Source organism: Aedes albopictus, chromosome 1, assembly GCF_035046485.1.
Source record: "Aedes albopictus strain Foshan chromosome 1, AalbF5, whole genome shotgun sequence".
In the NCBI taxonomy this organism is placed as follows: Eukaryota; Metazoa; Arthropoda; class Insecta; order Diptera; family Culicidae; genus Aedes; species Aedes albopictus.
The window spans coordinates 206084293-206156381 of NC_085136.1; the positions used below are offsets into that span (position 1 = coordinate 206084293).

The window sequence follows — 72089 nt, forward strand, 5'->3', positions numbered from 1 at the left end:
GTCACGCTCCACCTGATCCGCCCATCGTGCTCTCTGCGCTCCACGCCTTCTTGTGCCGTCGCGAACACCAACTTTGCATGGTTGTTGTCCGGCATTCTTGTAACATGCCCTGCCCACCGTATCCTTCCGGCTTTGGTCACCTTTTGGATGCTGGGTTCGCCGTAAAGTGCAGCGAGCTCGTGGTTCATCCTTCTCCGCCACACACCGTTCTCCTGTACACCGCCGAAGATCGTCCTTAGCACGCGTCGCTCGAAAACTCCGAGTGCTCGCAGGTCCTCCTCGAGCATGGTCCATGTCTCGTGTCCGTAGAGGACCACCGGATTTATTAGCATTTTGTATATGGTGCATTTGGTGCGTGGGTGAATCTTTTTAGACTGCAGCTTCTCCTAAAGCCCGTAAGTAGTATACCTATAGACCCGACTTCCGCTGATGATGCGCCTTCGAATTGGACGACTCACGTTGTTGTCAGCCGTCAGTATTGTGCATGTACATCACTCAAAGTATTTGCTTTGGAATCAAGCATGCATATTTTCTGATACAAAAGATTTCGATCGTACCAAGCTAGCGAGATAGTGGGTTAATAGTTATTTAGTGAAAATTACTAATACATTTCAAAAACTCCGAGCCTTATATCGAAAACTCAGTTTTCATGCAGTTTTATGAATATGTTTTTGCTAAAATGACAAAAAATTTCTTTAGCACATCAAGTTACTGAAATGAAATAACTTGAAAGTACCAACAAAGTATAAAGTAGCATCTTAAGCAACTTGAAAGCACCTTGATCAAAGAGGCTAACAATGAGCCTCGCTGGAATTTATATGCGAAGTTCGAGTAAAACTCATTGTTAGTTTCTTAGGCAGCCAGAAAGTTCCATTTGGAACTTTATCTGAACTTCATGAAGCAGCACTTTTAGTTACTTCGGATCTGTAGGCCTTGTTGCACGTAATCGTGCAACATACGTGCAACAATGCAACATTTTCACCAGATGTTGGTAATGTTAACTGGTGTTCTAGCTTTAAATCTATAAGTACTATGGAATAGGGCACTGCAAGAAATTCTCTCCTTCTGTTTCATTCTTACAGATATTTTGTAAACAACAAGGCCACGAAACGTCAAAATCCCATACAAAATCAAAACAATGCAGTGCCCTATAACGCATCCTATTGTTCGTGCAGTTGAAAATCGGAATTTTTGACACGCGAAAATCGATTTTTCTCCTATACCGTGTGTCGGACGAACGTCGAGCACAGTGCGCTGGATAGAGGGCCAGGTCCGCTGTCCAGCGCACTACGTCCGACGTTAGGTTTCACGTAGGGATTTTGAGAAAAATCGATTGTCGGGTGTAGGGAAATTTCGGGTTTCAACCACGACTACAATATTTAATGATAAAACATTCTAGGGGGATTCACTTAACTGCGTAAACCGCTTATTGAAGTTTATTCTGATTAAACATCGCGATCACCAAGGCAGTCTTCGATTATTTCATTCACAATTTCATGAAACATTTCAAATAACAGAAAATCATGGCTTACGCAGCAGTTTAAACTGTTTAGTAAGTACCCTTACTATTTATCATTGTGTGATTTGTTCTAAGTCTTACGTCTGTTTTCCTCAGTTATTATCTTCAATACCACTAAAAGTCGAAAATACCATAGCAAAACACCGACGTATAAAAAGGCAAATGGTCAGATAAAGGGGTATATGTAGTTTGTGCTCCTTTTCCATAACGATATGTTTATTGTACAGATAAATCTGATGTAATGAAAGGTGATATTAATTATGTAGATCCACTAGGAGTATATTATACTAGCCGTCTATCACTTTAATTATTAACGAAGCCAAATGGACTCAACCGAGTCGGTAAGTTAAATGGCGATTGGACTGTGTCAGCATAATCCCTCTCGCTTTGAAGAAAAGTGTTGATAAATGTTTGCATTGAATGTTCTACTTTGTGGGTCTGTTTTAAGCTGATAAATAGAGTTCTATCGCTACCGTCGCCCGGAATAGACGTAGGCAAATGTGCTCTTTGTAGCTCGGTTTTTTTTTATCGTCTCTTGCGCTGCTTTGTTACCTATTTAACAAGCGCGCCTTGCTTCTCGGTCCCGGCCGGTCACAATTGTGTTATCGGTGGTATTCTTTGCTGTAGAAACAGCAGCTCATCGATATGAGTGAAATGGCTGTTAATACTGTCCAGTTTCGCTTCCCCGCGGGCAGCCCCCGACCGTCATGGGTTGAAACAGCCACCTTCTTGAAAACGTTGGACACTGATTTATTGCATATTGAGACAATGTACAAAACAGCGGAAGATAGGTCGTTATTTATCAAATTCTCGTCGGAAGAGGCTATGGTCGAGTCATTGAAGAAGAATATGCAACCACGCCAATTTGTGTATGGAAGTGGAAAGAAAATGGAGGTGCGTATGACAATCGCGGGTGCCAACATGAGATACGTCCGTGTGTTCGATCTGCCACCAGAGCTGGATGATGCAAAACTGTCGAAGGTACTCGGAGACTATGGCAAAATTGAATATACGGTACGTGAAAAGTTCCCCGCAAACTTGGGCCTCGATCACATGTACACCGGAGTGCGGGGGGTGTACATGGACGTAAAAACAAGCATACCATCAACGATAGTTGTCGCCGGTCGTAAAGGTAACATATTCTACGAGGGACTAAGAGACACGTGCTTCCATTGCCAAGGAATGGGACATCGACGGGAATCTTGTCCCCAACGGAAAACCCGTCAGGAGAAGAAGCATTCGGAAGCTTTAGGGAGCCCTTCATATGCTGGGATCGTTTCTGGTTTGGCAACTGCATCGACAGAGCGGACAACGTCGGAGAGCGAAGTGGTTGAAGTACTAGAAGAAGATGAAGATTATGAAGATTTACCAACGGAGATACTGGAAGAGGAAGTGGTACAACCAGTCGGCATCGAGACAAGCAGCGATGCCGAAAAGGAGAAACGAAGGAAAGAAGGCCTGAAGACGTTAGAAGAGGTAGCGATAGCGATTCAGGAGGCGATGAAGAACCCACAGGCGAATCAACGGCGGGCCCAATATGCTGCTTCAGGCTCCAGCTCAGGCACAAGCCCTAAGAAGAAAATCGCTCGTAGGGTAAAAGGGTATAATACGCCCCACCGGGGCAAAACGCCCCCCTTCATTTTCTAGCGATTCAAGCGCTTTTTGCATGCGGGATCGATTGGAAATCTTAAATATTGATGATTAATTGCCATCAAGCTGATCCGTTAGTTGATTGGTATAGAAAAGCAATAAAAATAACAAAAAGTCTGAAATCGAGGCTTTTGGCGTAATAATTTACCTCTTGCAAGCTGGCTTCATTGTAAACGAAGCCAGTTCTGTTCGCTTATGTTATATTGCAACTTTTATGCAGTTAAACACTTGTTAAAAGGCCCTTCTAGGATAAGCATGTGGTAGAATTATCTCCTGGTACAGTTTTATCACGGGGCTGGACGTTTTTCTTTTGATGGGGCGTATTGCCCCGTTTGTTTTGATAAGGTAAATTTTGGAACGTTTTCGGAAAACGTTTCAAAGCTTTCATAGCCGCCCCTCCAGAGGTAAAGTTCTCATGCAACACTTCACTGACTTTAGAAACAACGATTTGCAGTGGACAATAGATGGAATAAGGCGCCAATTTTAGATGTATCGCCATTTCTGCTTAGGGGGGGCATATTATACCTGTTTACCCTACATCACGATATTGATTATTTTTTTCTAATATTTGCTATTCTGTGCTAGAATAACCAATTATTCTTTAAGGAACTCGGCTCTGTAGAGTTTTTAATTAAACATTTGAGCCAACCAAATAAACGAATGGAAAAAAAATAAGCTGATAAATACGATGTTTATTCATTCACTGTAATTTTATGCATTCACTGTAACAAATTGATCTACTCTTGATTGGCGCCAAATGAAGAATAATTACTAATAGAATAATAAATAGTCTACCTCCTCTTATCTCCTTCTCCTCTTGACGTAACTTCCCCACTGGGACAAAGCCTGCTTCTCAGTTTGGTGTTCTATACATATTTCCACAGATATCCACTCAGAGCTTCCTCTGTCAATGACCATTTTGTATGTGTATATCGTGTGGCAGGATACTTTATGCCCAAGAAAGTGAAGGAAATTTCCATTCCTGGATCGACCGGGAATCCAACCCGTCACCCTCAGTATGGTCTGATCGTGCTGAATAAACACGTGTTTTCCCCTTTTCGGCTGTAGGGCAAATGGCCAATTGTTGCACACCTCATAAGAAAAGCACAGAGTGTGCAACAATTGCCGAGTTTTTAGGGTGTGCGATAATTTGTGGTCATGAAAAATATACTTTGTATAAATTGAAATCTGTTGGATTGAAATTGTCAGAGTTATAGCGGAAATGTGTCCAAAATATCAGCCACTGCTCAAGTGGTTCAGCACCCTATATTCAAATGTACAGATAAAAAGCTACTTTCAAATGATCGAACTAAGCCGACGAGGTGAGATTGAAAAACTACTGGCGTCTTGTTTGAGTCGTCCTGGCACTGTTATCAATATCAAGCTACTTTCACTGGTAATTTCACATTGCAAACAACTCATTCCGTTATTGTTTCTTGTCACATAGTTTGCTATACCCGCAACCCCGCATCATTACAAAAAGGACACGTCTGCCATAAGATATAGCACCATAACTGCTGGTTCATGGAGCAGCGTATGGCTCTAATGGAAACAGGAAACGTATACTGATCCTACATATAAAAAACACTTTACTTTGTAAACGTCGCTTCAAGGAGAAGGAGATCCAAACGGATCCACGAATGAATGCTTCAGATTATGCTCTCGTTATATGACGGGGGAAAGTGCGGGTGGGTATTTCTTTGCATGGAAGTCATATCCAGCAAAAGTAGCGCCACAATGTTACCTTATATTGGCTATCTTAGGTGAGAGCATGAAAAAAAGTTTGAACGCAACACTTCGTTTCAACGTTACGTTTTGCCGCATTGAAGATTAAAGCACAGATAAACAGACGTATCACTAGGAACAAAATGCGATAAAAATCATCGTCACGAAAACATAATCGCCCAATGCTAATTAGGCTGTGGTTCGCAAACTCACTGAGTAGATGGCGGTAGAGAGCAAACGTCAAACAGGAACCAAAATTGATGCGAGCGATATGAACGAGCTATTTGCGAACTACAGAATATTTGAATAATCCGTTAAAAAAGGAAACGATTGATAGTGAGTAGAGTGAAACGTCTGTTTGTCTGTGAATAAAGCTAATAATATCTTTGAAAAATCCTCTATATGATAAATTTCGAGTGCTTTATTGCTAGAATATTATTTGTAGTATAAATATTCCATCATTATCTATAATGCCGCGTAATGTAAATATGCTCTGCAATGCGACATAAATAACGTCTCATAACTTTTAAGATGCACGTAGGTACCATCATCATAACCATCTATAGGTTGTGGCTGAGCGGAAAGTGAAAAAGAATTGCAGTCTACCTACTATGTCCGACACCATTCTGTTTCCTTCCATGTGTACATATGGAGTCCCTTTTTGACCTAGGTCGTAAACGCAAGCTTTTGGTCGTCCACTTGGGCAGGGAAATAGTAGTTTACGCAACAAGGTGCAGAATAACGATTTTTACAGCACGAGTCGTACATTTATCCAACGAGGCTTGCCGAGTTGGATAATTACGACGAGTGCTGTAAAAATCGAGTTCTGCACCGAGTTGCGTACAACGTTTTTTGCAAGTTCATAAATTACCGCTTGAGTGAAGTTTCAAACAAAACTTTTTCATCAAACTGCATACTGATGCTCATAGCCATGTTTAAGAAAATCTGATCATAGCAGGTTGTACTGTGCAGTTGTCACAATTTTTCAAAACTGCATCCAGAAAGCATCAAGAAGTTGATCAAAACTGAAAACAGTGCTGTAATGGTTCATTACGCAACGCAAATCAGTGCTGTAATGAACCATTACAGCACTGTTAATTTGGTGTGGGAAAGTAGGCGTTTTCCTGTCAGATATGCGTGAGGTAAAACAGCCTATTACGATGAGAAATTGCAAAAAAACTATACTCTGTCTGGTCTGTAATTTGAAGCACGTTTGTAGTCGAAAGATAAGAGTGTTTTCTGGGGTTAGTTTCCTCAAGAGAAACACCACCTCAAAACACAAATCGCTTGGACATTTCTTTTCCAGTCTAAAACGAAACTTTGTGTGTGAATAAGTTGTGTGCTCAAACTTCGTGGTACAGTAAAATGGAGTATCTTTGATAATGCGGGTAACTTTGATGGTGCGGCAGGCACTGTATAGTTTATCTTATAAATATGATTCCCTCAATCAGTTAAGAAAAACGCAAACGTAGATCAAAACTATACATATAAAAGTCCATCTTAAACGAATTTTCATTAAAACTGAGTTTATATTAACCTTTTTGGGCAAACAATAAAAATTGTTGATTTTTGTTTGTCATTTGTCAACCCTGCTGTACGACTTCGTTTTAACTATTATTTCAATGAATGGCCGCTTATTCTCGGTAGATCCATCAAAATTCAAAATTTGTTCATAAAACATTCAAATACAACCCAAAATTAGATAACTCACCATGAATAACATGCAATGCGTTGGATCTTCCTCGCGAGCATTCATTTTTGCATCTTCGCGATCCATTATTCACAAGCATTCGTTTTTTCATTTATGCTTCGCGAAGAACACTCTAGCAAGTCAATGGGAGCAGTGAACGAGGAAGTAAGTTGATCATTTGTGCAGACCACATGCGACTTCCATTCGTTCATGGTGCTCACTCCTTCAATCGTCCTCTTCGTTGCGAGTGCATTTTGACAGTTGCGTTGCGGCTAATCTGGTTGGGAAAGACCTGGCATCAGGCATTAAAATTCTACGCCGAAATCCTGATTTTCCGCAATCCTCGGTGACCGCTCCGGCTCCCCCACTCAGTAGAAGGTGATTTTTTGAATCGAATTAGCCCAAGATTGCTGGAATTGGCGATAAAATGGCAAAAATATGACCATTTTTATTTAGCAGGTACCAGGGTACCATGTTAGCTAGAATGCCGTGCAGCGGGTGCCGTTCACGAAGCTGCTCGTGCGAATGGTTTTCTGATCTTCGCGAAGAGCACGCATCGAAGCAATCATGTCTTCGGGCGATGAAGTTTTTTTTTTCAGTCGTAACGAGCGACGACGACGCTTTGTTGATGACGAACAAAGCTCAAGCGTTGGCAAACCTGTTCACTCGCAGTTCACATGTACATGGCGAAGCAATATTCATCGCCCTTCGCATGTTTCATCAGTGTTCAGCAACATTGATTATTATTGTTATGTATCGTTGATATTATGTTGATGTATCGTTAAAAATATTTTTTTTACAAAAATAATGCTTTTTGATGCTGATGCTCACTGTGTTTTTCACTCAGTACTCCACAAACTTATTTTTATATGTAGAATTATGTAAAAAAATCCATATTTTGATATCAAAATCTAATATATTTCACTCGGTTTCTCTCATCATGTTCATACTCCTAAGATTTTAATCTGTGATTTTTTTTTCATATTTTATGTGTTTTTAAGGGCACTATCAAATTGAAAATGTGATCGCTCATATGAATAATTTAAGTAACCCAAAATATTTAAAATTATTCGATCTTTCAACTGCAATTGATAATTGATATCCCAGTATTTGTTTTAAAAATATAAAACTAGGGAAAATACTGTTACATGGAAAAATATAGCGCATTTAGTTCACCACTGGACTATCGCACTAGTTTTCACGAGTGCGAAAACGCTAATAAAAGTGCGCGATTGCATCAAATCAACTCGGTGTCTTCAGAGCAGTTGTTCTCCATAGATTGAAGAAATAGTGCGCCGAAGACATCAACCTGATTTGATGCAATCGCGCACTTTTATTTACGTTTTCGCACTTATAATGTCGCAGTTCGCAGTCCAGTAATGAACTAAATGCGGTATATTAAGAAAATTTCTATTCTGCTGTTCTGCTATTATCAACGCATCCTCTGACTTTCGCCCATCTGCGTTGTCTTTTCACTAGGCAATACGTCTACCAATTGATGTTTATGGGCTTGCCGGACCAAGTCATGTAGCTAAGCCAAACACCCCACCTACAACTGTTGGGTAAGCACCATTGTCCCGCCCACTGGTCTTTTACTGCTAGTTGTAGGTGCATGTGTGCGTGTAAGTATTGGAGTGTTGGTGTATTGTAGACGCCAAATCGTTCTAATCTACTCTGATTGCTAACACCCTATTGAACCATTACCCTTAAATTTGGTCATCTATGAAATAGAATGAGTTAAACGCCTGTAAAAAACAGTCAATCAAATCAAACAAGGAATATTAGTATTAAATCGAAGATGCAACGAAGCAACGCCCCGAACATCGAGAGCACAAAACCCAAGAACCAAATGACAGGCAGTGCCAACAAGTCGATTGACTGGCCACCATCAGTGAATAACCAATCGAGCAAACCCCCCAGCACAAACTGCCACCAGCTCTCCTAACCTGCGCCCAACAAATCCGAGGCACAGCCCAGCCTTAGCTTCTCCTTAAAACTAAAATGTAGATTACAGAGCACAATACTTCCCAAGTAACCACGCAGCTCGAGCCGCAAATCACGCACAACACGACACAAATAAGACAAACACTACCCCGCCCGTACAACCGAAACCGACTTAGAGTAGAGAAGGGTCTCTTTCCACTCCAACCCGGACTGAACTGCACCCACAGGGCAGCGCACCTCACTCACACCGTACTCATTCATGCATCACTGTCCGAGCCGCACGGTCACCTGGGTTGAGTCTATCTGCATGACCTCGCCCAACCTGTAACACAGAGTTAAAATCCCTCTCTTGCATTACAAAGTACTCCCTCTTCCCAAAAGTCTGTGCGTGGTATAAATGAGATCTTAAGGCGGAAGAAATCGTCACCAATACAACCGCCAACACTGAGCACTCAATGATGTCGGCCTTATCAACGACGACCCCCTCAGTGCCAAACCCAATTATCCCACACTACCCAAGTAACCACCCTGCTGAAGCCGTATGCACCGCACGCACAAAGCACACACACACCGACACGCACCACCCCACACAAACCACCAAGGCCGAACAAAAGCGGAAAGCGGTGCCACCACTGCTGAATCACGACATTTTCAGTATAATTCAGCAATCGTAGATCCATTCCCCGACCCTACTCAGCCCTAACGGTTCATAGCCATGCCTGTCAATATATGCGCCTCACACATGCAACCCCTACTCCCTAACAGTATGGTCACTTGGGTATCCCTGGGTTTTTGACATGATGGTCAGGGATCACAGCCATCAAAACGTTCTACACTTTATCAGGGCTTACGACCTGTAGACATGATGATTTCTCAATAGTTTCAAGCTCTTTCGGACCTTCCGCTATGGGAGACCATCATGGCTAGTGGTGTTATCAAAGTTAAGGACTGTTCATTAAAGAAAGTGGACATCTGTTTACCAATAGTTTAGAGTTAAAACCAAACAAAAAAATGTGAATTTTTGCTCAGTGTGTAAAAACATTGTTCACTTCGGCAATACATTCAAAGAAAACGGAAAAAGTAAGAAATTTCGAGCGATACGTCGTATTAGCTTTGCGACTAGCAGATTAATTCTGCACAAATGGTGTTCCAAAAAGTTGTCGTTTCGAGAATTGGTTTACTAATACACTTCCGGGACCACAATTTTTTAACGCTAAGCAGGGGACAGATGTGCCGGATGATGTAGGGTACATCAGAACTGAAAAACTTGGGAAAAAGTTTTTGGTGTGGCAAGCCGATTGTTCATGTGGCTTGAAGAGTTCCTCGTATTTCACAACGGGAACAATCAACGGTGAAAACAACAGAAAGGAATGCATCAAAAAACGACTTCTACCTATCTACCGAAAGCATACGGATCCTCTTTTGTTTTAGGCGGATCTACACTGAACCCAAACATCATCCTTCATTCGTATTTTTCGTCATCCGCCTCATGTTTAAAATTAATAATTCTATTTCCATATGACAAAACCGAGCGTATGCGCTCCCGAATAAAAATTTACATTAGCCTGACGTTAAATTTCGATGTATACATCAACATCAAGGTTTGATGTACTTCTGATGTTGAACATTAGAAAACATTACGATTCAGATGTGTTTATGCAAGGTAACATAATGTATACATCAGGAAATCAAACGTTTTTCTGATGTCAAGCAAATAATCCGAAACATCAAAATCTGACGTTTTCAAATGTTTTTTGATGTGCAAAAAACATAAAACTCTAACGATTTTCTTTTGTATGTTGATGTAAAATAACAATAGATTTGGACGTTTTCAGATGTTTCATGATGTGCAAAAACATTAGATTCAAACGTTTTGTTATGTATGTAGATGTAAAAAACATTAGAATTATACGTTATATTGATGCAAGTTGAGACATCGGATTTAGATGTTTTCAGATGTTTTATGGTGTGCAAATACATTAGATTCAAACGTATTTCTGATGTATGTTGATGTAAAAAACATCAGATTCAGACGTTTCCTGATGTATGTTGACGTCAATTCTGACATTTGTTTTAGTCGTTTTTAGATGTTTTATGATGTGTAAATACATTAGATTCAAACGTATTTCTGATGTATGTTGATGAAAAAACATTAGATGCAGACGTTTTCTTACGTTCTTTGATGTACATAACCATTTGATACCAAGATGGATACTCATATTTGCAAAAAACAAACGTGTTCTAATGTTCTAGATTACATACCACAGTTATATGTATTGCGATTGATAGATATTGATAGATTGAAGTCATATTCTTAAATACTCGTCTTCCTTTCGATTGTCCGTCTCTAGGTCCGTCTAGAATGTCTTAGTAATGCATACATTTTGATCATAGCAGTAGCTCCCGTGCCCCATCAGTCAGTTAACTGACCTCAGCTTACCTAACATCATATGTGGCAACTCTTTAAGCGACATATTGGAACTAGTGCCGAGAACGCGAGGAGTCGTTAGACCACTGATGTAGGCGCCAAATCATGGGTGACGAATTTTACGGCGTGCTTGATCAAATTTGTAGCATTTTACACAATCTATTGGACAACAAAAGAAATTCGAATAGTTAATAACAACTTCTCATCAATACACCTATTGTCTACACCTCTAACTACATAGGACCTTACCTTACTTCCGACATGATAGATTGAAGTTATATTCTTAAATACTCGTTTTCCTTTCGATAGTCCGTCTAGAATGACCAAGAGAATGACTTAGTAATGCATACATTTTGATCATTGCAATAGCTCCCGTGCCCCATCAGTCAGTTAACTGACCTCAGCTTACCTAACATCATATGTGGCAACTCTTTAAGCGACATATTGGAACTAGTGCCGAGAACGCGAAGAGTCGTTAGACCACTGATGTAGGCGCCAAATCATGGGTGACGAATTTTACGGCGTGCTTGATCAAATTTGTAGCATTTTACACAATCTATTGGACAACAAAAGAAATTCGAATAGTTAATAACAACTTCTCATCAATACAATGGTTAGTTTTGGACACCTATGAAAGATGTACATATATGCTTATAGCTTTACGATCGCTCAAGCCAAGGTGTCTCGGGAATTTGGGTATTGTTAGTGGGAAGGTAGACTCCAAAGGATACGTTTGGTGAACGTTGAGGCGCACAAAATATTATTTGGTTGTGTTGAAACAGCTGCCTGCATAATTCATCTGATCTGTTTCTTCATATTGACCGCTGCAGAACTGGGTGGCCGAAAATCTGGAAAGGAAAACTGTATCAACATATTTCATTGAATAAGCTATTCGTGATACGCTTGCAATGGTTATACACCTTACCATAGTTCCTGTATTATATAATAAACCTACCTGGATCCTCCCGAAAGAATATGTTCATTATCAGCAAACACTAAACACACCAACAGACACACCGAAAAAAAATCACTACATCAAATCTTGATTCTGGATTGTTCCTACAGGAGCCTGACTACATTTGTTAGGAAAATAGCATGATTAAATTTTAATCAAATTTTAATGCGCAAGGACTACGCGCCGTAATGCACTATTCCAAGGTGATATACTCACCTTAAGGGTTCCGAAGAAAAAAAAATATTTAGGTACATACAAACTTTAAATTAATTTTATAAAGACGCGGACACCGTCTTCAGCCAAAGGCTGCACAGACTCAATGAAAATTAACACTAGACAAGGGACACACGGAGCATGTACCAGTGGATACGGAGAAGAAACTATTCTCAAGAAAATTCCCGGAGCGGGAATCGAACCCTCACCCCACAGCATGGTGCGATTAGAAGCTTGGTGACCCTAACCGCACGGCTACGAGGCTCCACATTGTCTGTATTAACGAGATTTTTAACCCTAGGCTAGTTCATCTCGGGACCACGCATAACCACATTATGTGAGTATGTCGGGAATGGGATTCGATCCCAGATCCTCGGCGTGATAGTCTTGTGTTCATACCACCACACCAGGTTCGCTCCACATAAATTAATTTTAATTTAATTAATTTTAAAGTTTCGATTTAGGGAAATTATTCCATGGATTCCTTTAAAGGACCCAATGAAGGCAGATTTATAGTGGAAATGAGCAATTATAGAATCAAATTAAAATTATCCTGGTATAATCGCAATTCAGTCGCATATTTGAGTCGTTTCAGATAATCTTTTTGGTGAAAACCGGGTAGAAAAAATCGATGGGGAACTGGTATTTCCCTTTCAAACTTTCAAAATTACACGACATAACCTCAATTTTTAATCGCCAATGCAGCTGTAACTTCTTGCTTACTTGGAAGGGTCACCATGAAATAAGATAGGTCAGTCGTTCTCCATGAATTCCTGGAGCAATCGTTGAAAGAATTCACTGGAAGCATTGCCGGAAAAATCTATGAAGTAATTCCTGGATGAATCTCTGGTAGAAAGCCTACAGGAATGCATGGATGAATTTCTGAAGAAACCCTAAAGGAATTCCCGGAGAAATCCCTGGATGAATTCCTCAAAGTATACCTGGAGAAACTCCTGGATGAATTCTGGGAGGAATCACTAGAGGAAATGCTAGAGGAATTTCTGAAAGAATCCTTGGAAGAACTTCTGGAGAAATCCCTGAAGCAATTCCTGGAAAAATCTTTAGAGAGAATCCTGGACGAATGCCTGGAGGAACTTCTGGACAAATTCCTGGAGAAATTCTCGGATGAATTCTTGGAGCAATCCCTGGAAGAACTCATTAAGGAATCCCTGGAGGAATTCGTGGAGAAATCTCCTGAAGAAGTCTGGAAGGAATCCCTGGAGAAAATTCTGAAATAATCGCTTGAGAAATTTCAGGATGATTTCCTGGAAGAATCTTTGGAAGAATTCCTGGACGAATCTTTGAAGGATTTCCTAAAGGAATCCCTTGGGAAATCTCTGGAGAAATCCCTGAAGTAATTCCCTTGAGTTTCTTGAGGAATTTCTGAAGGAATTACTGGAGAACACCTCGAGAGAATTCCTGGAGAAATCCCTGGGGGAATCCTTGGAGAAATTCCTGGAGGAATCCATGAAGCAGCTCCTGGATGAATTCTTAAGGGAATTTCTGGAGGAATCCCTGCATCAATTCCTGGAGGAAAATCTGGAAGAATTCCTAGAGGAATGCCTGGAGGAATCCTTGAAAAATTCTAGAAGGTATTGGTAGAGAAAATCCTGGAAGAATTTCTTAAGGAATCCCTGACGGATTTCCTGAATAAATTCCTGGACTCCTGGAAGAACTCCTGGGGGAATTCGTGGAAGAGTCTCTGAAGCAATTCCTGGAGAAATAGCTGGAGGAATTTTTGAAGGAATCGCTGAAAGAATTCTTTGAGGAACATCTGCAAGAATTCCTGGAAGAATGTCTGGATAAATGCCTGAAAGAATGCCCAGGAGAATTCCTGGTGGAATTCTCGGAGGAATCCCCGAAATATTTCCTGAAAAAATCTTTGGAGGAATTCCTGGGGGAATTCCAAAAGAAGTTCCTAATGAACTCCTGTAGTAATCTCTGGAAAAATCCATGGAGGAATGCTGGAATTCCTGGTGGAATTTTTGGAGGAATTCCTGAAGTAATTTCTGGACGAATCTCAGGCGAAATTCCTGGAAAAATGTCAGGAAGAATTCCTCGAGGAATGCCTGGAGAAAGTTCCTGATATAATTTCTGTAGGAACTCCTGGAGGATATACTAGAAGAATGTTAAATAGCTATTCCTGAAGAAATCACATATGGCATTCTTGGAGATATCCAGAAGGAATCCTTAGAAGAGTTCGTGGAGGAATTCTTAGAGGAATAGGGGGAGGCGGGGCAGTATGGACACCCCAAGGTTTTTGCCAGCTTTATCTGGCAAGATGTCATAAAAGTTTAAATTTTTGATACATGTGTCCTTTTTAAGTCTATTTAGCAGCTATTGCACACGAGCATAAACGAAAAAAATGATTTATCGACATCAAAAAATGTTTTGAAAAATGTTACTATTTCATGACCGTCTTGAAACATACGGGGCAGTATGGACACCATGAGACTTTTACAAATTTCGTACATTATTTACACCTGTAAAGTTATTTCATTACAAAACAACTACTATGGATGAATAATACGCCAAAGTAGTTCATTTTTGTTCAGTTAATTTAAATTCAGACTGTTTTGGATAAAGCTTTGTTTTTGTCGGCATGTACAACTATTTTTCACTATTGTCGTTTTTTTGACCAATTTGTTTCACCCTATGTCTACTATAGTGAACTTTTAACCGAAAATATACTGAAATCGACAAATGTGGTTGGTTTGTGATTTAGGTTAAGGTACACCGGGGCAAGTTGAAACGGGTGGGGCAAGATGAAACAGCGGGTTAACATGATGTTTTCTAATGATGATAAACAGTTTGATTGCCATAACACATAGTTTTTGATTCAAACAATCTTTTAGCAAAGGACAAATTTCCAAATTGTATTGAAATCTATTTCAAAACTTCGTGTTTCATCTTGCCCCACCCGTTTCAACTTGCCCCGGTGTACCTTATATTTTTTCCTCGCTGTGTCTCTCACATTGTATGGGCTGTTCATAAACCACGTAGACCAAAATTTGGCCTTCTCAGACCCCCCTCCCCCCTCGTAGACTTTTGTTCATACAAAAATTTTGAAATTTGTATGGAGCGTAGACTTTGGCCAGACCCCCCCCCCTCCCCCCAAAAAGTCTACGTGGTTTATGAACGACGCCTATTGGTGTCCATTCTGCCCCAGTAGGAGAAGATATTTTCAAACTAGATTTTTGATATAAAACAAAATAAAATATAAACATGTTAAGCATGTAAATACAGCAAAACTAATTGAATGTATTCCAGAAATATCATGTTTTATTCGACCTGTAATTAATTACTCACTAAATCTTGTTTTAGATGGTGTGAAAATTATAATTTCCATGCACAAAAAACGGATGACGCAACTTTTTCGTGTAAAGTCAAGTATAATTTCAATTTCGAATGTTTCTTTCCTGAAACTACGTTTTAGATAAATGGATTATATTCTCCATTCATTAAAAACTCAAAAGAGTTCGCATATTTGAAAATATTGAGGGTGTCCATCCTGCCCCGGGTGTCCATATTGCCCCGCCTACCCCTACTTGTAGCATTTCCTCGAAAAATTCCTAGAGGAATCTTTGAAGAGATTTTTAGAGGAATCCCTGCAGCAATTCCCAGAGCAATCTCTGAAAAAAAAATCCTGGAGGAAACACTTAAGAGATCTCCAGAGGAATTCTTGGAGGAATCCCATGAAGAATTCCTGAAGAAACCGCAGATGGAATTCTTGAAGAAATCCTGAAGGAATCCTAAGAAATGTTCGTGGAGGAATCCCTTTAGCAGCTCCTGAAGAAATTCCTGCAGGCGTTTTTGAAGAGAGCCCAAGAGGAATTCCGGAATCAATTCCAAAGGGAATTCCTATAAGAGTCCCTAAACAGTTCCTGGAGGAAGAACACGATTTATTCCTAGGGGAGTTCCTGAAAAAATCCAGGAGGAATTTCTGAAGGAAACCTATGTATAAAGATTTTTTTTAAGTATCGTTTTATTTGTGAATTTTAACTTACACATATGTATAGGGCCTAGGGGAATCCTTGATGGAATTTTTAAAATAATCAATGAAGTTATGCCTGATAGAATCACTGAAAGAATTCCAGAGTAAATCCCTTGAGGTATTGCTGAAGAAATTCCTGGAGGAAAATCTTGAGGAATTAAGTTTTTAAATTTTGAAAAAATATTTATTTTTTGATTTTATACAAAAGATCACCTTTTTCTGAGTCACTATGATTTTATTCAGATTTTTAGAACTTTATTTCGATACCTAAAATCAATTTCTAAGACATTATTCGAAATCACCTTTTGACAGCTGGGCAACTGTTTGACAGCTCCGCCCAGTAGAAAATGCAACGAGGGGTGATCAGACTTAACTTAATTTTTAAATAGTTTCCCGGGCACCAAAATTCATGAAAATTTGGATTTCGGCTCAGTTTGGCATGTAGATTCAGAATATGGAATTATCTCAACACAGCTAAAGAAGCCAATTCCTGAAGAAACCTGATGAGGAATTCCGGAAGCAATCTCATAAGGAATTTCTTAGGAAATCCCAGGAAAGCTTTCTTAACAAATTCCTAGAAGAATTTCTGTAGAAATACCTAGAAAGTATCTCAAGTAATGCTGAAATTTCCATTTCATGTGTATGGGAGCCCCCCTTTCCAAGGAACCACCACCACCACCATAGAAACATTTCTCACCTTATAAAACTTACACTTGTCAAATTTGGTTCCATTTAGTTGATTGTTTTTCGATTTATGCAGAAATTTCCAGTTCATTTATATGGGAGCCCCCCTTTCCAAAAGGGGGAAGGGTCTTACGGCGCGTAAAAATATTCCTTACTTTTTGAACTCACAGCATGCCAACTTTGATTCCATTTGCTTGATTTTTTCTCAAGTAATGCTGAAATTTCCGTTTCATGTGTATGGGAGCCCCCCTTTCCAAAGAGGGGAGGGGTCTCACATAACCTTAGAAACAATTTTTACTTTCTAAAACTTTCACATGCCAAATTTGGTTTCATTTGCTTGATTGGTTATCAAGTTATCCAGAAATTTTCGTTTCATTTGTATGGGAGCCCCCCCTTTCCAGAGGGGGTAGGGTCTGAAAGCATGTAGGTAAAGAACCTTCCCCGTCCAAAAAAAGCTGCAAATTTTCACGCCTATTATTGGTCCAGTAGTTTTCGAATCCATAAGGGTCAGACAGACAGAAATTGATGTTTATATATATATATATATATATATATATATATATATATATATATATATATATATATATATATATATATATATATATATATATATATATATATATATATATATATATATATATATATATATATATATATATATATATATATATATATATATATATATATATAAAAATGGATTTCCGTCTGTCTGTCTGTCTGTCTGTCTGTCTGTCTGTCTGTCTGTCTGACCGCTATGCATTCGGAAACTACTGAACCGATCGGTGTGAAATTTTGTGTATTTTGGGGGCCGGGGAAGGTCTCCGGTCTCTGGAACGGGGGGCTCCCATACAGATGACTTGGCCGGGGACGTCCCTATGGAGCTGCATTTCAAAAAAAACACAGTAGGCAGGCAGAACGACGTTTGCCGGGACAGCTAGTATATATATATATATATATATATATATATATATATATATATATATATATATATATATATATATATATATATATAATAGATATAATAGATGAAACTCGAATCAATTTTGGAGGTGAACCAGCCTCGAGCTGAAATTTTGCCTACTAATAAAGCCAAAAATAGTAATAACCCGGAGAGGGTGCCTGATCGTTTTTTTCTTTCAAATTATACCTATTTGCCTGCTCCCTACTTCAATAAATGAACAAACGCTGACTATTTTTCACGATAATACGATCGTGACCACACCTGAGGTAGAACCGAGGTAGAACCCCACCATGCACTTACCTGACCGAGTCCCTGGAGGTAAACGAAGTGCTTCCGTACTGCACAGTCCTGCCTGAATCCCGCAATCAGCTTCACTGCCTGGTGCCGCTTGAAAATGGCAGCAAACTGCGGCGGGACGGGATTTCCCTGGAAATAAAAATAAAATACTTAGCTTGGTCCGGTAATCTATCTGGCACATCGGGTTTACTATCGCCCGGCAAGCGGTCCTGGTGCAAACGACCGGATCGCATATAGTCGGGAGCAAGCCAAAGACAGTAAAGAAAAATTTCCCCGTCGAATTTACCATCACACTTCAAATAATCTGCTCCGTTATTCACTCGCGCACGCGGCCGGTCCATCCAGCGTAGTTTCACCGGTTCCTCGCGGCACTATTAAACACTTTTTCACCCACGAAACGCGATATTTTTCGATTTTTCCGACGCGAAAACACTGCTTTTCATTTTGTTTTTCAAAATAATAATAACATGGTGGTTGAAGGTGCACGGAGAATTAAAGTCACATATTTTCAGCAAAATTCCATGGCACTCAAAAATGAGTAACATTCGCACATAAATTCTAAAATAAATAGCTCGTTCGCTCACATTTTTGTGGAATTTTTGTTTTTTCGGTATACTAAACATTATTGCAATGCCTAAATTATTGCAAAATACAGGCTTATGTTGATGCACGAGCTGATTTTAAATTTGTGTTTTACATAAAGTCCAACGGAATTTGGCCGATTTTGTGTAGGTATCATGCATTCCTGTGTTATGAATTTTACACGTGTGGGGAAAGTTATCTTTCGTTGCACAAATGCACGTGTGTCAAACAAGTGACTTTTGAGCGGCGTCGTGGCTATGGAAACATGTTCATTTTCTTTAAACACGGCACCGCTCAAACGTCAAATTAGTGAGCTCAGCTGAATCCTTTCTGATGATTGAGGCATCAACGTGATGTATGATTCTAATGTAAAATTCTTTCATCTGTCGTTAGATGTATGCTGATGTTTCAAGTGCGGAACACTTGACATCAAAATGATGTTTGATTCTAATGTTACATTACATTTATCTGTCGTTAGATGTAGTCTGATGTTTTAAGCGAGCAACAGTTGACAACAATATGACATTTAATTCTAATGTAACATTACAATCATCTGTCGTTAGATGTTTTCTGATGTTTCAAGTGAGCAACACTCGACATCAATATGATGTTTGATTCTAATGTTACATTACATTCATCTGTCGTTAGATGTAGTCTGATGTTTTAAGCGAGCAACAGTTGACAACAATATGACATTTAATTCTAATGTAACATTACAATCATCTGTCGTTAGATGTTTTCTGATGTTTCAAGTGAGCAACACTCGACATCAATATGATGTTTGATTCTAATGTTACATTACATTTGTCTGTCGTTAGATGTAGTCTGATGTTTCAAGTGAGCAACAGTTGAAATCGATACGACATTTGATTTTGATGTAACATTTGAATATTTTGTCTTTGGATGTTATATGATGTCAAATTCAACATCACATTGAAGTTTGACTTCAATGTTACATGTAAATCTTATGTATTACTGTGTACTTAGATGTTACATTGAAGTCTGAGTACATTAGGAGAACAACGATATACACCCGAATAGAAATTGTAATGTAGAAAACATCAGCATACATCTATAAAACCTTAACATTTGATGTACATCATTGTTCTCCTAATGTACTCAGACTTCAATGTAACATCTAAGTACACAGTAATACAATAGATTTACATGTAACATTGAAATCAAACTTCAATTTGATGTTGAATTTAACATCATATAACATCCAAAGACAACATCTTCAAATGTTGCATCAAAATCAAATGTCATATCGATTTCAACTGTTGCTTTCTTTAAACATCAGACTACATCTAATTACAGATAAATGTAATGTAACATCAGAATCAAACATCACATTGATGTCAAGTATTGCTCGCTTAGAACATCAGAAAACATCTAACGATAGATGACTGTAATGTTACATTAGAATCAAACGTCATATTAATATCTAGCACTGCTCATTTGAAACATCAGAATACATCTAATGACATCAGAATAAGCGCTACATTAGAATGAATTTTAATTTTGATGTTAAGTGTTGTTAGCTTGAAACATCAGCATACATCTAATGACGGATGAAAGTTATGTTACATTAGAATCAAACATCATGTTGATGTCAAGTATTGCTCACGTGAAACATCAGAATACATCTAACGACACCAGAATAAAACGTTACATTAGAATTAAATTTCATATTGATGTCAAGTGTTGCCTGCTTGAATCTGCTTGAATCATCAAAATGGAGCTTACTAAATTGACGTTTGAGCTGTGCCGTGTTTACTAAAAATAAACTTGTTTTCTTCATCACCTACATAACACGGCTCCGCTCAAAAGTCAAACTAATGAACACGTGCATGTGCAACGACAGATGACTTTTCTCAAACGTATAAAATGCCTAACACAGAAATGCGTGCCACTTACGCAAAATCGGCGGATGTAAGACACACATTTATAATCAGCAGGCGCATCCACATAAGCCTATATTTTGCAATAATTTAGGCATGGCAAGCTTGGCAAGAGTTTACTGAGCACCTTGAAAATATTATTTAAAATTCCACAAAAAATTGAAAGTATACGAGCTGTTTTCGAATTTCAGTGAGTGTTATTCATTTTGAGTGCCATGGAATTTAACCAAAAAATGTGGGCCTTCAGTTCTCCGTGTAGTTTTTATCTGCCAACCGCTTTTTTTGAAAAAAAAACAAAGTGTTTTCGCTCCACAGCAGAAGGCAAACGCGCTTTTGAGAAAAGTTATTTTTTTTCGAGTTAATTTCGTGACTGGTGCCGTGAATTGTGAAATAGTTTCGATTTTATGCGTTTTTGTAACTCCGGATAGTGGAAATATCTTTGTGGAACGGTTTAATTATTGAAAAATAAGGCTAAAATCAACCTCCACCAGTGCGTCCAAAGTGTGCTTCTGCCGTTGAAATGGATCCTTTGGACGAAATCGGGAAAAATGCCTGGAAAAATGTGATTCAGCAGGCACACAAAATAACGATGTCTGCCGGATCGGGGAGTGAATATTCGACCAGCGTATCTGCCGACTGAGCCGTTTGCAGGAGCACATTCAGACATTTTTCGATGAAGCGGAAACGTACGAGGAAAGTGAGGGGCAAAACGGAAAATCGTCGAAGCGATCGAAGCTTTGCGGCGCGAAGCAAGCAATCTCAATCGGCTGATGCAGGAGGACCCGTGATTCGGAACCACTGCCGGGCACACCGCTGCACATGATCCAGATCTGAGAATCCAGATCAGCTTGGATCGGAGCTTATGCGCGAAAAACTGAAGCTACGGATCAGATCGATGAGTACTTGTGGCGAAGGTAAGCGAGGTAAGCAAAAATGCACAGCAGGGCTGGCAGCAAGTCGCTACATTGGTCAAATTTCCGGTCGCTTTTTTTTTAATCTTCAGTAGGATTCTTTAGTAATTTGTAATTTGTTATTTATTCTTAACGATAACCTGTTAGTGAATAGTTATATCAGGTGAAGGAAGTGGTGTTGAGATAATTCCCTATTCAGAATATGCACGCCTAAATGGGCCGAAATCCAAATTTTCATTAGTTTTGATGCCCGGGCACCTATTTTAAAATCAATTGGGTTTTTAAATTTTGAAAAATATATTGTGTTTTCGATTTTATACGAAAGAGCACCTTTTTCTGAGCCACTATGATTTTTTTCAGATTTTTAGAACCTTATTTTGGTACCTAAAATCTATTTCAAAGAATTTTTTTGAAATCACCTTTTGACAGCTGGGCAACTGTTTGACAGCTCCGCCCAGTACAAACTGCGACGAGGGGTGATTCGACAAATCGCTCCCATACAAACTTCAAATTGATTTTTAAATAGGTTCCCGGGCTCCAAAATTCATGAAAATTTGGATTTCGGCTCAGTTTGACATGCAGATTCAGAATATCGAATTATCTCAACACCGTTAAAGAAGCCAATTTGAAGTTTGTATGGGAGAGATTGGATGAATCACCCCTCGTCGGATTTTGTACTGAGCGCAGCTGATTGATTGATTGTCCAGCTATCAAAAGGTGATTTCAAAACTTAAGGCGTCTGTTGTTGAGATCGCGTCGCCGCCCACCGGTCGTGCATAGTCAATCCAGTATTTATTATTTCCGTGATTCCGTTACAATATTGTGCTGTGACGAAGTGAAAGGGGCGACGGTGGAACCTTCATAATCTAAGTGGATGCTTAAGTGAAATGATTGGAATTATTATTACGTGGTTTTGGCTATATGCATGCAGAGAGCTTTTCTGTAAGTTACGATGCGAATATTGTGATTTACTTAGGAAAACATGAACGATTTTGTGATGTGCATTTATTTTATTTTCTAGCTCACACGAAGTTCAACAATATCATTCTGCGTCGTTTGTTCATGAGCAGAACTAAATAATCAGCCACCAATTTCGCTGTTCCGAGTAGACAAGTAGATGAAGCTGCGCGGCAACGATCTCCATCGCCGGTGTTGTTTGAACCGTTACCAACGATGACCGCAAGCTGTGGTGCCCGAAGACGAATGTGTGTGCCCTGCTTGTGACAGAGAAGGCCCGTAAGCGTATCCTCATGTGGGGATGTAAGATCTACCTGCGATCAGCTGGTGATGTTTGCACTTTACCGGAAAGAACACTGTAATCATGCACGGAGAAGAAAAACGCACCGATCGCGAAGAACTCACCCACTTGGACGTGCCGGTTTCCTTCAGAAATTCCTCCTGGATTTTTTCAGGAACTCCCCTAGGAATAAATCGTGTTCTTCCTCCAGGAACTGTTTATGGACTCCTATAGGAATTCCCTTTGGAATTGATTCCGGAATTCCTCTTGGGCTTTCTTCAAAAACGCCTGCAGGAATTACTTCAGGAGCTGCTAAAGGGATTCCTCCACGAACATTTCTTAGGATTTCTTCAAGAATTCCATCTGCGGTTTCTTCAGGAATTCTTCATGGGATTCCTCCAAGAATTCCTCCGGAGATCTCTTAAGTGATTCCTCCAGGATTTTTTTTTCAGAGATTGCTCTGGGAATTGCAGGAGAATGAAGGAGAATGAAACTGTTTTGACTTTCCCCCAAGAAACGTCACAGTCCAAACCGGTTTTCAAATAATCTCCTAGGGATTGCTCCAGTATATTCTCAAGAAAATGATTTGAGTTTGTTTCTTCAAAAATTTCATTTGGCATTTCTATTAGAAATTTCTACCCTAACTTTGAATAGAGCATATCTAATATGTATAAAATTCCGAAAATACTTTCTTGAGAAATATTTTAAGTTTTGAAGATTAGAGAAAATATGGGCTTCTTACTAAATGTGGCCTATATTAGATTTTGTTTTTCCACCAAAGATGCTCTAATAGCAGGGCTCATTCGCTTCTAATTGTTAGGCATGATTTAGATTTCGCTTTGTTCGAGATTTTACTTACGTTTTCTGAATTTTGAATGTTGATAATTTGCACATAACAAAAGAACTTTTGGTACAAAAAATCGCATTCAAGTATTTTTGTCATTTTGAGCGTTAAACAGTTCAAGCGTTAAACAGTTCAAGTTCAGCTGGTAAGGTGTATAACCATTGCAAGCGTATCACGAATAGCTTATTCAATGAAATATGTTGATACAGTTTTCCTTTCCAGATTTTCGGCCACCCAGTTCTGCAGCGGTCAATATGAAGAAACAGATCAGATGAATTATGCAGGCAGCTGTTTCAACACAACCAAATAATATTTTGTGCGCCTCAACGTTCACCAAACGTATCCTTTGGAATCTACCTTCCCACTAACAATACCCAAATTCCCGAGACACCTTGGCCTGAGCGATCGTAAAGCTATAAGCATATATGTACATCTTTCATAGGTGTCCAAAACTAACCATTGTATTGATGAGAAGTTGTTATTAACTATTCGAATTTCTTTAGTTGTCCAATAGATTGTGTAAAATGCTACAAATTTGATCAAGCACGCCGTAAAATTCGTCACCCATGATTTGGCGCCTACATCAGTGGTCTAACGACTCTTCGCGTTCTCGGCACTAGTTCCAATATGTCGCTTAAAGAGTTGCCACATATGATGTTAGGTAAGCTGAGGTCAGTTAACTGACTGATGGGGCACGGGAGCTATTGCAATGATCAAAATGTATGCATTACTAAGTCATTCTAGACGGACTATCGAAAGGAAAACGAGTATTTAAGAATATAACTTCAATCTATCATGTCGGAAGTAAGGTAAGGTGCTATGTAGTTAGAGGTGTAGACAATAGGTGTATTGATGAGAAGTTGTTATTAACTATTCGAATTTCTTTTGTTGTCCAATAGATTGTGTAAAATGCTACAAATTTGATCAAGCAAGCCGTAAAATTCGTCACCCATGATTTGGCGCCTACATCAGTGGTCTAACGACTCTTCGCGGTCTCGGCACTAGTTCCAATATGTCGCTTAAAGAGTTGCCACATATGATGTTAGGTAAGCTGAGGTCAGTTAACTGACTGATGGGGCACGGGAGCTACTGCTATGATCAAAATGTATGCATTACTAAGGCATTCTAGACGGACTATCGAAAGGAAAACGAGTATTTAAGAATATAACTTCAATCTATCATGTCGGAAGTAAGGTAAGGTGCTATGTAGTTAGAGGTGTAGACAATAGGTGTATTGATGAGAAGTTGTTATTAACTATTCGAATTTCTTTTGTTGTCCAATAGATTGTGTAAAATGCTACAAATTTGATCAAGCACGCCGTAAAATTCGTCACCCATGATTTGGCGCCTACATCAGTGGTCTAACGACTCTTCGCGTTCTCGGCACTAGTTCCAATATGTCGCTTAAAGAGTTGCCACATATGATGTTAGGTAAGCTGAGGTCAGTTAACTGACTGATGGGGCACGGGAGCTACTGCTATGATCAAAATGTATGCATTACTAAGACATTCTAGACGGACCTAGAGACGGACAATCGAAAGGAAAACGAGTATTTAAGAATATGACTTCAATCTATCAATATCTATCAATCGCAATACATATAACTGTGGTATGTAATCTAGAACATTAGAACACGTTTGTTTTTTGCAAATATGAGTATCCATCTTGGTATCAAATGGTAATGTACATCAAAGAACGTAAGAAAACGTCTGAATCTAATGTTTTTTCATCAACATACATCAGAAATACGTTTGAATCTAATCTATTTGCACATCATAAAACATTTAAAAACATTTTAAATTAATGTCAGAATTGACGTCAACATACATCAGGAAACGTCTGAATCTGATGTTTTTTACATCAACATACATCAGAAATACGTTTGAATCTAATGTATTTACACATCATAAAACATCTAAAAACGACTAAAACAAATGTCAGAATTGACGTCAACATACATCAGGAAACGTCTGAATCTGATGTTTTTTACATCAACATACATCAGAAATACGTTTGAATCTAATGTATTTACACATCATAAAACATCTAAAAACGTCTAAAACAAATGTCAGAATTGACGTCAACATACATCAGGAAACGTCTGAATCTGATGTTTTTTACATCAACATACATCAGAAATACGTTTGAATCTAATGTATTTGCACACCATAAAACATCTGAAAACATCTAAATCCGATGTCTCAATTTGCATCAATATAACGTATAATTCTAATGTTTTTTACATCTACATACATAACAAAACGTTTGAATCTAATGTTTTTGCACATCATGAAACATCTGAAAACGTCCAAATCTATTGTTATTTTACATCAACATACAAAAGAAAATCGTTAGAGTTTTATGTTTTTTGCACATCAAAAAACATTTGAAAACGTCAGATTTTGATGTTTCGGATTATTTGCTTGACATCAGAAAAACGTTTGATTTCCTGATGTATACATTATGTTACCTTGCATAAACACATCTGAATCGTAATGTTTTCTAATGTTCAACATCAGAAGTACATCAAACCTTGATGTTGATGTATACATCGAAATTTAACGTCAGGCTAATGTAAATTTTTATTCGGGCATTAAATGTTAAGGTTTTATAGATGTATGCTAATGTTTTCTACATTACAATTTCTATTCGGGCTATCACTGAAATAGCGAATCAAAATCATTCTTCATGCTTACGTTTATACTTCAGTTTTCGAGTGCTGCTTCATTCGATACCTAGCCCGTACAGGCGCAACTGACTACCATCCCATGAATGGATGAACAGTATTTTGGTTGCGCCCCTTTACGATTGTCATTCGCTTTCGAGATGATTCGTCATCCGCGTTTGGAGTATGATTGACGGTCGAGTACTCGGCAGCGGTTCGGTAGCGGTAGTGGACTGAGTGCGCGATAATTTCTCCGCCATTTGTAAGGAACAGACATGTTCTGTACAACTTGGGATAGCAGAAATCTCGGCAGAAATTTTATATTTAAGGTAAGGAATTTGATTTTTATGAAAAAGCAGCCCTTGATTGAAGATTTATTTGCGTTTCAGGAAACTCAACTCGAAGCTGTGCCGGACAGAGGAGTGAGAGCAGAGATGACGAATGCATTCAACGGCCATCATCCGCCTTCCGAAAAATCAATGGGACCGTGCCTAGGAGCAGCGGCATCCGCGTCGTTTATTCTTTTCCAGCCCAGCCATAAGCATCCATTATTGCTGCACGCCGCGAGCGGGTTTCCCTCTAATTCGTTTTTCATTGAAAGTATGTATATTCAATGTTAAAAACTGGTTAATAAATACTACTGGAAAATTATAAACTATGTTAGTTATCTATTTTATTCCCTCGTAAACAATAAATTAATTTCAAATATGGGTTTTCATACAAAATTCAAACGGGTTTCTATACTAAATTCAAACGTTCTTCATCTAATTATCATATCAACCTCCTCTACATAACGAATGACGCAACACTCGGTTTTCACGGGATCAATCATTCGATTTTGGGAGGCGGAGGATCATCATTCGGGTTGTTGTCATCCGACTTTTGAGCATTCGGTTGGAAATCATCTGGAAAACGAATGATGTTCGTCAAGGGGCGGATGCGTATCACCTTTCAATCGATTGAAGGATGAAGATTTGGTTCAGTGTAGTATTCGCTTATTACGCTTCTTCTACACTAGAGATGCTCAAAACGGAAAAAGTCGATTTTGTCGAAAAATGGCAAAATCCACAAAACTTCTCTGAACAGCGTCCTGTGGAAAGATACCGGACAATAATTAAGCGGCATCTCAAGAAAGATAGAAGAGAAGCAAGCTCTGTTGATTGCTTCAAAAAATTTGGTCTGCGGTACAACGAAAAGTTACGGAGAAAGTTGTGCAGAATCTTATGGGAGGTATCAAGAGGAAAGTTCGAGCGTTCTTCCGAAAAGCGAAGTAAATGTTCAAACTCACGTAAATTCGGCCACATGCATGTTGATTGTCATTTATAAAAAATAAACTTATGAATTTGTTCGAAAATACATATTTTCTATTGAAAAACAGGTGTCCACTTTCTTTAATGAACAGTCCTTACCCCGTTTTACGGTACGCTTAAAATGGTACGTCAAGGCATTAACACTGAATACCCAAAAAACCTAAATTGATGTTTTATGAGATCATGACTGTTTTTAACCCTTTATAAGGCAGTGGCAACTATATTGCCACCTACTATTTGTATTTTTTTCTGTTTTATAACAATTTATTTCGAACTTTTTTTTTGGTTTACGCAAAATTGGGACTACTAACAACGCCTGGTATTTTTTTGGTACTAAACAAAGCTTTAACCGAGGGGCGATTCACTGTACTGCGTTACCAGTGAAGAGAATTGTCAGACAAAAGAGGCGCAAAACAAGCAACAAAGAAGGTGCGACGATTACTCTTTATCCCTACTAGGAACAGATAATGACATGATCTCGATTTTTTTTGTTGCAGACAAAACGGAAGCTGAATTTGTTGCGTACTTTTCAACTCGTGAATAATCAATTATTACTAACCCAAAGTCGAAACTGTTTGATGATAGAGCTTCACCAGAGTTGCAGTGTTTACCGACTCGGAGTAACCGTTCGAAAATCGCAATGCAAGGCTTAAAAATCACTAAACTCGTGGTGTACGATGTTAATCCCATTATTTTCAAGTTGGGACAAACTTATGTCGCATGGGTTTGTTTGTCGCAACAAATACAGGTTGCGACATTGTCATTATTGTTGCGCGATGGTTGAATTTTGATTCACTGTGCGTTACTGAATTGAAAATACACGAATGAAAAAAATACAAAAAAATGCATCAATACACGAAAAATTCAAAATTGATTTAAAAATACGCCACATTCGAAAAAATGCACCAATTCGAAATAAAAATGCAAAAATGCACTAGTACACGAAAAATACAATAAAAGTTCAAATTCGATTAAAATGCACAAATACGAAGCATTCAATTGTCCAATACAAAAAATCGGGGACAATGCGATAATTTTGTGAGATGGCGTAGATTTCAATATTCGCAGAAACCGGGATGGGATACCTGAAGCTGGAGAGGATCTCGGAGAGGATCCAAACTTCCGGAGCTTCCCGCCTCATTCAGTAAACAAACTCCATCGGATTTTTTTGCCAGTCTTGAGCATACTGTACAATGTATCGAGAACGTTCATTTGTGGCGGATTAAAAGATGCAACCAAACCATTTTGTGAAGCTTATGCAAAGATTGCTGATTATGATGTTGGAGAAAGAGTTAACCTATTTCCCGGATGATATAAGAGAAGAATCACTCCCAAGAATGCTACAAACAAGATGAATGTCTGCGGAGAGGTCTATCGGGATTCACCTAAGAGCAATTGCTTCGGCGCATCGCTTGTGGCCCTACGTTCCCACTGGAACTTGGCCTGTGTCTCTTCAACTTAGTGTGCTTTGGGCACTTCCACAGTTATTAATTGAAGAGTTTGTAAGTTGTTACCGACCGCTACGGGAATCGAATCAGCCGTCTCCAGATTGGCGTTACAAAGCCTTATCTACATGACTATCTGGAGACTCTAACGGATATTGTTCCCTGTGAAATTCCAACGCTAATTGATTCCAGAGTAATTTAGAGCGTAATTTCGCAATAGAGTTAATAAACTATAGAGGACGAATGTCGCTGGCGTCGCTGCCGAAACATCTCTTGCTGGCGGAGATAGGCCGGGCTATAAGTGTCAAAGCGAAAAAGTATGCAGTTTGACAGATAGATACCCGACATGTTTCCGAACGAGAACAAAGGGAACAGCAGCGACATTCGTCCTCTATAGTTTATTAACTCTATTAATTTCGCCGATGATTTCTCCAAGCAAAATTTCTGCTAAGGCTCTTCCCAAAGAAGTTTCTTAAAATATTCGTCTTATGGAAAACTTCCTGCGCAGAGCGTTTCTTCGGACTACTAAGTAATTTTCGTCGAAATTTTGAAATATTCCCCCAAATCCTTTTCCTCAAGATATAAATTTGAAGGCATAGCTTTAAAAATTCGCAACGGGAATCTTCCAGGCAGTCCAAGCAGGCAGCGAGTGTAGGAGTTCCTTTTGGGAATTCCTCCAAGAGTTACGTCAGCGATACCTTCAGGGGTTCATTCATGAAAAAAAAACTCCGAAAGAATCATAAGAATAGTCTATTTTACGAAACGACAACAGTGTTGATATTGATATTAACACTCACGGGCTTGGGCGCAACCTTCTGTCAAATTTTCATTCATGAAATGAGCGATCAGCTGATCCGAAACGTCTCGTAAAATGGCTCATTCCCAGAATGCATTCTAGGCGATGTTCCAGAAAGAATCTTGGAGTAATCTCAAGATAAAATTTTGGAGGAATCCCAGAAAGAGCTACTGGAGACGAGACTGGCGATACCGGAGAAATAACTCTTGAAAGAATCCCAGAAAGAAAACCCCGTATACGAATCACAAAATTAACTTTTGTAGCAATCCGCGAAATATCTCCTGGAAACATTCCAAGAGGGGCTAGGCGTCAAGCAATCCAAGAAGGAGGTTCCGATGGAATCACAAAAGCGACTTTTCCAGCTTTTTTGCCTTGCAAAAACCTCGCAAAATTAAATTTACCAACTTAGGTCTTAGCCATGAAAAAAACCTTTCTTGATTCCGAAGTTGATCCTTCAAAACCATGTCCAAAACCTACGGGCCTACGGGTGCCAACGTCGAATATTGTGCTAATCGGTGCCAATATCGAGGAGGGTTGTTGTCGTTATTGCATGCTTCTGTTCTAATTACTTGTAGTAGAATTTGATTTCCATCGTCTGTGGATATTATTGGATCCTCGATTGGATCTCACGAAGTAGTGGGAGTTTTGGTCTGGCCTGAGAACGGTGGTCGATATGGCAAAACAATGAAAATATTGTAATTCGTGTTTGCAGTATTCGAAAACTTGGATGAATTTCAGTTTATTTACAAACACAATTCTGGAGCAACATTTGAAAAGGGCATACAAGCATTGGTAAACAATGACTTCACACGTCGCTCCTGAGACCCCATCAGCTTATTCACAAAAACTAAGACCGTTATCAGATAGAGCAAACATCGATCTTTCGGATAACGGTGTTCATTTGCGTGGGCGGGCTGCTGTTATGCCCTACGGAGCGTTTTCGAAAAAAGACACAAGACCTCTTGGGCCCTTTTCAAATGTTGCTCCAGAATTATCAAATGCAAAATGTGAAAATCAATTTAAAAATACACATTTATTCGGAAAATACTCAATTATTGCATCAATACACGTCAATTCTATTTTATTCACAAAAATGCAAAACAATGTAATAATGCAAAAAATACATGCCAATACACCAAAAATACATCAATTCGATTTTCAATACACAAGGCTGCATCGAAAATACATGAGTGAATCGCCCCTCGGCTTTAACAACAATTTAGGAGCCATTTGAAGTCTCAAAAATGGCTAATTTTGACCGCGTGAAGAAAATTAGCTCAAACTTATTGTAAAATTATAGATTTGGTAAATATTTTAAGATATAATCAAATTCTGTGTTGACATGAGCTGAACTACACAGTTTATATTATGGGTTAAGTCCCAATCCACTCTAAAATCTCTTTTCCGGCTTTTTGTCGAAGTCAAAAGAAGAAAAGTACCCTGAACGGGCAGTGGCAAGAATATTGCCACCAGCGCTGGTGGCCTAAACGGGCAGTGGCAACTATATTGTCACCTCAAAAGCTCGTTTTTGGGGTTAACGGGCAGTGGCAACTATATTGCCACCAGCGTTTTTGGCCTAAACGGGCAGTGGCAACTATATTGCCACCTAGATTTTTGAGAGTTTCTTTTAAACAAAAATTGATTTGTACATGTAATCATGTATATAATCATATGCATAATAGTATGCGATGATAACTCTTCTAGTTTTCTCGGCCTTATAAAGGGTTAAGTGATATAAAGTGATTTTTGTTTTTGAAAATGAGAACCGCGAGGGTAGTGGTAGTAATCATATTCACCATTTTAGATGGTAATTTTGAAAACGCCAAAACGCAGTTAACCAAAAATGCCGCTTGACTAACAAAAAAAGGATTTATAAGTGATCACTACCTCATCGACATTCTCCTATTTAAATTAGGGTGCACCCATGGGGTTGCCCTTGTCCACACTAGAAGATTACGTCGCAAGCTAGCGTTTTGTGTCCACAATGTATAGGATTTACCCTGCATGTGTGCTTCGTGGTCGTGCGGCTAGTGTCACCAAGCATTTAGTCGCATCGTGCTAGGAGCGCGGGTTCGATTCCCGCCGCAGCTGCCAGTAAAAGTTTTCGGCTGTGCCACTGGGCGTTGCATGCTAGTCCGTTGTCTAGTGTCGTGCTTCCTTCAAAGAGCGAATAGCTCACTGGAAGTACAAAACGTGTCCGTGTCTTTTAAAAAAAAATATTTTGTTGAAAATTCAACCGTCGCTTTCGATTGTATTTTCATTTCTGCATGAATAAGTCCCAGCTGCTGTATTTCTCAGGCCAACCAACAATAATAACCAAGGAAGGTAAGATTTTCTGTCCATTGTATACTGCTGTTTGGTCGGCATGGGTGGGAAACGTGATGTCCAGCGAAATCAGCAATGAATATTGCAGCATGGACATGGTCGGGAAAATATTGATCTGCAGCGCAAACTCGAATGTTTTTTTTTTTCGGTGGCTGCATCGATGCATTCCATTTTATCTGCAAGCCATCGTGTTTTATTCGAAAGAAAATCAATTTTCATTTGCATGTTTATCAGTTCTTCTAGGTTTGTATGAGTTGAATAAAATTCGTAGGATTTTATACCTATCATATCACTTGATTGAAGATAAGATTGTCTTGAGTTTAGCCCTGCACTCGGCCCTGCAAACAGGGGCTTTTATTTTATACATTCAATCAAATTAGTTAACTTTAATTGGAAGAATTTCTTCATTTTTTTTTTTTGGTGTTTTGATTTTTTATTACATAACGGAACAATATTTTCAACGCATTTAGAGGAAAGTTGAAAGTATCTCCTGATTTTTCCCTGATTGAAAATGTTTACTAATTTTTCAGAAACATTTATTTAAAAATGTTTTCTGTAGAACTGAAAAATGGTTACTGGATAGGTATCATTTCTGAATTATATTTATCCTATCTACCTAACAGTCTGTACACACCAAATAGGAGGGCAACCAAAGTGTTTGCTTTTAATCGTCAGCTAGTGCATAGCGAAAATTAATACAATTTATTAACTTCACGACCGCCGTCACGGTTTGGTGGCACATTGCCTTCATCACTTGCTATAAAGCGCGTTTAGATCCCATCCCCGAAGACCCTGAGGCAATGTTTAATTAAATTCTCTATTCGGCACCAGACGCGACCCTAAAATTAGTCTATTTGGCGGTGAATGGTTAGCTGATGGAGGGAATTTACTATCAATCTTAGACAGCACATAGCTGGCTATGTCTTGTGTGACAGTCATGAGGAGAGCGTATATAATGACGACCATGACATGGGATATGCCTGATAGACCGGCCCACATTTGTATGAGACGAAAAAAAAGTTTTCAAAATTCACGGGGCACCCTCTAGAATCGTGCCTTTGGATGAGAAGAACAATCTGTGAAAGATTCAGCTAAATCGGTTAAAAACTGAGCTGGCGCAAATGAGTTGAAGGTTTGTATTGGATGTTCAGTCGAAATATATGGGAAATTGGATGGCCTCCAGTCTCTGATACGGCACGCCGGTTTGGCGAGTTCAATTTGGCTCAGAATTGAAAGAATGGTAGTTGAGACCCTAAGAAACAACTTGGTAGAAGACCATACCATGTTAAAACTTAATTTAGTTACGGTTTCAGCTAACGTAAGAAGGATGAGGACATCTTCCCCCGTTTACTCTCGGTTGTTACATGCAGCACGTGTTTGCCGTTCGAAACCTGTACACTGCATCATAGGCGGCTATGTTGTCCTTCATTATTTCCATTGCTCACGCACGTGGACAATGAAGAAATACATAGCTGCCTATGATGTGGCGCGCAAGCTTCGACCGACAAACACGTGCTGTATATAACAACCGAGAGTAAACGGGGGAAAATGTCCTCATCCTGCTTTCGTCAGCTGAAACCGCAACTAAATTAAATTTTATAATGATATGGTCTTCTACAAAGATGTTCCTTAGGGTCTCAACTACCATTCTTTCAATTCTGAGCCGAATCGAACTCGCCAAACCGGCGTGCCGTATCAGAGACTGGAGGTCATCCAATTTCCCATATATTTGGACTGAACATCCCATACAAACCTTCAACTCATTTGCGCCAGCTCAGTTTTTACCCGATTTAGCTGAATCTTTCACAGAATGTTCTTCTCATCCAAAGGCACGATCCTAGAGGGTGCCCCGTGGAATTTTAAGACATTTTTGTATTTGGGCATTGCCTGATGATTAAGACGATTTGAATAACCTTGTCAAGCACAACACATAAAGTATTTCCCAGCGGGGTAGCGCGGACGTCAACCACGAATAGATGTGCCGTAGTCCACATGAATTTGACATGTTTGGGAAATTGACACTTTTGGGCACTCTGACAGATCTGGGAAGTGCACGACATCAGCGAATTAGTCATTACCATAAGTTATTACTTAAGTAAAACGTGTAAAACTAGCAAAAGGTTACGAAAATTTTGGCGTGCAATCGTTTGAAATTACACGACAACGCGAAGATAGCAAATAAATCAGTAAGAAATTGTGTAACGCATCAGTTTTCAGCACAAACAATTTGGAACGTGTTTTTGTTGTGAGCTACGGGGATTTTGCCTTTTGCTGGCCCCCTGGTATTTCCAGCTCACTGGAGAGTAAAGGAAAAAAAGGTGAGGAAAACCAGGATATTAAAAAAAAAAACAGATTAATCCACCTAGTGGTGCTAGTGCCTCTCTCGTCGAATATGTACTCACGATCTTTCCGTCGACGCAATCAATCTTGTGTAACCGTCGGTTCCAAAATGTGCTTGTAGCTCCACCACAAGTTTGCAAAGTTTCAATGAGCCATTTTACGAAGTGACAACAATGTTGATGATGATATTGGTTTTCACGGGTTATTGGACGCTACCTTCTGTCAAAATTCATTCATAAAATCGGCTCGTAAAATGGACTATAATTCCAATTCCTATCCAAAATTCCCTGATTGACATCAATACGCCCTTTGACAATAGGGCACTGCACTGTTTTGATTTTGTATGAGATTTTGACGTTTCTTGGCCTTGTTGTTTACAAAATTTCTGTAAGAGTGAAAGAGAAGGAGAGAATTTCATGCAGTGACCTATAAAACAAACGATAATCTATGAACGGTACTCATTCTATCGAACTGTCAGATTTGAGTGGTTTCACAGAGTCGAGCAGTTTGAACGAACGGGGCCAAAACATTACTTAGCCCTTTCATACTCGCAATCAGATGGAGCGAGCGTAGAATATGCAAATAGGGTGGGGAATAAAACTAGAAACTAAAGATGAAGATTTTTATGTTACATCTTAGTACCAGAGAGTATAAAAAGATGGGTGTTAACCCTTTGAAGCCGGATTTTTTGGCCAAGGCTGCCGCAACCGCGCTGGTGTGGAACACGTTTGTTATGCTCGGTTTCATCGCCGGGGTCATATTGACCCCTTCGGCTCCAAAGGGTTAAAAGAAAATGCTCTCTTTTGCTGTGAATTCTTGTACGTAATTGTAGTGCGCGCGTGTGTAACGTTTTAGTAAATGTGAGGTTAAAAAAAAAACTATTGTCCTAGTGGAACAGTTATTAATCTGTGTTTTGTCTCTTAAAATTAGGTTGTTAGTACAAGTTAGTAAAAAGTGCTAATTAGTCTGATTAGTAAAATTGGAAAACAAAATGTGTTAAAATGGATAAAATCAATACGGTTAGTGTGTTAGTAAAACTATTCTATTTTGTTAAATGTTAATGTGTAAAATTGTTACAGTTAAAAGCCTAAGTCTAACTACCATTGAAGAGTGCACAACTACTGTATTTAAAAAGAAAAACAAGAAAAAGGTAATTTGAGTGAGAATATTGTATGATTGTTAAAAACCGAGTTAGTGGACGTCACAGGAGTTTAATGTGTTGTGGTTAGGTCCAGAAATCGGGCCTTTTTCTTTTGTGGCCTTTCTTCGGCAGGAATCTTGAATCGCCGTTTCCGGACCACTCTACCGCGCATGAATGCCTACCGCAGCAAATGACTCTGTGTGATCGTTTCACACTCTCCGACTGGTGATATGGTAGACGCCATCTTGTTCACCAGACCCAAGCCAATTATCCAACAACATCGGTTGGCCAATATCCGCGATGAGCGGATTGATCACCCGCTCGTCCGACCCCAAAGTTCGTCAGACAACCGTCTGAAATCCGTCCGGCCCAGAAGCCCGTCGGCCCAACAACCGTCCGACACTCGTCCGGCTCCGAAGACCGTCGACCACCCAACATCCGACCACCTACAAACAACCTTCCGACGACCGCCCGACCCTCGTCCGGCCCCGAAGTTCGCCGGTCAACTAGTATCCAACAACCGTCCAGCATCAAACTGCTGAAATGACCGCTAAACCGCAAGTATAACTCCTCAACTGTGACGTCACAATAAACATGTACATGTAGTGTTAAGAAAACTCGCTTTCCTGGTCATTCTTTTAAGAGCTGAGCCTTGTTAATAGCAATCCCACTATTTTGCCTTGATTCGTTTTCCCGGGTTCGAAAAAGAACCATCAAGCCTCGACGTCCTTGTGATTCTCTAGTGGAAGGAGTTTTGTCTTTCGAGCGCCCCCCCCCTACTCTTTGCGGAAGTTTATTTCACCACTCAGTGTATATTCCTACGATTTTTCCATTTGACATCTTTTCCAGTGTTCCTGCTCTTATCCGTGTACCCCTCTGCTTACTGGCCGAAAGTTCATGCCCAATATCACAGTGGGGTGACACGGCTGTCAAACTCGGTACATCGCCGCTCCACCCAACATCATTTTTGGTACGGCGCGTTTTGGTACCCACTTTCTGGTCGGTTTACCCTAACTTGCTCCTGATTTTCGGGTGTGTGGCTCGTGTGTTGCTAGTGCTTATTTCAGAAATTACACATTTCAAACGAAATCGTTGTTTTTGATGATTGTTTCTCTTTCCTTATCACTTTGCACGATATTATATGTAGCAGCGAAGCAGTGTCGATGTTTCCAGCGCATGTTTTCCATGAATTAAGCAATCAAAACAAAAACATTGGACGCCATGTTGAATTGAATGCTGGGTAGATGATTCGGGCCCTTCGTCATCCCCCTGCAATATCATAGATAAAACGACCCTGTAGATTCCAAACCCTGTATCCCTGAGCTACCAGGTTACAAATTGGCGCCCAACTAAAAGTGATAATGAATTTTCATTTTTCCTCCCCCGCCGGGGACGAGAAAACAGAGCCCTGTTTTGGTAACATTAGTTTCGTTCTCCTAACGAAAATTAGCTTGGAACCGTTTTATGGTTAAGCCTGGAACACATAGCGTCCGTTCCGTCGAGGTTTGCGTTTTTTTGACAGTTTTCCCATGGGAAATGTGTCAAACTACTGTCACGCACACGCAAACGTATGCATTGTGTGGGGCACTTTAGGGAGTGATTTCCTGACTACCCGATTCGAAATATTTTTCAGTTAACGATCGACGCGACGCGGTATAAATCCGTTTCAGTGAAATCGCGTAGAAATTGCCTTCAAAAATGACGAGTGAAACCGTGATTCGTGTCGCGATTAGTCCCGGTAAATTAGAGGAACGGTCCGTGTGCATTCTTCCTCAGTATGGAGATGGTTATTTCCTGTTGAATCAGTTTAAGTCTAGGTTCAAACTAGCTTATCCGAGTGGACTTCCGCAAGGATTTCCGCGATATTAATTCGAAAACAGAGCGTAATCGAGCCGCACATCGCGTAGGCTAAAATGTTAACGAACAAGCTGAATCTCCGCGATCGTTTCGGACCCGCGAGCGGCAGTTAAACCAGAAAATGACTAGATTCAGCCACGGTCGAAATGAATAGAACGTGAAACAGGCACTTTATCTTTCAAATGATGTGTAAACCGGTAGGAATAGAACAAATCTACGTCCCAACAAAATTCCCCTACACGTAACTTATAAAACAATCATGACTTTTTATTTCAATTGTCTCCTGAAAATTACAGCGAGAGTTAATGAAAATCTTTTACTCGGGTCATCGTGACCAGAGGTTACATTTCATGGATGTAAACATCCGATATACCGTTGAAGCGGACACCCTCTACCCAATTTCAGGAGGTGGTGTAGGTGCTCTGCGGAATTCCCATTGCAAATCCTCGATTGGGACCAGCTCGGAATGAGCTGGCGTCACTAGAAATCCCATCGGAGGTCTCATTCGGTGAACGATCCAATAGTCGATTCTGAAACCGAAACTGGTCATTGAATACTTCTTCAGATCAGTCGTTATTTCATTGAGTACTCACCATTCAATAGTCCGGACGCGGACACCAAATAAAGCTGTGTTGCTGAAAATAGAATATCAAATTGCAAGTCAATGAAGAGTCAAAGCCTTTGTTTACCGAAATATTGCTCTTACCTGGGAACGTACATAATCGCCTTCGCAAGTGAAAGAACTCCTCTCCGCAGATTCGCCAACCGTTCAATGGGAACCAGACCGATACATGTAGAGAAATCGTGGAACTGTGTACACCCGAGTACTTTCTATAGTCTATTTTACGAGCCGATTTTATGAATGAATTTTGACAGGAGGTAGTGTCCAATAACCTGTGAAAACCAATATCATCATCAACATTGTTGTCACTTCGTAAAATGGCTCATTGTCGGACGTTATTTTGCACAGTTTATCGCCGGGATTGTGAAGCAAACGCTTGATTTTTATTTCCGTAGAAATAAACATCCTCGCGTCGAAAGGTAAACATTGGAATCATGAATGAACGGTTTGACAGTTCCAAGCTGGGAACTGAGTTACCAAGTTTCTTTTCTTCATCTCTGGAGTGATGAAGGTTACAAGATTTTGAAAAAGGGCCTATCGCAACCCGTATGAAGGCGAAAATCGAAAATAGAATAATCAATTAAAATGAAAAATCTTTTCATTTTTAGGAGGGACGACGGGGCATTGTAACCGTCGGTTCCAAAATGTGCTTGTAGCTCCACCACAAGTTTGCAAAGTTTCAATAATTCCAATTCCTATCCAAAATTCCCTGATTGACATCAATACGCCCTTTGACAATAACACAAACGATAATCTATGAACGGTACTCATTCTATCGAACTGTCAGATTTGAGTGGTTTCACAGAGTCGAGCAGTTTGAACGAACGGGGCCAAAACATTACTTAGCCCTTTCATACTCGCAATCAGATGGAGCGAGCGTAGAATATGCAAATAGGGTGGGGAATAAAACTAGAAACTAAAGATGAAGATTTTTATGTTACATCTTAGTACCAGAGAGTATAAAAAGATGGGTGTTAAAAGAAAATGCTCTCTTTTGCTTGAATTCTTGTACGTAATTGTAGTGCGCGCGTGTGTAACGTTTTAGTAAATGTGAGGTTAAAAAAAAAACTATTGTCCTAGTGGAACAGTTATTAATCTGTGTTTTGTCTCTTAAAATTAGGTTGTTAGTACAAGTTAGTAAAAAAGTGCTAATTAGTCTGATTAGTAAAATTGGAAAACAAAATGTGGTAAAATGGATAAAATCAATACGGTTAGTGTGTTAGTAAAACTATTCTATTTTGTTAAATGTTAATGTGTAAAATTGTTACAGTTAAAAGCCTAAGTCTAACTACCATTGAAGAGTGCACAACTACTGTATTTAAAAGGAAAAACAAGAAAAAGGTAATTTGAGTGAGAATATTGTATGATTGTTAAAAACCGAGTTAGTGGACGTCACAGGAGTTTAATGTGTTGTGGTTAGGTCCAGAAATCGGGCCTTTTTCTTTTGTGGCCTTTCTTCGGCAGGAATCTTGAATCGCCGTTTCCGGACCACTCTACCGCGCATGAATGCCTACCGCAGCAAATGACTCTGTGTGATCGTTTCACACTCTCCGACTGGTGATATGGTAGACGCCATCTTGTTCACCAGACCCAAGCCAATTATCCAACAACATCGGTTGGCCAATATCCGCGATGAGCGGATTGATCACCCGCTCGTCCGACCCCAAAGTTCGTCAGACAACCGTCTGAAATCCGTCCGGCCCAGAAGCCCGTCGGCCCAACAACCGTCCGACACTCGTCCGGCTCCGAAGACCGTCGACCACCCAACATCCGACCACCTACAAACAACCTTCCGACGACCGCCCGACCCTCGTCCGGCCCCGAAGTTCGCCGGTCAACTAGTATCCAACAACCCACATTGGTCGGGCTCCATACAAAGGGGCGGCCAAAACTCTCAAAAAACGGAATTGATTTTTTTAAACTTTTTTTCGCCTTACAACAAAGATAATGTATTGTATTTTTATGATTCTTAATTAAAAGCATACCAGCTTTTGTATTTCAATGACATTTTCACTGCCAAAGTGGCCTAAGTCATAAAATTGAAAAATGAATTATTCGAAAAAAGTAAAATTATAATATTTTGAGAATGGAATATATGTTTTATGTTACCCAGCATATGAAAGCATGTTATTGGACTGTTTGAATGCACATATGGTGCAAAATTAATATGTCACAAAACTTTTCAAATTTTCATATATTGTACCTTAGGAATTTTGGTAATTTTTAAGTTAAAAAGCGGTTCGTGTCGTCACGTGTCGCCGCAATTTCTAATAGTACATCTTAAACGTCATGCTTAGGGCTGCATAAAAACGTTTAAACTTTTTGCAGAAATTTGCAGTTTTTCAAATTAGAGCTATTTAAAAAAGTCGTGTTTTTTGCCCCCCCCCCTACTCTTTGCGGAAGTTTATTTCACCACTCAGTGTATATTCCTACGATTTTTCCATTTGACATCTTTTCCAGTGTTCCTGCTCTTATCCGTGTACCCCTCTGCTTACTGGCCGAAAGTTCATGCCCAATATCACAGTGGGGTGACACGGCTGTCAAACTCGGTACATCGCCGCTCCACCCAACATCATTTTTGGTACGGCGCGTTTTGGTACCCACTTTCTGGTCGGTTTACCCTAACTTGCTCCTGATTTTCGGGTGTGTGGCTCGTGTGTTGCTAGTGCTTATTTCAGAAATTACACATTTCAAACGAAATCGTTGTTTTTGATGATTGTTTCTCTTTCCTTATCACTTTGCACGATATTATATGTAGCAGCGAAGCAGTGTCGATGTTTCCAGCGCATGTTTTCCATGAATTAAGCAATCAAAACAAAAACATTGGACGCCATGTTGAATTGAATGCTGGGTAGATGATTCGGGCCCTTCGTCATCCCCCTGCAATATCATAGATAAAACGACCCTGTAGATTCCAAACCCTGTATCCCTGAGCTACCAGGTTACAAATTGGCGCCCAACTAAAAGTGATAATGAATTTTCATTTTTCCTCCCCCGCCGGGGACGAGAAAACAGAGCCCTGTTTTGGTAACATTAGTTTCGTTCTCCTAACGAAAATTAGCTTGGAACCGTTTTATGGTTAAGCCTGGAACACATAGCGTCCGTTCCGTCGAGGTTTGCGTTTTTTTGACAGTTTTCCCATGGGAAATGTGTCAAACTACTGTCACGCACACGCAAACGTATGCATTGTGTGGGGCACTTTAGGGAGTGATTTCCTGACTACCCGATTCGAAATATTTTTCAGTTAACGATCGACGCGACGCGGTATAAATCCGTTTCAGTGAAATCGCGTAGAAATTGCCTTCAAAAATGACGAGTGAAACCGTGATTCGTGTCGCGATTAGTCCCGGTAAATTAGAGGAACGGTCCGTGTGCATTCTTCCTCAGTATGGAGATGGTTATTTCCTGTTGAATCAGTTTAAGTCTAGGTTCAAACTAGCTTATCCGAGTGGACTTCCGCAAGGATTTCCGCGATATTAATTCGAAAACAGAGCGTAATCGAGCCGCACATCGCGTAGGCTAAAATGTTAACGAACAAGCTGAATCTCCGCGATCGTTTCGGACCCGCGAGCGGCAGTTAAACCAGAAAATGACTAGATTCAGCCACGGTCGAAATGAATAGAACGTGAAACAGGCACTTTATCTTTCAAATGATGTGTAAACCGGTAGGAATAGAACAAATCTACGTCCCAACAAAATTCCCCTACACGTAACTTATAAAACAATCATGACTTTTTATTTCAATTGTCTCCTGAAAATTACAGCGAGAGTTAATGAAAATCTTTTACTCGGGTCATCGTGACCAGAGGTTACATTTCATGGATGTAAACATCCGATATACCGTTGAAGCGGACACCCTCTACCCAATTTCAGGAGGTGGTGTAGGTGCTCTGCGGAATTCCCATTGCAAATCCTCGATTGGGACCAGCTCGGAATGAGCTGGCGTCACTAGAAATCCCATCGGAGGTCTCATTCGGTGAACGATCCAATAGTCGATTCTGAAACCGAAACTGGTCATTGAATACTTCTTCAGATCAGTCGTTATTTCATTGAGTACTCACCATTCAATAGTCCGGACGCGGACACCAAATAAAGCTGTGTTGCTGAAAATAGAATATCAAATTGCAAGTCAATGAAGAGTCAAAGCCTTTGTTTACCGAAATATTGCTCTTACCTGGGAACGTACATAATCGCCTTCGCAAGTGAAAGAACTCCTCTCCGCAGATTCGCCAACCGTTCAATGGGAACCAGACCGATACATGTAGAGAAATCGTGGAACTGTGTACACCCGAGTACTTTCTATAGTCTATTTTACGAGCCGATTTTATGAATGAATTTTGACAGGAGGTAGTGTCCAATAACCTGTGAAAACCAATATCATCATCAACATTGTTGTCACTTCGTAAAATGGCTCATTGTCGGACGTTATTTTGCACAGTTTATCGCCGGGATTGTGAAGCAAACGCTTGATTTTTATTTCCGTAGAAATAAACATCCTCGCGTCGAAAGGTAAACATTGGAATCATGAATGAACGGTTTGACAGTTCCAAGCTGGGAACTGAGTTACCAAGTTTCTTTTCTTCATCTCTGGAGTGATGAAGGTTACAAGATTTTGAAAAAGGGCCTATCGCAACCCGTATGAAGGCGAAAATCGAAAATAGAATAATCAATTAAAATGAAAAATCTTTTCATTTTTAGGAGGGACGACGGGGCATTGTAACCGTCGGTTCCAAAATGTGCTTGTAGCTCCACCACAAGTTTGCAAAGTTTCAATAATTCCAATTCCTATCCAAAATTCCCTGATTGACATCAATACGCCCTTTGACAATAACACAAACGATAATCTATGAACGGTACTCATTCTATCGAACTGTCAGATTTGAGTGGTTTCACAGAGTCGAGCAGTTTGAACGAACGGGGCCAAAACATTACTTAGCCCTTTCATACTCGCAATCAGATGGAGCGAGCGTAGAATATGCAAATAGGGTGGGGAATAAAACTAGAAACTAAAGATGAAGATTTTTATGTTACATCTTAGTACCAGAGAGTATAAAAAGATGGGTGTTAAAAGAAAATGCTCTCTTTTGCTTGAATTCTTGTACGTAATTGTAGTGCGCGCGTGTGTAACGTTTTAGTAAATGTGAGGTTAAAAAAAAAACTATTGTCCTAGTGGAACAGTTATTAATCTGTGTTTTGTCTCTTAAAATTAGGTTGTTAGTACAAGTTAGTAAAAAAGTGCTAATTAGTCTGATTAGTAAAATTGGAAAACAAAATGTGGTAAAATGGATAAAATCAATACGGTTAGTGTGTTAGTAAAACTATTCTATTTTGTTAAATGTTAATGTGTAAAATTGTTACAGTTAAAAGCCTAAGTCTAACTACCATTGAAGAGTGCACAACTACTGTATTTAAAAGGAAAAACAAGAAAAAGGTAATTTGAGTGAGAATATTGTATGATTGTTAAAAACCGAGTTAGTGGACGTCACAGGAGTTTAATGTGTTGTGGTTAGGTCCAGAAATCGGGCCTTTTTCTTTTGTGGCCTTTCTTCGGCAGGAATCTTGAATCGCCGTTTCCGGACCACTCTACCGCGCATGAATGCCTACCGCAGCAAATGACTCTGTGTGATCGTTTCACACTCTCCGACTGGTGATATGGTAGACGCCATCTTGTTCACCAGACCCAAGCCAATTATCCAACAACATCGGTTGGCCAATATCCGCGATGAGCGGATTGATCACCCGCTCGTCCGACCCCAAAGTTCGTCAGACAACCGTCTGAAATCCGTCCGGCCCAGAAGCCCGTCGGCCCAACAACCGTCCGACACTCGTCCGGCTCCGAAGACCGTCGACCACCCAACATCCGACCACCTACAAACAACCTTCCGACGACCGCCCGACCCTCGTCCGGCCCCGAAGTTCGCCGGTCAACTAGTATCCAACAACCCACATTGGTCGGGCTCCATACAAAGGGGCGGCCAAAACTCTCAAAAAACGGAATTGATTTTTTTAAACTTTTTTTCGCCTTACAACAAAGATAATGTATTGTATTTTTATGATTCTTAATTAAAAGCATACCAGCTTTTGTATTTCAATGACATTTTCACTGCCAAAGTGGCCTAAGTCATAAAATTGAAAAATGAATTATTCGAAAAAAGTAAAATTATAATATTTTGAGAATGGAATATATGTTTTATGTTACCCAGCATATGAAAGCATGTTATTGGACTGTTTGAATGCACATATGGTGCAAAATTAATATGTCACAAAACTTTTCAAATTTTCATATATTGTACCTTAGGAATTTTGGTAATTTTTAAGTTAAAAAGCGGTTCGTGTCGTCACGTGTCGCCGCAATTTCTAATAGTACATCTTAAACGTCATGCTTAGGGCTGCATAAAAACGTTTAAACTTTTTGCAGAAATTTGCAGTTTTTCAAATTAGAGCTATTTAAAAAAGTCGTGTTTTTTGCCCCCCCCCCTACTCTTTGCGGAAGTTTATTTCACCACTCAGTGTATATTCCTACGATTTTTCCATTTGACATCTTTTCCAGTGTTCCTGCTCTTATCCGTGTACCCCTCTGCTTACTGGCCGAAAGTTCATGCCCAATATCACAGTGGGGTGACACGGCTGTCAAACTCGGTACATCGCCGCTCCACCCAACATCATTTTTGGTACGGCGCGTTTTGGTACCCACTTTCTGGTCGGTTTACCCTAACTTGCTCCTGATTTTCGGGTGTGTGGCTCGTGTGTTGCTAGTGCTTATTTCAGAAATTACACATTTCAAACGAAATCGTTGTTTTTGATGATTGTTTCTCTTTCCTTATCACTTTGCACGATATTATATGTAGCAGCGAAGCAGTGTCGATGTTTCCAGCGCATGTTTTCCATGAATTAAGCAATCAAAACAAAAACATTGGACGCCATGTTGAATTGAATGCTGGGTAGATGATTCGGGCCCTTCGTCATCCCCCTGCAATATCATAGATAAAACGACCCTGTAGATTCCAAACCCTGTATCCCTGAGCTACCAGGTTACAAATTGGCGCCCAACTAAAAGTGATAATGAATTTTCATTTTTCCTCCCCCGCCGGGGACGAGAAAACAGAGCCCTGTTTTGGTAACATTAGTTTCGTTCTCCTAACGAAAATTAGCTTGGAACCGTTTTATGGTTAAGCCTGGAACACATAGCGTCCGTTCCGTCGAGGTTTGCGTTTTTTTGACAGTTTTCCCATGGGAAATGTGTCAAACTACTGTCACGCACACGCAAACGTATGCATTGTGTGGGGCACTTTAGGGAGTGATTTCCTGACTACCCGATTCGAAATATTTTTCAGTTAACGATCGACGCGACGCGGTATAAATCCGTTTCAGTGAAATCGCGTAGAAATTGCCTTCAAAAATGACGAGTGAAACCGTGATTCGTGTCGCGATTAGTCCCGGTAAATTAGAGGAACGGTCCGTGTGCATTCTTCCTCAGTATGGAGATGGTTATTTCCTGTTGAATCAGTTTAAGTCTAGGTTCAAACTAGCTTATCCGAGTGGACTTCCGCAAGGATTTCCGCGATATTAATTCGAAAACAGAGCGTAATCGAGCCGCACATCGCGTAGGCTAAAATGTTAACGAACAAGCTGAATCTCCGCGATCGTTTCGGACCCGCGAGCGGCAGTTAAACCAGAAAATGACTAGATTCAGCCACGGTCGAAATGAATAGAACGTGAAACAGGCACTTTATCTTTCAAATGATGTGTAAACCGGTAGGAATAGAACAAATCTACGTCCCAACAAAATTCCCCTACACGTAACTTATAAAACAATCATGACTTTTTATTTCAATTGTCTCCTGAAAATTACAGCGAGAGTTAATGAAAATCTTTTACTCGGGTCATCGTGACCAGAGGTTACATTTCATGGATGTAAACATCCGATATACCGTTGAAGCGGACACCCTCTACCCAATTTCAGGAGGTGGTGTAGGTGCTCTGCGGAATTCCCATTGCAAATCCTCGATTGGGACCAGCTCGGAATGAGCTGGCGTCACTAGAAATCCCATCGGAGGTCTCATTCGGTGAACGATCCAATAGTCGATTCTGAAACCGAAACTGGTCATTGAATACTTCTTCAGATCAGTCGTTATTTCATTGAGTACTCACCATTCAATAGTCCGGACGCGGACACCAAATAAAGCTGTGTTGCTGAAAATAGAATATCAAATTGCAAGTCAATGAAGAGTCAAAGCCTTTGTTTACCGAAATATTGCTCTTACCTGGGAACGTACATAATCGCCTTCGCAAGTGAAAGAACTCCTCTCCGCAGATTCGCCAACCGTTCAATGGGAACCAGACCGATACATGTAGAGAAATCGTGGAACTGTGTACACCCGAGTACTTTCTATAGTCTATTTTACGAGCCGATTTTATGAATGAATTTTGACAGGAGGTAGTGTCCAATAACCTGTGAAAACCAATATCATCATCAACATTGTTGTCACTTCGTAAAATGGCTCATTGTCGGACGTTATTTTGCACAGTTTATCGCCGGGATTGTGAAGCAAACGCTTGATTTTTATTTCCGTAGAAATAAACATCCTCGCGTCGAAAGGTAAACATTGGAATCATGAATGAACGGTTTGACAGTTCCAAGCTGGGAACTGAGTTACCAAGTTTCTTTTCTTCATCTCTGGAGTGATGAAGGTTACAAGATTTTGAAAAAGGGCCTATCGCAACCCGTATGAAGGCGAAAATCGAAAATAGAATAATCAATTAAAATGAAAAATCTTTTCATTTTTAGGAGGGACGACGGGGCATTGTAACCGTCGGTTCCAAAATGTGCTTGTAGCTCCACCACAAGTTTGCAAAGTTTCAATAATTCCAATTCCTATCCAAAATTCCCTGATTGACATCAATACGCCCTTTGACAATAACACAAACGATAATCTATGAACGGTACTCATTCTATCGAACTGTCAGATTTGAGTGGTTTCACAGAGTCGAGCAGTTTGAACGAACGGGGCCAAAACATTACTTAGCCCTTTCATACTCGCAATCAGATGGAGCGAGCGTAGAATATGCAAATAGGGTGGGGAATAAAACTAGAAACTAAAGATGAAGATTTTTATGTTACATCTTAGTACCAGAGAGTATAAAAAGATGGGTGTTAAAAGAAAATGCTCTCTTTTGCTTGAATTCTTGTACGTAATTGTAGTGCGCGCGTGTGTAACGTTTTAGTAAATGTGAGGTTAAAAAAAAAACTATTGTCCTAGTGGAACAGTTATTAATCTGTGTTTTGTCTCTTAAAATTAGGTTGTTAGTACAAGTTAGTAAAAAAGTGCTAATTAGTCTGATTAGTAAAATTGGAAAACAAAATGTGGTAAAATGGATAAAATCAATACGGTTAGTGTGTTAGTAAAACTATTCTATTTTGTTAAATGTTAATGTGTAAAATTGTTACAGTTAAAAGCCTAAGTCTAACTACCATTGAAGAGTGCACAACTACTGTATTTAAAAGGAAAAACAAGAAAAAGGTAATTTGAGTGAGAATATTGTATGATTGTTAAAAACCGAGTTAGTGGACGTCACAGGAGTTTAATGTGTTGTGGTTAGGTCCAGAAATCGGGCCTTTTTCTTTTGTGGCCTTTCTTCGGCAGGAATCTTGAATCGCCGTTTCCGGACCACTCTACCGCGCATGAATGCCTACCGCAGCAAATGACTCTGTGTGATCGTTTCACACTCTCCGACTGGTGATATGGTAGACGCCATCTTGTTCACCAGACCCAAGCCAATTATCCAACAACATCGGTTGGCCAATATCCGCGATGAGCGGATTGATCACCCGCTCGTCCGACCCCAAAGTTCGTCAGACAACCGTCTGAAATCCGTCCGGCCCAGAAGCCCGTCGGCCCAACAACCGTCCGACACTCGTCCGGCTCCGAAGACCGTCGACCACCCAACATCCGACCACCTACAAACAACCTTCCGACGACCGCCCGACCCTCGTCCGGCCCCGAAGTTCGCCGGTCAACTAGTATCCAACAACCCACATTGGTCGGGCTCCATACAAAGGGGCGGCCAAAACTCTCAAAAAACGGAATTGATTTTTTTAAACTTTTTTTCGCCTTACAACAAAGATAATGTATTGTATTTTTATGATTCTTAATTAAAAGCATACCAGCTTTTGTATTTCAATGACATTTTCACTGCCAAAGTGGCCTAAGTCATAAAATTGAAAAATGAATTATTCGAAAAAAGTAAAATTATAATATTTTGAGAATGGAATATATGTTTTATGTTACCCAGCATATGAAAGCATGTTATTGGACTGTTTGAATGCACATATGGTGCAAAATTAATATGTCACAAAACTTTTCAAATTTTCATATATTGTACCTTAGGAATTTTGGTAATTTTTAAGTTAAAAAGCGGTTCGTGTCGTCACGTGTCGCCGCAATTTCTAATAGTACATCTTAAACGTCATGCTTAGGGCTGCATAAAAACGTTTAAACTTTTTGCAGAAATTTGCAGTTTTTCAAATTAGAGCTATTTAAAAAAGTCGTGTTTTTTCATATGTTTTATGTTATTTTTCCATTTTTGACTGAAATAAAATTTATCTTCCCACATTTTTCACACATTTTGAACAAACTTGATTGGATTTGATCGTAAGATGATCATTTAATTAAATTCAAATTGATTTTCTAACAAAAAACGCAAAAAATGTGGGGTTTGCTGATTTTTACCGTTTTTGAAATTATTGAAGTTACGTAATTTTTAATACCCCTTTTTAATTTTGGGTAAATTGTACGCATATTTGAGTAAATGCTTTCGGTTTTAATTTGTAAAATCCAACCTTTATTGGGACAAACGAAAAACAACAAAAAAGTGAGGCAGAAAATATTTTTCTTACATTTATTTTATAAATAATGAATAACAAGTGGAAAAAATGCAATTATCCATGGCTTGGGTACTTGCCTCGGTTCTTGCCCTGCGGAATGTTTCACTGCACCCGAGACTGCACCATGGATCGGTTGGTAACAATACGTCAAAGATGGCCGGATCGTGGATCAGGTTCTGGCTGGGTCAATAGGTTTTTCTTCGTCCGTTAGTGGCTTCTCCGATGCCTGGATCTTGGCCTGGATGTGACGTGATTCTGCGTTACCTGTCTACAGTATAGTCCGGAAACGCCAGCACATTGGAGCGGACAAGTCGATCTTCCGAACGATCCGCTCCGGGAAGTTCATCACTGATTTCCTCTGGTTGGTCCTTGGTTTCTGGTATGAGTTGGAGTGTGGGTGCAAATCTTCAGACTGAAAAAAAAACGGAACATTGAATGCTGATTTGGAATATATTGAAACATGTAACTTACGAAGATCCCGACAGAAATTCCTTTCCCCGTTGTTTATGGTATTGCCTGGTATCCTTACAGCCATTTTCCACCAAGTTTTTCACCATCCAATGGGATCCAACTAAATTCGCAATAGTGCTGTTCATGTTACTGGTGAAGCAAAACTAATAAGTGTTTTTATTTCCCGGTAATGTGCCCGATACTCCGATTCACAAAATTTTACATAATATTATTAATAACTATGAGAATAACGACAAAAACTACAAAAAGTAGCACTTAGCGTTCTAACAGTTGTTTACATAGCGCGATTCCAAGAGCTATTTTTCAGCCAAATATGGGTAAACCATGTTTACCCATATTTGAGTAAACCTACGTTACATATAATATGAGTATTTTTTACTGCCTTTTCTCAGTATATTTTACCCATAAAATAGGTAATACATATAAAACCCAAATATGGGTAAATAAATTACCTATTTATAGGTAAACTGATCTTAGCGTGTAGATAAAACGACCCTGTAGATTCCAAACCCTGTATCCCTGAGCTACCAGCAGAGAAGAGAAGGTCATCTCCCGAGTCAGAAATTGATAAATATTTCATGCTGTTGGTCGCGACACCTAGCGGTTGAAGCCACACTTTTTACACGCAAAATTTCAACCGTGTTGACACGAATAAGCAAAGTATTTCGGAGGCAGGTACACCAACTCAAAAACTGATTCGCAAAAAAAATGTGTTTAACTAGAATGTATTTCGGGGACACAGTCAAAGTTGCTTATCTCTTAAAACCGTAAATAGGGTACGCGATACAATAGTGATGGGAATATGTATAAAATCGTTATGATAATTAAGAAAAATTGGCAAAACACCGTTATAATGCTTCATAACAGCCTGCAATTGCAAAAACCATCTTTGGCACGTGTACCATATTATTGCAATAGTGGTCGAAACAACAATTGATATGCTCTCAATGAAACAAAATTTTGAAGAATAAGATAATTTATCAGCGATATGACGTCATCAGTTCATTAATTTTGATTATACCTGAAATAATCAATACACTTTGATCCATGCAGTTGTTTTGACGTTTATACACGATGGAAACGAACTGGGCAGAAACAAAATAAATCGAGTCGATTTTTCACGCCTAAAATTAATCACTATTCGTGTGTTCGGTTTGTTCTGAGATGCCCTTCTCTTCTCTGCTACCAGGTTACACTTGCCTTACACGCTCGTTGAAAACTACTCTAAAGTGAGTCGTTTTCGACTCACTTCAATACTTTTGCGAAAACTGTCAAAAGTGAGTAACATTTTTTTACTGAACTGAGTAGCTTTCTACTCTCCCAGAAGAAAATTTAAGTTTACTCACTTTTGAGTAATGGCTGTACAATCCTACTCTCCCGTAACGGCCAAAAACTTGTGAAATTTCAAGTCCGCTCATGCAAATGAGCAAAGTTGCAATTTTTCGCCAAATAGTTTATTACATACACCAGTTTAAGTAATTGTTTATAGTTATTAGAACAGCAAGGTAAGTCTCCCACTTGAAATAAATCCAATATAATGGAATAGTCTCATTAATGGCCACGAAAATATTTTGCAGGAATTGCACAAAAGGATACCCGAAGCCGATACATCCATGGATCCGTTACGGGGAAATCGGTTCGAAAGGATTATGGGATTCCCATTCACATCGCTGCTAGCTCTCAAAAGAGCAGAACAAGGAGCAGAAGGATCGTCCGTGGGTCGCCAACGATGCCGATCGATCCAAAAAGGAAAGACCATGGACTTTGCAAGGAACAGACCGAAGGAAGCTGATTCATGATTTTTTTTAAATATATTTATTTGTTGTAAATGTTTATGTTTAATGTCACGTAACTTAAATTAATAAAGTTGATTAGTTGCCTATTTTAATTTGTTTTATTGTTATTCTTATAATCATATTTTCTAAAAAAAAATTAGCAAAAGTGAGTAGCAGTTACTCACTTTTGCTTTTATCCAAATAAAGAAAGTGAGTTGAAGCTACTCTAATTTTTAAAATTCCACCGTTACTCAAAAGTGAGTAACGGGACTTTACTCTCTTTTGAGCTGTTCCACTTTGTACCAAAGTGATTCGAAAACGACTCACTTTAGAGTAGTTTTCAACGAGCGTGTACAGCCAGTGATCAGCCTTCCACCGCTTCCACCTACCTACTAAGATTTTTTTGCCGAATCTCGGCAAACGAATTGCCGAGATAGAGGCTTGCATCAAAAACATAACCTCATCGAATTCTCATACGATTTGTAAACATTGCCCTCAAATTTTTTTTGAGGGCAAGGACGGCTTTATGGACCGACGCCGAAGGAAAGAAAGAGAAGGAGACAGTGATGACGTCAGCGTGCAAGCGCTCATTGGCACCAGCAGCGTCATGGTCGCGATTTTTTCCGCAGTCAAGTTCGCAGATTGTGAACAATCCCCGGTACTCACTTTACGTAATTTATGTTTAGTCCCTTGCTGTCAGAGCTGTCAGATCGGTGTAACACGCTAAATATAATTTACACAAAAGGCAATTTACACGGAAAAAAATACACGGTAATGAATATTTGTTGGGTACCGGACTGGACACCGAAAATTTAATGGTTTTCTTTGGAACATCGAGGTCTTGAAATTAGTCTATGTTGGCACCGCCGAGTGCTCGGCAATCAGCTCGGCAAAAAACGAATTTGCTGGGATGCTCGGCAATCATGAAAAATCAATGTTGTCGTTTTTTGCCGAGATTCTCAGCAGAATAATTTGCTGATTCTCAGCAAAAGCATTTGGCTCGGAAGTTTGCTGAATCTCGGCATTTTCACATTTCAGTAACAAATTTTGAAAACGACGTATAATCAATGGTGTAGCATTGATTATACGTCGTTTTCAAAATTTGTTACTGATTTGTTGTTATTTGGCTGGCGAATGAAAAAAAAAACAAAAGTGCTGCTAGATTGTTTCGTGTAAGTAAACTCATACACTAAGCATATGTTATCATTCGATTTCCATATATTTTTACACTTTCTATTAAATAAACCAAAGCGTTAATGATTAATCATAAATTTAATCATGATTAATGATTAATAATTAAGATTAATCAAAATCATTAATCATAATCACAAAAAAATCTCATTTAATCATTAATCATTAATCTTAATCACACTGTTTTTGCAATCTAATCATTAATCAGTAATCATAATCATAAGAAAAAATATTAATCTATCATTAATCATTCATCACCAAAAATGATTCATCATATAAAATATATGATCCAATTTAAATAGGTTCAAATGATGTTCTAGATAATATAATTTATGATTCTTTTTTCAAAAATCTCACGGACAGAGTTATTTTTTACTTTTGAAACCTCAAAAACATGTTAAACAATAAATATATTTCAATCATTTCCAGTTTTTTGTGATTGATTAATCATGATTTTTAATCAATGAGTCATTTTTAATCATTAATCATAATCAATAACCACAGATAAAACCAATTTTAATCATTAATCATAATCTTTAATCATCCTAAAAATCAAATTAATCATTAATCATAATCAATAATCGCCAAAATTGGAATTTTAATCATCAATGATTAATCATGATTATTTTTTTTGTTAATCATGAACGCTCTGAAATAAACTTGGAGAACACCGAAATATTCCGTTCTCGGAGTACACATATTTCCTTGCTCCTCCAGCACGGCACCAGCTTCTGGAATTGGCATTGAGTTGAAAATGCGATGATGACAAAGCCACATCAAACACCTGCTGCAGCAAATGATTCGGTCCTCTTGAAACTATTTTTTAAACCTCACTTCACACGATTTATTCCTTGCTTTACTTCACACTCCGATGTTATATTTAAGAAAATCAAATGCAAACGATTTGTTTTGCTTCGTGAAACATGGCGGATGAGAAAAGTGACAGTTGTGTGAATACTTGCCGAAATCTCAGCAAAAACGTTTACTGAAATCGGCATGAAACACATTTACTGATAAGCTCAGCAAATAAGTTTATCAAAATTCAGAAATTTCGAATGAATTGCCGATAGCTCAGCAAAAATTTAAGGTTAATCTCGGAAAACAAATGTGTATTGCCGAATCATCAGCAAATCTATGAATTGCTGTTGCAGCTCGGCATTTTTTTCTGCCGAGCTCGAAAATATATTTTAAGTGTGTACGAATTTGTGCGACTTGCTTAATATTATAATACTTATGATCGTTCCGTCGACCCAAGTTGAAAAGTTTCTGACACCTGAATTTCTTCATTAAGAAAAACAAGAATTTTATCAAGGTGCTTGACCACCTACACTATCACTGGAGGCCGATCCATATCAAGATGACAATTACAAGCTAGAATATTACTTTATTTTACAGATATCACAGGTCGAAGACCGCAATTCGACAAAGTTTTTTTTTTGCACGCTTTATGCAATATTGTATTATTATTATTGGTTACAAGGTTCATGTAAAATTTGCCAAAATATGCGAGTAATTTGAGTTGCCCATTCAAATTTCAACCACATCACAAAGCACGCCCTCCAGTCGCATCAAAATGTTGCGCCAAAGGGGATTGAAAACAACTTGGTTCCATTACACATACATACAGGAGATACTCAAAATAACTGGGACAGGTAAAATTTTCACTTTACAAAAAAATGTTTATCTCGCTGTAACTTTTCGAAAAGGGCATCAAATATTCTCAAACCTTTACTGTAAGTTCACCAACTAGTTGTGTATCAGTGATCAAAATTTGGAAAAGATCGGGCCATTCTACACGAAGTTATAAAGATTCTAGAAAAAGGTGTAATTATCCGATAGCCAACTTTGAGCTGTTATATCTCCGGATTCAATGAACCGAATGCAATGAAATTTTAATCATTTATGATTATGCGTCATGTTCCAATTTTGACAGGTCTCCTGCTCGTTTGGAACGGGAATTTGTATGAATTTGACAGATGATCGCTGTTCCAATTTTGACATTGACGCCACTCTCCTTTGCAGTCACTCTAACTCGCAGCTGAACTCATCAAGATGGGCCCAGAAAAGTTGTCCACCTGTCTGCATCGGCTGATAGTCAGGATCTGGGAAACCGAACAGCTACCGGAGGAGTGGAAGGAAGGGGTAATCTGCCCCATTCACAAGAAAGGCGACCATTTGGAATGTGAGAACTTCAGGGCGATCACTATTTTGAATGCTGCCTACAAAGTGCTATCCCAGATCATCTTCCGTCGTCTGTCACCTAAAACTAATGAGTTCGTGGGAAGTTATTGTAGTGACCTAATGACCAATACCCATGTGTAAACGATAAATGCTCTCAGCAGAGAGTAAAAATGAATACTGCGAGAGTAGTTCTGTCATACTGCTCTAGACTGCAAATAAGGAAAATAAATCAGTTATCTAACTGCGATCTCGTGCGTAAGACGTATTTATATCCGTTGAGAAAGTTCCTTTACACGCTAGTTCCAGAATACCCATTAAATGGGGTTGAAGTACCCATTTTTGGATTCAGTACTGCGCTGTCAAATAATGGGTGTTTTTCTGAAAACAAATAATGGGTGTTTTAGCCTCATTATGAAGTTTGCCTTCTTAATTAAATAATGGGTGAATAATACTCATGTCACTTGGGAAAATTTCATGAACGCCGTTTCTTGACTTAGTGTTTTTGTGACTCTCACTAAGTGCAAAGTTTTTGCAAAAAAAAATGTAAATATTCAATAAAACTTTCTTCATCAGGAAGCAGCAGGAACCAATAACTCGTAAGTAATATCGATGAATCTTTCAAGGAATCTTTTAGCAAGTTGATTTCACAAAAAAAAACCTCTTTGCAGATGCCTGAATTTCTTGGAAGCAGTTGGTGGTGATTCGCGACATGGATTTGCGGGAATCAACAAGGGAAGCGATTGGAGCAGTTCTTAGAATAATTTTAGATGCGAAAAATGAATTTGCAACTCTATGCTGCATTACAGAAATATATAATAATTTTACAAATAGCCTTTTAATTCTGCTTTTTGTCATTTTATCTGGAGTCATTTGCATAAACCTAACCTCAAACTGCAAAAACGTTCCGGGAATAATGGGGTATTTTTACCCATTTTTTATTTAAAGATCAAGTGTAATAAATACCCATTTTTTGAAGTTCGAGACGAATACCCATTATTGGGTAAACGGCAAATACCCATTAAATGGGTTAAGCCACTTTAGTTCGAAATGGGTACTAAAGTACCCATTAATGGGTATTTCTGAACTAGCGTGTATGGAACAGCCCTTTAAGTCATGCTTAAAAGATTATTAACCAACTTTTGTTGGTAATTACAGCTGGCGACTAGGATGAACGGTATTTTTATGCGCGTGCATCTGTTCTCGCGACCCCGTGTCACGACGGCACTTTGGCGTGATGTTAATTTCGGTTTAAGTGCATAAATGTGTATTGTGAAACTAAAAAGAAATGTTTTTTTTTGTTTCGGCCTGGTGTAATGTGAAACTATGTGAAATCTTGTGAAATGTATTGTCGATCGGACGTAGGCTTATACCTTTTTACCGATTTTTTATGCGCACAGGTTGTATCTAAGAAGAAAAATAGATTTTTGTATACATGAAACCAGGCCCCTGACACGGCCTATATCAATGCATTGGAATCATGGTAGACAGGATGTCCTGGGCGCTAATAAATAGCGCCCACTGTCAAATGCGAAAACATCAACATTTTTTTGTTTAACGTTTATTTTGGTTTGTTGATCAGTTTTTGGAATCATTTTTCCCACCGCTTATGATCACAAAACACTTCAAACTCGCTTTAATATTAATGTACGGTAAGAGGAGCATGCGATTAGTTGAATAAAGCAACCCAACAAACACGCATTGTGAATGTGATTTCGTGTGCGGCGCACAACATCAAACAAAAGCTGCGTTTGTTGATTACACGCTTGTTACAATTTGCACGAATATGAGTATAAGGCAGTTAGATGTTGGCTACGATAAATTTCATTCATGCCAGGGGCCTGCATGAAACCATGGCGCTAAATAAATCTTTTGTATTTTGTTTTTGTTTAGTGATGTGTGCATTGTATTTTGTTTCCTCCATTTGCTCCACGAATTGACGACCAACACTATGAATCGAACTTTTTTAACTGTGAGCATGTGTGCTCTACAGTGGTAAACGCAGTGTAATCGCTTAAGTGGCTTTCGTTCGATTTTGTTTAGTGAAACATCGTGATGGCACGTTTTTATTTTGCACATCGACTGGAGCATTTTTTTGGAGTTTTGTTGCACGTTAGCAGTTCGGGTGTTTTTTTGGACATTGCATGGCTGTCATTGTGAGATATTTTGTTTGGCAGAAAAGTATCAGAAAAGACAACAGGAGCTCAACGGTACGCGATGGTTGGAAACCATTTTCATCGACATTTTATCTACCGGGCTGCTACTATTGTTCAACGCTACTGTCGTTGTTTGAAGGTATGTTGTTGATTGTAATAAAAATCCATTTTGTAATGCTATTGTCGATGGAAGGATTTTTTTTTTAATATAAAGCATTACGTAGTGATGTTTTGTGGACATGTTTTTCCACTTTTTCGTCCGGATACATCAGTGGACTTTTGATTTTTATGTGTGCACTGTTGCAGTTTTACCTACGTGGCTAATTTTGTTGTTTTGATTATTTGACAAAGATTTTTAAGGACGTATTTAACTGTGAATGAAACTACATTTTTGTGTTTGGTTCCCATTGTGTAGTGTTTTGCGTCATATATGCCACCACCACATATCAACATTTTTTATTGCTCACCTTTTGTCCCTTTTGTAACCAAAAGTTTGTTGTGTTACGCAGGTATTTTTGAGTTTTCCGTTTGTTTGTGGTTTTGTGTATTTGCGTTGCGGCTATGAACTTTAAATCAGAAGAGATCTTGGAAGAGATTAACTTCGACACCGTGGGGTGAATTCTTCTACTCCTCAGGGGTGGCCAGACTGATGTAGTCTATACTGCCGTGGGGTGAATTCTATGCCGGGACTGTTTTGACAGTTGGTACATCCAATTTTATTCCGAGGAGCGTGCATCAAGTAGAAACGTGCGCATTCCATAGCCCTCGATTATGAAGATCCTGCGAATCCATCCGTCGGACGCGAAGCACGATATACCGAAGATGTACCACGAAACGATGACCGAATGATTGTGGAGAATTCCAATCCTTATAGATGCTGAGGACCTGAAGAGAACATCACCATGGTGGCATCGCATAACGAGGTTGGTAAGATCACGAAGATGAAGAGATACAATTCAACCCGAAGAATCTATTTCGGACAGCTGCGGGGTATGTGCGACCGTTCGGCCAAGCTAGTTTTCACCTACATCACGTGCGATCTTCGTGTCACAGCTTTCCGGCGGGACCAAGAGAACAAATCGAGGAGATGTGCTGCATGAGGGAGTTATTTGTGAATTGGTATGAAGTCGAGAAGCACTGTTTTTCCAGAAGACTGGTTACAAATAGACTAAAGGGGGATGAAACATACAGGGTTTTACAAAGAATTTTAGCTTATAAAAAAGCAATCGAGTTTAAAATTGTTTCATTATCTGATCAAGCTACCTTATCAAAAGTTATTGAAAATAACTATCGAATTTTTGAATTCTGCTAGGTTTTTTATAGTTGATGTGCAATGTAATTCAACCTTCGTGTTAAAAAGAACTATTGTTTTGTTTACTTATGTTGTATAGATAAGCTCTTTTATGGGTAAAGGAGTTGTAGTGACCTAATGACCAATACCCATGTGTAAACGATAAATGCTCTCAGCAGAGAGTAAAAATGAATACTGCGAGAGTAGTTCTGTCATACTGCTCTAGACTGCAAATAAGGAAAATAAATCAGTTATCTAACTGCGATCTCGTGCGTAAGACGTATTTATATCCGTTGAGAAAGTTCCTTATGGAACAGCCCTTTAAGTCATGCTTAAAAGATTATTAACCAACTTTTGTTGGTTATTACAGTTATCAAGACCTATCAAGACGGCTTCATCGACGGCCGGTCGACAACATATCAGGTCTTCATCGAACGACAAATCCTCCAGAAATGCCGTGAATACCAGGTCCCAACGCATCACCTGTTCATCGACTTCAAGGCGACATACGACCAGAGATGGCATTTCACCGTAGCGATTCACTGCGGCGTCAGTTTATCGACCACACTGGGGATAGGAACATTTTTCACCACACCAAGAAGCCAGTTTCTCTTGTTTTGGGTGGTAGGTAGACCAAGCGCTAGTGCGTGCTCTTGCTCGTCCGCCTTGGATTGAGTGTGGCTCACTCTTTCGCGCGCATCGCTCTCCGGCGCTCTCCCGTGTTTTCACCCAGCAGTCACCGAATTATCACCATGGTGTCGCCGGGGCGAGAACTCTCCGGCGTTTCACCGCAGCGCGCACTCTGGCGCAAAAACCTCACTGGAGCGCGCACCCGGGTGATTTTTTACACTTTCACCGAAGAGAATTTGAAATCGCTCTCGCCGCACTGTTGTGTGGCCTACCCGGATAAAAACTAACCATAGGATATTTGGTGAGAACCATTCCTGTACCATACAGTGTACCAGCTACAATATAGTGTATTGTAATGGAATGGTTCGCTAAAAGCTTTGCACATTGGTAGCTACTATACATTTACATCCGATCTTTATGTAACAATATATTATACTGTTTTTCTTACCTTTGAACCATTCACTATTCCGAAACAATCTTTTTCCGGGCATTTTTAATTATTTATTCAGTTTATGATTTTTTCCGTGCTTTGTTTTGTTGATGTTCGTGACATTTGTGTTGCAAAGGAAATGAAAGAGAAAAAAGTGAATAAGTTGAAACATCTATTTAAAGTCAATAAAATGTTTAAATAAAGTGGTAAACCAGGTGTCCTAAGGACTGCATATCCAAGAAATATGGTGGGCTAGGTATGTAGAGTGCGATGAGAGGAATACGAATGTAGGTCAACCCGGAAAGACGCAGTCCAGATTACCGTAAATCAGTGGATGAGTTCAACACTATTCTTTCTCTTCTTCTCTCATGTGAAATTGCCTTGTACAACAACCGAATTAAATGCGATTTATCTTTGACATTTTTAACATAAGGACTGGACACTGAAAAGACTTCTGATATAAGTTCGTCTTCGCTTTTTAACCTAACTTATAGTTGAATCGAACTTGACAGTTTTCTCATGAGTTGTTATGTACATATTTCATAGTTCAGTCAAACTTTAGCCTCAATATTGCAATAACGGTTAAGCACGCTGTAATGATACTTATGTACCTCGTCACCCACTTCATGCAACTACATTAGTGGTCTAATAACACTTAGCGCGTTAGGCATAGTTCCATCATGCCGCTCAAAGTGTTGCCACAAATAATGCTTAGTTTGCAAAACCCAGTTATCTGGCTGGTGGGACATGGGAGCCTAAGCTTCAACTGTTAATGCAATCAGAGGCTACTCAGACTTAGACGAGTTTAGGTTAGTTTGGCTAGAACTGCCATTATCGAAGGAACATGACGAGATAATATAACATTATATGGTTTATCTAATGTAAAACAATACAACATAACAAAAAAAAAACATTCCCAAAACCATGATTAAATTTATAACCAGTAGTGAAATTACAATTAAAAACAATATATTTACGGTACATTTTATTGTTTGAAACCATACGTGTACCATACTATGTACGGTATATTAAAGCCCACGTATCAGTATTTCAAACAATTCATTTACAATAAAATGTATGGTTTTGTTAAAAAATATATATGGAGAAAAATATTTTTTTATATTGTTACGATACTTAACAACCCGTATAGTATATTGTAAAAATCTTATTTACAATTCACCATACAGTTGTCTACATTACATCTTATTGTTTTTGTATTTTTTATTTTTACAGTGGTGTTTATTGTAACAATATGGTTCTAAATAGTACTGTTACAATACCACATTTGGTTTTTCTACTGTATTTTTTATTCGGGTAGTGCTCAGGGAGCTAAGAGATTTATTTCTACCCACCAAGCTTGCGCGCATCCGAATCGCAGTGGTGGATCCACATATAAGAGAAGGGCTCCTGTTCAGATGCACAGCGTGAGTGGTGTATTTTCTATTTCTCTTTCCCACACTGAGGATATGGACATCTCTGCATACGACAGTATCGACCACGCAGAGGTATGGAAAACGGCTTTCCTGGGAAGCCGATTAGACTGATTAAAGCAACGATGGACGATGTGCAAAACTGCGTAAAGGTTTCGGGTGAACTATCGGGTGATGGACTCTCATGCCTACTAGCGTGGGTCATCGGAACCGTTTTCTCAGATCAAATCTTTTTTGGTTCCGTTTCGGGTCCTGAGTATCTGTGCAAAATTTGAGCACGATCGGTTGCGCATTGCAATTGAAATTTGTATGGGATTTTGTATGGGGAAACATACTTTTTTGCATTTTTGTCATAAGTTGAAAAAAATTGTCTGAAACTTTTTAACCGATAATGTAACATGATAGCCTAGGATGTTCTGAAAAACTTTGTTGAAGACAGCAAAGCGATCCGATGCTTGTGAAAATAGTTATAACCAACGAACCGCATGCATGTGTTTATGTTTTATAACAATAGCAGCAAAATCATGCTGTTTCGCCAAGCAATTCCAACGCTATAACTTTATTCTTAAACATCAGATCACTTTGCGGTCTTCGACAAAGTTTTTCAGGACACCCTAGGCTATGTTTTCCTTTTATCGGTTACATGGTTTTAGAAAAATTCGAGATGGTATGAGAGAAATGCAAAAAAGTGTGTTTTCTCATGTAAAACTCCATACAAACTTCAAACGCGATGCGCAAAACGTAGACATAACCGATCCTGCCCAAATTTTGCACACTTATTTGAGTGCTGAAATGGGATCAGAAAAGCTTTGATCTGATGGGATACCATTGAATTTTTCATTTTTTCGATGACCCACTCTAAATTGCCTACTCTTTAACATCGCTCTGGAAGATGTGATGCGACGAGCCGGGCTCAACAGCCGGGGAACGATTTTAACAAAATCCGGTAAATTTGTGTGCATTGCGGACGACATGGACATTATTGCCGGAACATTTGGAACGGTGACAGAGCTGTACATCCGCCTGAAACGCGAACCAGCAAAGGTCGGACTGGTGATGAATGCCTCAAAAACAAAGTACATGCTGGTATGCGGAACCGAACACGACCGGATCCGTCTGGGTAGTAATGTTACGATAGACGGGGATACTTTCGAGGTGGTGGAGGAATTCGTCTACCTCGGATCCTTACTGATGGCTGACAACAACGTGAGCCGTGAAAATCGGAGGCGCATCATCAGCGGAAGTTGGGCCTACTACGAACTCCAGAAGAAACTGCGGTCGAAAAAGATTCATCCACGCATCAAATGCACCATGTACAAAACGCTAATAAGACCGGTGGTCCACTACGGACACGAGACATGGACCATGCTCGAGGAGGACCTACAAGCACTCGGAGTTTTCGAGCGACGCGTGCTAAGAACGATCTTCGGCGGTGTGCAGGAGAACGGTGTGTGGCTGAGAAGGATGAACCACGAGCTCGCTGCACTTTACAGCGAACCCAGCATCCAGAAGGTGGCCAAAGCCGGAAGGATACGGTGGCCTTGCCCACCGCAAGAATGCCGGACAACAACCCTGCAAAGTTGGAACAAGAAGGCGTGGAGCGCAGAGAGCACGATGGGCGGACCAAGTGGAGCGTGACCCGGTGAGCATTGGGCGCGACCGAGGACGGAGAGCGGCAGCCACAAACCGAGTATTGTGGCGTACTATTGTTGATTATGTCTTGTCTTGTGATGTTGAACAAATAAATGTATGTATGTATGCACTCTAACAAAGAGGCAAGACGAAACACAGCTGTACGCGCCGTATGCGTGCAGAGCGAATGAAAGCCGTTCTGTTCAATTTTTTTTTTTTTTCAAGTTCAATTCTATTTATTTCAATCTTTTTTTGTGTTACAATCAATATATACATAGCAAGTGATTCAGCCTTGTGCTTTTCAAACTTTAGTTCCACTGCATTTTGTTAAGAAATAACATGTTTGTTTTGTGTTGTTGTTTAACATGTTTGTGTGTTCAGCTGTAAGCTGTTTGTATTGTATACTTAAAGACTAGAAAACTATAACTACTACTATTTACAAAATATTTACACTATTTACAAGACATTAGGAATAGATACTCCTTATGGTGTGCCATTCTGAGACGCGGGCTCTAGTTCGGTGCCGTGTGGCAAGATTAGTTATCCTAGTGATAATTGGGTCGAGATTCGCTAGCCTGTGGACCTCTGTTGTCCTTGTGTTGTGTGGCAGGTTTAGGATCATCTTCAGGAACCTGTTCTGCACTACTTGAAGCTTCTTGAGATGAGTTTGAGTACAGCCCATCCACACTGGGGAACCGTAGAGCAACATGGGGAGTACCACCTGCTTGTAGGTGGCAAGCTTGTTGACGACGGAGAGCTTCGACCGGCGATTTATGATGGGGTAGAGCTTTCTCAGCATGATTGTGCTCTTGGTGACCAGATCATTCACATGCGAACGGTAGAGGAGTTTGCTGTCCATTATGAGGCCAAGGTACCGGACGTCATTGGCCCAATCCACCTCGCACTCTATTACCTTGACTTTGGTGTTGGGCTTGAGGCGGTCGGAATTACGGTGCGGAAACACGATTATCTGGGTTTTGGCGGCGTTTACCCGAATCTTCCAGGTATTCAAGTACTCGACGAAGGTGTTCAAACCGGCTTGTAGTTTGTTGACGAGGTGACGGATAACGCGTCCACTATAGCTGATCGCCGAGTCATCAGCGAAAAGGGACAGCTTGCCGTCGGAGTGTAGCGGCGGGATGTCCGACGTGTATAGATTATACAGTATCGGGCCGAGAATGCTACCCTGTGGGACTCCTGCTGGGATCGGGTATGGGTCTGAAAGCGTGCCGCTTACACTCACCTGGGAGGTGCGACCATGTAGATAGGCAGTGATAACCCTGACGAGGTAGGTTGGACAGCCTTGCTGCATAAGCTTGTGTGTGAGTCCAGCGTGCCACACATTATCAAATGCTTTTTCAATGTCCAGTAATGCCATTACCGTTGTTTTGGAAAGTTCCTTGGAGCGCTTGACCTGATTGGTTACCCTCTGCAGTTGATGGACAGTCGAGTGTCCACGCCTGAACCCAAACTGCTCGTCCAACAGAATGTTGTTTGCATCAGTGTGCTCCAGAAGTCTTGATATCAAATAACTTGCTGATAGCTGACAACAGACTAATTGGTCTATAGCCAGCCGGGCTTGTAGGGTCCTTTCCTGGTTTGAGGATAGGGACCACTTTCGACAACTTCCAAGCGGATGGAAAGTAGCCAATTTCCAGACAACGATTGAAGACATTTGCCAGGAGGGTGAATGTTCTGGGGCCCAGGTTTTTTAGGACGATGTTAAATATCCCGTCAAACCCGGGGGCCTTCATTTTGCTAGTGAATCTAATGTAGTTCTTAAGCTCATTTGCGGATACTCTACGGTCGTCAGGGAGTTCACACGGAAGAGTGGGAAGTTCGTTGATGCTGGCCGCTACCGTCGCTTCAACAGGACTAACTATATCCCGACCCAAGTTATGAGAGGCCAAGAATTGTTTGGAAATTAGATTGGCTTTCTCTTCAGCCGTTACGCAGAGTTTATCTAGGTCCCTAAGCGGAGGCACTGGTTTGGGTCTAGTTTTTAAAACTTTGGCAAGGCGCCAGAAGGGCTTGGAGTAGTTTGGCAGTTGTTTAATGTCATTTCTGAACTGCCTGTTTTTACGTTTTTCAACTCTCAATGCAATAATCTTATTGAGTTTCTTATAAAGGACTTTTCTAGCTGGATTTCTAGTTCGTTGGAATTATCGTCTAATACAATTACGCAGGGAAATGATTCGTTTCGTTAAAGTGTCTAAACTGGTAAACTTACTTGTAACAGCTACTGTTGGGATGAACCGGATCTCAGCCTCACCGATGGTATCAGTGAGCTGCTGGAGGACTCGATCGATGTCTGCGCACGTTTCCAGCGCCGGGTCCTGATCGATGTGATGCTCGACGAACCGTTGCAGTTGGGGCCAGTTCACTCGATGGTAGTTTCGCCGTTCTGGATTTGACCGATCATTATATACCAGCGACTGCCAGGCGGTTTCTAGCATTTGTGCTGCAGATGGGCGGAGCTTGTTGCGCAGCGAAGCGAGCACTGGCCTACTGCCAACCCGAGAGAAAAAAATATATAAGTAATCTCATTCATGTATTCAGTTCAGTTATCAATAAACCGTCGTAGCGAACGGAACTGTGTAAAGGTGTTTTTCTTCAGCGCAAACCGAACAGCAGTGGTGGCTAGCCCGATCAACGTGTGATCGCCTAGCATTTTCCTTCCCTTCCCTTTCACCCGGCGGTGAGCCAGCGGTGGCAAGAGTGTGTGCCTCCGCTCTACCCGAGTCGACGTTGGCGTGCAAGCGGAACCTGTTTCGACCTGTTCGGCGTCGCTTCTCTGCGGTCGTCACTCGCGCGATCGGTGTGCTGTGTTCCTGCTGCGACGAGGTGAAGCTGCGATGGTGGAGCTGTTGACTGTCGTGCTTGCTGCGCATTGCGATACCCAGGAGTGTGCCTAGGAGTTATTCTGGTTAGTTTTCCAATATTAAATCGGTGGCACTCTTGGTGTATCGTCGTCGGCGAGCAAACGGCGGCGACACAGCAGTTCTTCGAGATCGGCATTTGCCGTGGTCCTTCGTTCGAGAAAGTGTTCCAGGCTGATGACCGTGACGTGCACGGTTGTTGGTATCTGAGCTGGCGACTGTGGTGTGCATGGTCGTCGGTAAGGGGCCGTTCATAAACCACGTAGACTTTTTGGGGGGAGGGGGGGGGGGTTCTGGCCAAAGTCTACGCTCCATACAAATTTCAATTTTTTTGTATGGACAAAAGTCTACGAGGGGGAGGGGGGGGGGGGTCTGAGATGGCCCAAATTTGGTCTACGTGATTTATGAACAGCCCCTAACGAGAGTGTTTCCTCATCGGTGGCTGCGACGTGCGCAGCTGTCGACAGCTTACGGTAGCCGTGGTGAGCACGGCTGTCGGTAGCTCGAGAAGGAGGTGAGTCGTCGTGCTGCATTGAAGGTAAGTGCAACGAACCTGCCTCCCATTTGAGAAGTGTGTACCCAACAACAGCATTGGGGCAAGATGCACCATCGAGTTAACCCTTTATACCTAAGGCCGAGAAAACTAGAAGAGTTGTCAACTCACATTATTATGGAAATGATTATAGTTTATTGCATTGCTAACTGGACTGCGACAGAGTGCGGAATCTTAAATAAAAGTGCGATATTGCATCAAATCGTTCCGGTGTCTTCACCGCACTTATTCATCATGAGCTAATGAATAAGTGCGGTGAAGACACCGAAACGATCTGACACCAAATCGCATTTTTATTTGAGATTCCGCACTTCCTCGTCGTACTTTTAACTGCGAAATGCGCAATATATACGTGATTACATGTACAAAATAATTTTTGTTTGAAAGAAACTCTCAAAAATCTAGGTGACAATATAATTGCCACTGCCCGTTTACCCCAAAAACGAGCTTTTAAGGTGGCAATATAGTTGCCACTGCCCGTTTAGGGTACTTTTCTTCTTTTGACTTCGACAAAAAGCCGGAAAAGAGATTTTAGAGTGGATTAGGCCTTAACCCATAATATAAACTGTGTAGTTCAGCTCATGTCAACCCATAATTTGATTATTTCTTAAAATATTTACCAAATCTATAATTTTACAATAAGGTTGAATTAATTCTCTTCACGCGGCCAAATTTAGCCATTTTTGAGACTACAAACGGCTCCCAAATTGTTGTTAAAGCTTTGTTTAGTACCAAAAAAATACTAGGCGTTGTTAGTAATCCCAATAATATGGATTGTATTGGTAGATCTCTATTGCTTCAGACAATACAATTATCTCAAAATCGCTTAACCCTTCAGGACGCGCGCTGTTGGACAAAGTACAACACTACCAAAAAAAACCTAGTTCATTGTATACAGCGCGAGTGCGGTGCAGTTTCGGTTGCTTGATGGTGCGCGTCTGGAAAGGTTAAGAAGCCAATTATTGTTCTATTCAATAGCACCACGCCGCGCATTGTTTAATTCCATCATCGGCCCGGCAACATGTAGTTTCGCTCAAACGAAATAAAGATGATGCCAGCTTTTTTTCATGTACAATGCAGGTAGTGGCGGCTTTGAGTTATACTGAATTATTCATATGAATATAACAATTCAGTTAGGGAAGTGATATGCAACAGAAGCGGAAATAAACACACATGCTGCATGATACTCTGCTATGATACGTAATATTGAATTTTGTGGGTTATTAATTCGTTCAAGTTCCGAACACCTGGTGCTTTACGTTACTTTAAAATCTATATCTCAGATCACTCAAGACCTCTGCGATATGTAGGTATCGCGAGGACCCGGATCACTTGCCCTCTTTGCTCCCCCGCTAATCTGGGCCTGAGTGTATATGCAGTCGCTGTAATCGGTAAGCTATTACCTTACTGGATTAATTATGGTTGTTTCCACACAACCGAACCCATTTTACGATTGATTTCCGACAAGATCAGAGCAGCGATTTCTTGCTTTTCCAATGGCATTCTGAAATGATATAAAAACTTAATGAATAAGTGTCCACGTTTAATGGGGAAATTTGCGACGAAAGCAGCAAGATTGCTTTATACTATTTTAACATACTTCGCTGCCAAATCACCACCTCCGTCAATTTCTTCCTTTTTGGCTCGTCGTTGTGCATGTCGATTTGCCCTGGACACTTGTGTATCTTTGGTACTTATCAACTGCGCTTGTTTGCCTTCCTTTCCTTTAAAAATAGTTGATCTGGTGGGTTTCTGGAACAAAATACATATAGGTTAAATGGAGTTACCTTTGTAGCATTTCACGGGATTTACCTTAGATTTCTTCTTTTTCTTTTCATACTGCAAGGAGTCGTAATAATTCGGTTTCTCCCGTCGTACGCGGCCGGTCCTACGTCGCTGCACCTGTGCCGAGGCGGCCAGCGCTGCGGCTTTCCGAACCTCAGCCGCACTGGGTTTGCCTTTTTTGCTCCCTTTAGGGCGGCCTACTGGAGCCGGGGTAGGGACGTAGGCAGAATTGGTTTGACGAGCATTGAACGAAAACCCACAAGGGCACCGTTTGGAGGCAATGGCCACTTGTTGATCACAGCTTGGACAATTTTTCAGTATCATTCTCGTCCTTACCATTGCCTCGTACAGAGCACACAATAAATACTATAGGCGTTTCAACTGAAACTGTCACAATTTACTGAAGTGCCGAAGACTGCGGACGTTACACTAAATAGTGAGTAAACCAACGATCTGGTCCACAAACCCTCCGGAACACCGGCGACAACACCACAGATCGTTCTGTTGTGTACTCGTTCGCTGATTGCAAACAAACAAGTTTTGACGTTTCAAACATTTTGTTTGATGAAATAGTGGTTTCGCAGCGCGGTGTCACGAACACTAATGCAAATCTACTGGTTGAAAATATGCCCATTTGATTTTGCTGCGAACAGCTGATCTTTGTTTACTATTTTCAACCAGTAACTCAGGTGGTGTTCGTGTAATGCAGCGTGTACGTACACGCAACACCACTAAAAGCAGAAACCACTATGGAGATGATGCAAAATAATCGATATTCAAATTAATCGATATTCTAGGGGCAAGACACTGTGCAAACGAGAGTAACTCTGAGAAATTCTGAGTAACTCTTTTCACCAATGATCGAGGAAATTCGTTGAAAAACACCCCTAAAACTGCAAGAAAAGCGAGATATCGGGCAATATTGTTTTGATTTTGCGATAAATCAGGCAACACTAAAGCAAAAACGGGAGCAATCCAGAGAAATTCTGAGCAACTCTGTGAATGAAAATGCACTCTCCAGCACAGTGTCTTGCCCCAAGTCGATATTTTATAATTCAAGAGCAAATTTTCAATACGCCCTAAGTAACATTTTGATCTTATCGAGAAAATCGAATTCAAAGTTTTGGTTTTCATTTTTAATTCCTATTTAATGATCAAACCGAAAACAGTATAATGAATAAGCGCAAACGACATCAGATAACAGCGTTTATTACTTCCTGATTAAAAATATAGATAGAGTACAAAAAAACATTAGTTTTTTGCATTAAATCAGTTCTACGTCGTTTGGCGTCAGAAAACGTAAATAAGACATTTTGTTAAGTCATTCTGAAACCTCTCGGTTACTTTCGTCGGTTACGTTACGTCGCGTTACGCGAATTTATGTTGCTTACGTCGGTGTGTTTACGTCATGTAGCCAGCTGTCATGTTGGTTACGCCAAGTTACTTACGTCGTTGTGTTGATCGATTTGTGTGGAAGATTGGCACTTAAGCCATACGGATTCCTCATAGAAAAAGGTATTTTCTTAGGCTTCAGAGTACGGATTAATTAATTAATGTTAATTTTTCATTTTCAGTAAGTGTTTCCTACGCAGCAATGGTGCCGCAGGCAAATTAACTTGGAATACCTAGCGGCAACAACAGGCGCCAACGGATGCAACCGAACCGGGGAAGTCTTCGTTCCGAAATCGGAATGATATTATAGTAATATAATCTAGAAGATCCAGGGCGAATCCTGTTGCAAGCTCATCAGCTGCAGCTCATCCAGGATTGTGGCCACTGAGCGGATGACTGTCGGTGTATCGTGCAATGCTCTAGGGCTTGCGACAATGTTTCGAAAGCAAGGCGGCGGTGAACTAGGAGGCCGAGGTGGCGATAGAGACGACCGCGGAGATAGCCAGCATCGCGGTGATAACCATGACAACGGACAGAGTAATTTAAAAGTTGCATAACTAACTATGGTTACTGGACCAACTTGCAGACTAAAAGATGCTGTATGCCTTCAAGAACGTCCAAACTATCCTGGAGTTTAGCCATTGACATCTACAGCTGTACAATAGTTATGTTTGCCGTTAAATGTTGTTCAACTATAATATATTATCCCTTCGAAGTTGTACGAACCATTCATTTTGGATGTTGGAGATCAACCAACTACTCCGAATAACAGAACTTGTTACGAATGTAGTCATATCCCCATATACAGAGTATTGTTGCATAATCAACTAAAATTACTGGGCCTGCATAAATCATAATCGTTTATACTTTTGGGACATTTAGCGTCGTCCAAACTGCCCTGGAGTTTAGTCCCTAACATCTACTAACAGTAGTGGTTTACGCTACGTATTAGATATTATGTTATCAGTACAAAACCGAATTAGGCGCCATCCATAAACAACGTAGACACATTTTTGGCCATCTCAGCCCCCCCTCCCCCCTCCCCCTCGTAGACTTTTGCTCATAGGTACAAAGTTTTCGAAATTTGTATGGACCGCAGACTTCGGCCATATGAAATCTGTGTTGAGAAAATGTCTACTTTTCAAGTGAGCACTTTTTTTTAAAAGGCACGTGAATAGGCATGGAAACAGCATCTGTAGTTAAATCTCTTTTAGTTTAAAACTTTATTAGAAAAGATATTAGCTAGCAGTTGTAGGGTGGAGCGGAGCTAAATGAACACCCCAAGAATTACCTGGAGTTTACTAGAAGTGCACGCAGGACTATCGTTTATCAAGAATATTAATTGGATGAACTTATTTCAATGGATGACGTTGTTTTGGCAAAATTAATCGCATTAGTAATCAAACTTATCTTGCGCCGTCCTACCCTACACACGGTCTTAGAATTTGGTGACAATGACGAGAAAGAGCTACTACTGATTCAACTTTGGGGGCAGTTTTTGTTCCTGATATTGCTGCTGTTGTTCCTGATTCTGTCGGCGTGATAATTATTTACGAGCTGGTGCTGCTGGTAGAACTGCTGTGCGGGGTTGCAGTTGGGCCAAAATCTGCACCTGGTGTTGTCGCTGTTGCTGCAGTTTTCCCACGCTTCGGAGGATTTTAGGAAATCGAAGAGGCTTTGACGTGGAGGCGTGGCGTCAATTTTGGGCTTCCTACCCACCGTTCGGGAGGATCCTACCCACCGTTCCATTTTGGAGAAATCACCCGACTATTAGGTTTTCTCGCTTTCAGACGAGGTGTGATCGGTCTCATCTTAATGCAGCAGCCAGTTTAACAGGACCAATCGGGACACCTTCAGCAGTCGTCGCGCAAACTGGTCCGCAAGTTTTCCTGAAAAAAAAATGTTCTCATTTAGTCCCATTCAACACAGGGAGGACTCTCATGACCCGTAAGAAAACTGAGAGGGGCTTACCTTGCACCGTCCTATCCACGCACGGTCTTAGAAGTTGGCAGGGAAGTTGATGACGACGACGAGAGCTTGATCAGCTTATTTCCGTCCGAACTGGGTTTGATCATGCATCCCTAGTTCTTGCTCGACTTGCTAGCGTCGACGGAAGCGGATGAGAAAGAATGCGTTGCCAAACCTGCAAAGGCGGCAAACGATGCCGATCTGATGGAAGCACCGCTTGGAAGGTGGCCTGTGGAAGCAGATAAAGTAGCACGTTAGACTTTTTTATATTGATTTTTTGTGGATGAGTAATGATCAATGCGAAAAGTTGGCGAAATTACTCTCTATTGGTTCATAACTTACCTTACAGCGCCGAGAAAACAATGTCCGGATTCTTTTGCAGCAGAGCATCAAGGAACTTTCATCGACACCTTGAGCTTATCAATCACATCACTAATGCGGGAGCATTTGCATTCCGGCGAGGAATTTTTAGATGTCCGCTGCACCACTTACAAATTGACGGTGGGAGATTCATCTTTGGACTGGACGATGAGTAATTTCAAGATTTCTTCTCGCTCCCTGTATCACAATAACTTGAGGACAACGAACCACTGCTCAAGCCACTGCTTTGGGTGGTACTAGCACCGAAAAATACTTATTACTACCATCCGAACTATTGCAGGAAGTGCCCCTTTCAAGCTGAGTGCTTCCACCGGGAAAGTGTTTCGGCGATAATGTTCCGATGCTTCATTGTCGTAAACACTTTCGAGTCGTGTTTACATGATTTTGTTACTTAGGTCGTTTTGACAGCGAACTTACGTCAGCTGCGAGTTACGTGCGTTACATAAGTCATTGTACTGACAAAGCGACACAAATGAAAAGTGCTCACTTTGTTACTTAGGTCAGTTTGATATTTTTGTAATTTAAAAAGTTTTTAACTATTTTTGACTTGTGATCTTGCTACACAGCATAAAGCAGTTGACTAGGTATAAAAATATGTGAAAACCTCATTTTTGTTTATTTTGTTACTTAGGACGTATTGAAAATTTGCTCTTGAATTGCCGTTTTTCTTTGTTTTTTTTAGATCACAGTTTCTACGGTTTCTACCCCAGCCCAACATGGGTTAACTTGCGCTGCAGCATCTTGCGGTACATTTATCCTATAATCTATAATGGTTTTTTTTTTTTTTCTTTGCTGTCTTTTCTGGCTAAGACCATGGGTGGTCCATCTTGCCGCTGCTCGTTGTTGTCTTGTTCGTCGGTGTGGTTGTTTAGACTCGGCTGTTGTCCTATATCTCTATCTTGATTTCCTTAAGAAATCCGGTGATGCTTTTCAGTTCTTGCTCCTTCCCGTCTTCGAATATGGTTTTTAGTGGTTTGTAGGTTTCTAGTACGTTGTATTGCATCCGTATCGTTGCCCATTTCAAGC

General features: G+C 40.1%; 1 protein-coding gene and 5 long non-coding RNA genes across 6 annotated transcripts; 2 read left to right on the forward strand and 4 right to left on the reverse strand.

Annotated features, from left to right (window-relative positions):
• Positions 1 to 26208: 26208 nt before the first annotated feature.
• Positions 26209 to 26861, forward strand: LOC134286453 (uncharacterized). The gene is made up of 2 exons (XR_009996897.1): positions 26209 to 26529; positions 26590 to 26861. It is a non-coding gene; the product is annotated as an uncharacterized LOC134286453 (long non-coding RNA).
• Positions 26862 to 37022: 10161 nt separating this feature from the next.
• LOC115263848 (uncharacterized) lies at positions 37023 to 40383 on the reverse strand. The gene is made up of 3 exons (XR_003895850.2): positions 38121 to 40383; positions 38008 to 38049; positions 37023 to 37944 (listed from the first exon to the last, which is right to left on the reverse strand). It is a non-coding gene; the product is annotated as an uncharacterized LOC115263848 (long non-coding RNA).
• A 732-nt stretch (positions 40384 to 41115) lies between these two features.
• On the reverse strand, positions 41116 to 44473 carry LOC115263849 (uncharacterized). The gene is made up of 3 exons (XR_003895851.2): positions 42211 to 44473; positions 42098 to 42139; positions 41116 to 42034 (listed from the first exon to the last, which is right to left on the reverse strand). It is a non-coding gene; the product is annotated as an uncharacterized LOC115263849 (long non-coding RNA).
• Positions 44474 to 45205: 732 nt separating this feature from the next.
• Positions 45206 to 48777, reverse strand: LOC115263850 (uncharacterized). The gene is made up of 3 exons (XR_003895852.2): positions 46301 to 48777; positions 46188 to 46229; positions 45206 to 46124 (listed from the first exon to the last, which is right to left on the reverse strand). It is a non-coding gene; the product is annotated as an uncharacterized LOC115263850 (long non-coding RNA).
• Positions 48778 to 66721: 17944 nt separating this feature from the next.
• LOC109430298 (UPF0547 protein C16orf87 homolog) lies at positions 66722 to 67853 on the reverse strand. The gene is made up of 3 exons (XM_019706352.3): positions 67350 to 67853; positions 67138 to 67289; positions 66722 to 67041 (listed from the first exon to the last, which is right to left on the reverse strand). Exons 1-3 carry the CDS (start codon positions 67659 to 67661, stop codon positions 66954 to 66956), a joined length of 552 nt encoding a protein of 183 aa, XP_019561897.2. The 5' UTR covers positions 67662 to 67853; the 3' UTR covers positions 66722 to 66953.
• Positions 67854 to 68395: 542 nt separating this feature from the next.
• Positions 68396 to 69435, forward strand: LOC134285442 (uncharacterized). Its single transcript, XR_009996375.1, has 2 exons — positions 68396 to 68837; positions 68897 to 69435. It is a non-coding gene; the product is annotated as an uncharacterized LOC134285442 (long non-coding RNA).
• Positions 69436 to 72089: the final 2654 nt, after the last annotated feature.

Bases quoted from the DNA above. Each gene is read 5' to 3' on its own strand.
- LOC109430298 (XM_019706352.3), bottom strand. From the start codon at position 67,661: ATGGTAAGGACGAGAATGATACTGAAAAATTGTCCAAGCTGTGATCAA. The intron at 67,290-67,349 runs GTAAATCCCGTG...ATTTTGTTCCAG, and splicing joins AGAAAAAGAAGAAATCTAAG to AAACCCACCAGATCAACTAT. The intron at 67,042-67,137 runs GTATGTTAAAAT...ATATCATTTCAG, and splicing joins GGTGGTGATTTGGCAGCGAA to AATGCCATTGGAAAAGCAAG.